General features: G+C 36.9%; 6 protein-coding genes across 10 annotated transcripts; 3 read left to right on the forward strand and 3 right to left on the reverse strand.

Annotated features, from left to right (window-relative positions):
• Positions 1-23,513: 23,513 nt before the first annotated feature.
• Positions 23,514-24,101, reverse strand: LOC148570271 (uncharacterized). The gene has a single exon (XM_088506932.1). The coding sequence runs from the start codon at positions 24,099-24,101 to the stop codon at positions 23,514-23,516; it is 588 nt and encodes a 195-aa protein (XP_088363058.1).
• Positions 24,102-25,598, reverse strand: LOC107632888 (uncharacterized). Its single transcript, XM_016336526.1, has 5 exons — positions 25,469-25,598; positions 25,059-25,211; positions 24,597-24,920; positions 24,216-24,458; positions 24,102-24,130 (listed from the first exon to the last, which is right to left on the reverse strand). Exons 1-5 carry the CDS (start codon positions 25,596-25,598, stop codon positions 24,102-24,104), a joined length of 879 nt encoding a protein of 292 aa, XP_016192012.1.
• Positions 25,599-27,096: 1,498 nt separating this feature from the next.
• LOC107632887 (uncharacterized) lies at positions 27,097-35,825 on the forward strand. Of its 2 annotated transcripts, none has more exons than XM_088508060.1 (22): positions 27,097-28,260; positions 28,606-28,721; positions 28,892-29,100; positions 29,530-29,649; positions 30,045-30,173; positions 30,265-30,390; positions 30,858-30,910; positions 31,022-31,121; positions 31,214-31,331; positions 31,445-31,654; positions 31,755-32,082; positions 32,194-32,287; positions 32,525-32,633; positions 32,833-33,104; positions 33,210-33,337; positions 33,469-33,703; positions 33,934-34,122; positions 34,227-34,513; positions 34,633-34,813; positions 34,909-35,151; positions 35,251-35,342; positions 35,419-35,825. In XM_088508060.1, exons 1-22 carry the CDS (start codon positions 27,425-27,427, stop codon positions 35,564-35,566), a joined length of 4,323 nt encoding a protein of 1,440 aa, XP_088364186.1. In that variant the 5' UTR covers positions 27,097-27,424; the 3' UTR covers positions 35,567-35,825. The 2 variants fall into 2 exon arrangements, with proteins under 2 accessions (XP_088364186.1, XP_088364187.1); XM_088508061.1 differs by having other exon boundaries at positions 27,117-28,260; positions 31,214-31,307.
• Positions 35,826-36,913: 1,088 nt separating this feature from the next.
• LOC107634354 (ATP-dependent 6-phosphofructokinase 3-like) lies at positions 36,914-40,085 on the reverse strand. Its single transcript, XM_016337875.3, has 11 exons — positions 39,465-40,085; positions 39,337-39,383; positions 39,218-39,257; positions 39,066-39,128; positions 38,850-38,987; positions 38,494-38,775; positions 38,277-38,406; positions 37,918-38,183; positions 37,728-37,776; positions 37,482-37,636; positions 36,914-37,298 (listed from the first exon to the last, which is right to left on the reverse strand). The coding sequence occupies exons 1-11, from the start codon at positions 39,564-39,566 to the stop codon at positions 37,149-37,151; spliced, it is 1,422 nt and encodes a 473-aa protein (XP_016193361.1). The 5' UTR covers positions 39,567-40,085; the 3' UTR covers positions 36,914-37,148.
• Positions 40,086-40,976: 891 nt separating this feature from the next.
• LOC107630202 (mitochondrial-processing peptidase subunit alpha) lies at positions 40,977-45,405 on the forward strand. Its single transcript, XM_016333274.2, has 13 exons — positions 40,977-41,339; positions 41,460-41,711; positions 41,795-42,091; positions 42,705-42,872; positions 42,964-43,131; positions 43,240-43,320; positions 43,602-43,668; positions 43,853-43,950; positions 44,084-44,156; positions 44,259-44,329; positions 44,498-44,547; positions 44,862-44,974; positions 45,089-45,405. Exons 1-13 carry the CDS (start codon positions 41,301-41,303, stop codon positions 45,139-45,141), a joined length of 1,530 nt encoding a protein of 509 aa, XP_016188760.1. The 5' UTR covers positions 40,977-41,300; the 3' UTR covers positions 45,142-45,405.
• Positions 45,406-50,463: 5,058 nt separating this feature from the next.
• Positions 50,464-54,152, forward strand: LOC107630204 (NAC domain-containing protein 75-like). Of its 4 annotated transcripts, none has more exons than XM_016333279.3 (6): positions 50,464-50,929; positions 51,193-52,185; positions 52,330-52,485; positions 52,567-52,662; positions 53,602-53,702; positions 53,796-54,152. In XM_016333279.3, the coding sequence occupies exons 2-6, from the start codon at positions 51,397-51,399 to the stop codon at positions 53,824-53,826; spliced, it is 1,173 nt and encodes a 390-aa protein (XP_016188765.1). In that variant the 5' UTR covers positions 50,464-50,929; positions 51,193-51,396; the 3' UTR covers positions 53,827-54,152. The 4 variants fall into 4 exon arrangements, with proteins under 4 accessions (XP_016188765.1, XP_016188764.1, XP_016188767.1 ...); XM_016333278.3 differs by having other exon boundaries at positions 50,475-50,929; positions 52,333-52,485; positions 52,564-52,662; XM_016333281.3 differs by having other exon boundaries at positions 50,475-50,929; positions 52,333-52,485.
• The last annotated feature ends 17,091 nt before the right edge of the window (positions 54,153-71,243 follow it).

The raw sequence follows: 71,243 nt of genomic DNA on the forward strand, positions 1-71,243 counted from the left end.
ATTGGTGCACTCTCAATTGTGTTGGAAAGTAGACATCCAGAGACTTCTAGAAATATATAATAGTCCATACTTTGCCCGAGTTCTGAGGATGCAAACTAGCGTTCAAACGCCAACTTCCTGCCCTATTCTGAAGTTAAACGCCAAAAACATGTTACAAACCAGAGTTAAACGCCACAAACAGGCTGCAACCTGGCGTTTAACTCCAAGAGAAGTATCTACACGTGTAAAGCTCAATGCTCAGCCCAAGTACACACCAAGTGGGCCCGGAAGTGGATTTCTACATCATTTACTTATTTTCTGTAACCCTAGCTACTAGTTTAGTATAAAAACTACTTTTAGTGATTTATTTTACATCTTTAGATCATTTTTGAGATATCTTTTGTATCACTTTTGATCTCTTGATCACGTTTAGGGGGATGGCCATTCGGCCATTCCTAGACCTTCATCACTTATATATTTTCAACGGTGGAGTTTCTACACCCCATAGATTAAGGTGTGGAGCTCTGCTGTTCCTCATGAATTAATGCAAAGTACTATCGTTTTTCTATTCAACTCAAGCTTATTCTTGTTCTATGATATTCATTCGCACACAAGAACATGATGAATGTGATGATCAAGTGACACTCATCATCATTCTCACTTATGAACGCGTGCCTGACAAACACTTCTGTTCTATATGAAAACAAGCTTGAATGCGTATCTCTTGGATCTCTCTTCAACGATTCACATCGTCTCTCCTGATAACAGAGAATCTGAATCTGATATTAGAATCTTCGTGGTATAGGCTAGAATCAATTGGCAGCATTCCTGAGATCCGGAAAGTCTAAACCTTGTCTGTGGTATTCCAAGTAGCATCTGGGAAGGGATGATTGTGACGAGCTTCAAACTCGCGACTGTGGGGTGCAGTGACAGTGCGCAAAAGGATTATTGGATCTTATTCCAACACGATCGAACTAACAGCTGATTAGCCATGCGGTAGCTGTGCCTGGTATTTTTCATCCAAGACGAGAAATCCGACAGTTGATTAGCCGTACAGAAACCGTAGAGGACTATTTTCACTGAGAGGACGGAAGGTAGCCATTGACAACAGTAATACCCAACATGCAGCTTTCCATGGAAAGGAGTATGAATGATTGAATGGATGCAGTAGGAAAGCAGAGATTCAGAAGGAACAAAGCATCTTCATACGCTTATCTGAAATCCCACCAATGAATTACATAAGTATCTCTATCTTATTTTATGTTTTAATTATATTTTAATTATCAAAATCCCATAACCATTTGAATCCACCTGACTGAGATTTACAAGAATGACCATAGCTTGCTTCAAGCTGACAATCTCCGTGGGATCGACCCTTACTCACGTAAGGTTTATTACTTTGACGACCCAGTGCACTTGCTGGTTAGTTGTGCGGAGTTGTGAAGAAGAATTGAGATTATGATCGTGCATACCAAGTTGTTGGCGCAGTTGAGATCACAATTTCGTGCACCAACAAGCAACAATTCAAGTTTGGTGTTGTATGTGTGAGCATCTTCTCTATCTTTTCCTAGTGAATTTACATTCGAATTGTTGAGTTTAATCAAGATTTAAATATCTTTTAGCCACTATGGATGATACTTTGAGTTGTATAATTCTGTTTATTTCAAGTAGCATTCGGATGGATTTGATGGAGTTTCTGTAGAAAAAGAGACGAAAGTGAATGATGCTATCAACCCTGACCTCCTTGCACTCCAACAAGAATAACCCGAGCTACAGAGGTCCAATTAACGTGATTTCAGTGGTATTGGAAATCTAAATTCCAGAACTTTCCAACGATATATAATAGTATACACTTCTTCTCCAGCACACTCGGCCTTGGTGGCGCCTAACTTGGGATTTTCCAAGTTAGGTGCCAAAGGAAAGCTCACACGCCAAAAGCACATTGCGTAGGTGGCGCCTAACTTGGCTTTTCCCAAGTTAGGTGCCAAGACACACTCAACATGTCCAAGCAAGGCTGCCATAATGGCGCCTAGCTTGGGAATTTCCAAGTTAGGTGCCAGCCTTAAATCATCAAGTGGTCCTAGCGCTTAATCAAGCAGCATGCAAAGATCTTCATCAATTTTGGATTAAACTTTATTTTATTTAAAAATAGGAAAAGATATTATTTATTTTTAGAAAATATATTTTATATTAATTAAGATTAGATATAAAAAGGGAAAGATTCATCCCTTCGAGCAAATCTCTTTCTCTCAGACCTTATTCCATGTTTTACAGTTTTTAGAATCCTTATTTTCTCTCTGAATCATGAGCAACTAAACCTCCACTGTTAAGGTTAAAAGCTCTGCTTATTCTATGGATTAATACTATAACTTTTCTATTTTAATTCATGTATTGATTTCAATTTCAAGAATTATTTTCGTTCTTTATCTTATGAATCTGGGTGGAACGGAAGTATGACCCTTATTCTATTTGAGTTCTGTAAAACTTGGGAAAGCTCTTTGCTTGAGCAACAGCTTGAAAATAATTTCTCCTAAATTTCTAATTATCTGGAATTAATGGGATACGTGACATATAATCCTCTCATATTTGGATAATTAAGATTTCTGTGGCATATAAACTAGAATTGAACTAAACCCTCTAATTGGAATCAAGTGACCAAGGAATTGGCAGTTGATGAAGGTTAGAGGAGACTAAAAAGGTCTAAGGAATTAGGATTTAGTCACATATAGTTTGCCATGAATTGAATCTTGCATGATTAAAATAGTTGGTAAGAAAAGTTAATCTGGAAAATAAATACCTCTGAAACCTTAACTGTTTTCTCCATATATTTAACAACCCGTTTACTGCTTGCTTTCTAATTTTCTGAATTTACTGTTTGATGCAATTGAACTCTCAAAACACCATTTTCTACTTGTCTAACTAAGTAAATCACTCAATCCTTATTTCTTAGTCCATCAATCCTCGTGGAATCGACCCTCAATCACCTGAGGTATTGCTTGGTACGACCTGGTGCACTTGCCGGTTAGTTTGTGGAGGCCATCAGAGCAAATGGCGACCTCTTCGCCTGGACTCCGGCCGATATGCCAGGGGTAGACCTTGAGTTTATGTCTCACTGGCTTGCTGTAAAACCAGACGCTAAACCCGTAGCACAGCAACGAAGGAAAATGTCGCAAGAAAGGGCCAACGAGGTGGCCAAGCAGACGGCCAGCTTGTTAGAAGCAGGATTCATCAGGGAACTCGAGTACTCGACGTGGTTGTCGAATGTAATTCTCGTCAAGAAAGCCAACGGAAATTGGAGAATGTGTGTCGACTACTCGGACATTAACAAAGCGTGTCCAAAGGACTCCTTTCCCCTCCCAAACATTGATGCTTTGGTAGACGCGGCAGTAGGGTACCGGTTCCTAAGCTTCATGGATGCATACTCTGGGTATAACCAAATACCGATGCACCAACCCGATGAAGAGAAGACAGCGTTCATAATGCCAACTGGTACTTACTGCTACAAAGTGATGCCATTCGGACTAAAGAACGCAGGAGCCACCTACCAGAGGCTGATGAACAAGGTTTTTAGCGGTCTCATCGGTAAATCCGTTGGGGTTTATGTGGATGATATTTTGGTAAAAACAAGCAAGCCATGCGACCTAGTCAGTGATCTAGACGCCGTTTTCAAGTCTCCTCGTAAGCACAACATGAGACTCAACCCCCCTCAAGTGTGCGTTCTACATGGAAGCTAGGAAGCTCCTTGGTTTAATGATAATACAAAGGGTGGTAGAGGCCAACCCGGATAAGTGCGAAGCCGTCCTACGGATGTCAAGTCCAAGTTGTGTCAAGGACGTGCAGAGACTGGCAGGGAGACTTACGACCTTATCTCACTTCCTCGGGGCCTCGACAGCAAAGGCCCTACCTCTTTTCAACTTGATGAGAAAAGAAGTAATCTTCAAATGGACTCCGCCCTGTGAAGAGGCATTCAATCACTTCAAAAAGATACTCTCGACACCCCCTATCCTCGGCAAGCCAAAAGAAGGCAAGGTTTTGTTTCTATATTTGGCAGTAACAGATGAAGCCATGGCGGCTGTCCTTATCTGAGAGGAAGACAAGGTTCAGCAGCCGATCTACTTCATTAGCAAGGTCCTCCAGGGAGCAGAGCTAAGATACATCAAGCTGGAAAAGCTAGCTTATGCTCTGCTAATCTCGTCCTGGAGGCTGAGGCAATACTTCTAGGGGCACCCGATCATTGTGAGAACCGACCAAGCCATCCATCAGATCTTACAAAAACCCAACCTAGCAGGTCACATGATGGTATGGGCAATTGAACTGTCTCAATACGACTTGCAGTATGAACCCAGGCATGCGATCAAGGCCCAGGAAATGGTGGACTTCCTAGTTGAGGTAACTTGTGATTCCCCCGAGAACCTGACCACACGGTGGAAGCTCCACGTTGACAGAGCCTCCAACCAAGCATTAGGGGGGCGGAATAATACTTGAAAGCTCGACCAGGATGATTTATGAGCAATCGATCAAATTTGACTTCCCATTCTCCAATAACCAGGCGGAGTACGAAGCCTTGATAGGGGGCCTTCTTTTAGCAAAAGAGGTCGGAGCTTCACAAATTGAGGTCAACAGTGATTCTCAAATCGTGACCTCTCAAGTCAACGGGACCTACCAAGCTAGAGACTCCCTGCTCTAGAAGTACCTGGAAAGGGTAAAAAAGTTGTGCGGCGACTTCGAAGAGGTCACGGTTCAACATGTACCCAGGGAAAGGAACACCAGAGCCGACCTCTTGTCAAAACTGGCAAGCACGAAGCCAGGCGCGGGGAACGATCTTTGATCCAGGGACTGATAAAGGAGCCGTCGATAACCCTATGTGTAATGCAAGTGACGAACTCCCCCTCATGGATAAACCCGATTCTCCATTTCTTAGAAGACCACCAATTCCCCAAGGACAAGAAAGAGGCAGCGATGATAAGGAGGTAGGCGGCCAAGTTTGTAGTAATACAGGGCCAGCTGTATAAGCAAGGGTTCAACCAGCCTTTGCTGAAGTGACTACGCCCCGACCAAGCAGGTTACGTCCTGAGCAAAGTTCATGAAGAGTGCTGTGGCCACCATATAGGGGGGAAGCGCTGGCCAGGAAGCTCGTCAGAGCTGGGTATTACTGGCCCTCAATGATGTCGGATGCACAGGAGTTCGTAAAAAAATACAGGAAGTGCCAGGAGAAAGCCAACTTGTACAAGTCCCTAGCAGTGGAGCTAGGCTCAATGTTAGCCTCTCGGCCTTTCGCCTAGTGGGGAATCGACCTCCTAGGCCCGTTCCTAGTTGGTCCCGGGCAAGTTAGATATTTAATTATAGCCATCGATTACTACACCAAATAGGTCAAGGCAGAACCACTGGCCAGCATATTATCGGCAAATTGTCGAAAGTTCATGTGGAGACAAGTGATCTACAGGTTTGGAATCCCCAAAGTCATTATCTCGGACAATAGGACCAAATTCGTAGATAAGAAGTTCGGCGAGTTCCTTTCAGGGCTGAGAATTAAGCAAAAGTTTTTCTCGGTCGAACACCCGCAGAGCAATGGTCAGGTAGAAGCCGCAAACAAAATTATTCTTAAAGGCCTGAAAAAGCAACTAGACCAAAAGAAGGGCTCCTAGGACGACACCACAATCCTCCACAGGAGAAATACCTTTCCAACTCACCTATGAAGTCGACACGGTAATCCCTGTGAAAATCGGGGAGCCCAGCCCAAGGTTACTCCTTGGTGGTGTTGAAGAAGCAGTGGAAAAATACTTGATCGATGAGACAAGGGAGGAAGCCCACTTGTCGGAAGTTTCTTTGAAACAAAGGATAGCCCTAAGGTACAACGGCAGGGTGCTGAGCAGAAGCTTTGAACAAGGCGACTTGGTGCTGCGGCGCAACGACATTGGGCTGCCGACGCCTGGGGAAGGCAAGCTGACAGCAAATTGGGAAGGTCCATACAGGGTAAGGGAAGCCCTTGGTAAGGGAGCTTACAAACTGGAACGGCTCGACGGGTGCGAGATACCGAGGACCTCGAATGCGGCAAATTTAAGAAGGTTCTACTCCTAGGAGGCGACGCCAGGGCGTGTTGGGTTTTTCCATTGTCCTCACCTTTATTTTATGATGTTTGGTTACTGTTTATACTTTATTTTGTGAGTCCGTGAACATTTATATGTCGCTACGCCGTTTCACAATTATTAACGGGTTATGTCTTATGTTTATTTAACATTTCACATTTCGTGTGTGCTTTTCTGCCTTGGCGGCTTTCCGGGATTGATCGCCCCGGGGACCAATTCAAATCCAACTAATGGATACAAAACAAACTACGGTTTATGGCCTACCGGCCATGCGACCAAAACAGTAAACATCTTTCATTGGCACCACATCGGCTTATTTAATACTTGTTCACGAAGAATAAACAATTCAAAGTTAAAAACTACAAGTGTCACACCAGATACAAAAAAGAAAGAGGTGCCTCGGCGGCCCAGTCAACAAAATATACAAAGAATTACAAGTTACTTCTTCATATCGACTATCTTGCCATCCTGGATAGTCTTGAAAGCTCCTATAGCCAAGGTATCAAAGTTGGGAGATAGCAGCTTGACCTGCGCCTTGATGGCCTCCTCAGTGCTTGCAATCACCTCGTAAGCATTCTTAACAGTCACTTTGTTCTTTTTCTTCAAGCTGGCGACCTCTCCTCTTAGACCGGTAGCCTCAGCTTTGGCAGTATATGCGGAGGCAACAACCTCGACCAATTTCTTCGCTAAGGCAGTGACCTTTGCCTCTGCCGTAGTCGCCCAACCCAACGAGACATCAAGCTGGCTCTCCAGGGTCATCTCCCGGTCAACAAGATGGGCCACTGTCCCATTAGAAACTTCTAACTTCTCTTCTATGTCTGCTAGCTTGACCTTCATTGTCTCCATTTCAGCCTTCAGGCTCCCGACCTCCCGTAGAAACGAGTGGTACTTGCCGTCTAGCACCCCAGGCAGGGCTAGAATGGGTTCATCTTTTCTCGCGATGGTCACAGCACGGAGTATGCAGCAGTAAACCCATCTAGCCTGAGAGGCCAAGTCCCTACCATGGAAGAAGTTGTCGGTACCTGGCATGAGCTGGGAGTCAATAAACCCCCCAGCATCAAAATTCTTCTCCATTACGGTGAGTGCTCCTTCTGGGCTAAACGTCGCCTTCCTTTTCTTAGGATTCTCAACGATGGTCAGGTTGGGACCCGCATCCTCATCGGGTATCTCCTCGGAAGGGAGGACCACCCCGGTGCTAGGAATTGCAACGGCGCTGGTGCCGGTGGTTTCTTAAGGAGTAGGACCTGATTGAACCTCGAGAGTCGGGGAAAGCGGAGCCTCGGTAGAACAAGATTTGGAGCTATCGTCACTGTGCCCTGGGAGGAACTGGGCCAGCAGATTGCTAAGTCCAACCTTCTTGGCATCCATGGACACTAAAACAAGAAAGAAAAACATGGCGTTAGACTAAGTGAAGCAAATACTCGAACCCATGAACTAAAAATATGGTGGACGACCCGACGACTCACCCACATAACTTCTACCCATCTCATGACCACCCATCAGTAGATGGGGGTTGAAGTTATTCTTGCCAAAGATAGCCAGCAAGACATTGGCGATTTCCCGATTTTACTGGTTCAAACCTTTGCAAGTGCTCTTTATTAACCAATTCGACCCAGCCCCAAAGCTCCAGTAGGTCGGGATACGCTATTCTCCTTCCAAGGTTAACTAGAAGGGATGACAACCCTCAGCGGACCATACTTTGAAGTACTTTTCTTTGAAGCCGTGAAAGGAATCTTCGAATAACCCGAAGATCCAGTGACCTTGCACGGCCCGAAATGACATGTACCCCTTTTGTGTTTCCCTTCTTTGGAAGGACTGGTCAAGAGGAAGAAATAAAAGAATACTTCCACTAATATCGGGAGCTCCAAGCACTCGCATACCATCTCGAAGCAACGAATGGAGGCCTAACTGTTTGGATGTAACTGTGACGGCGCCACATCACATCGGTTTAAGAGAGAGATGACAAAAGGAGAGAAGGGATGCCGAACCCCCAAGTTAGTAAACATAGATTTGTATACCCACATCCAGTCGGCTACCCGAGGAGTATTCATGTTAATATGGCAGATGCATTCCCGATCCCCAGGAACAAACGTGTCGTAATGTCCCTCTTCAGGACCACCCCCACAGAGCTGATTGGAATTTCGGAGCTCTTGCAGCTCCGCAACGGTCATCTTAGAAGCCGTATCTTTGACATCAGAGGTAACCCAAATATAACGGTCCACTGAAACTCTCGAGACAGGGCGTTGTGCCATACATACAGTAGGGCACCACTTAAAGTCAGACCCGGGTGGTCGGAAACTCGGGAGATGCGGAAACTAGCGCTACGTCCTACTATGCAATAATCTATGGTCAATTAAACGCAAAAATGGTGCACTTAATGGTAATCCTCCTGGAACCTATCTAGCGGCACCGTAACCCAAACGAAAGCAATTATAAACAATCTAGGCAGTTAAAGAAGGAAACAACAACAACAACAAAAACCAGAATTAATCTGTTAAAAATAAAGGGAGTCGATGCTTACCAGGAAGTGAAAGATGAGGAGTGATGAATTCCAAGGAAATGCAGTGAAGCAAGAAAGGATTGGAGGGCCTGAATTGGAGTGAATTAGGAAAGAAAAGAAAGAAGAAAGCAGGAGTGAATGCAGAAGCAGAAGCAATTTGAAGTCAGGTGCAGTGTAAAGGAATAAGGAGCGAGAGGCAAGAAGGGAGAATGGTAACTGACACTGAAAAGTTCAAAAGTCAGGGCAAAATGGGCTTTTTACCCTAGGTTTCAAATCAGCCATAATGAGCATTAAATGCTCGACGCAACAATCGAATAGACTTTTCTGATAACGAGCAAAGGCCACGCGCCTTGGGGCCACAAATTCCACCACAGACCCATGTCCCCACGAGAACTCGGCCAAGAAAGGCGAGTAGTTCAAACGTGCTAGCTATGAGCTGCGCCATACCTATCGCGTTGGGGCACTGTTTCGGCCCGACCCGCCAACAACCCAGGTCTAGGCCCGAGCGGCCGACCCGATGGTCATGCTACCCGAACCAGGAGGAAACTCACCTTTTTCTCCTCACCACGTGGAGCCTGGACAGCTAGCAGAAGCTTTTAGGAAGGTGGGTCTGACCCCGAAGGGCCCACCTGATTATGGACTATAAGAGGGGAGGGACCTACCCCTCTCCAGAGGTACATCACTTACCCTAACCCTAATCGCCGCGTATTATATGGATACTGGTTTGAGCGTTAGAATCCTTGCAGGTGGCCCCACCACATTGTCATCCCGCGGATCCTAACCTGTGACCACCTCCAGCTCTTCGATTCGCACCCAGGTCCTAACCCCCTCAAGTCTCTGCTCCATCAAGTGAACTAGCCAAAACCGTCAAACCTCTGAGAACCTGAGCAAACGAACAATATATATATAAAATTAAGTAATAGGTCATTCTATACGTATACTAAAGAAAAAATCATGTTATTATATGGCATTGATGTCAACTTTGTTTATTTAGCAACAATTTTAGCTAATATTTTCCACATTTAAAAATGATTTGGTTTTATTTTTAAAAATATTAAACAAGAATATTCACACCATTATTCAACTTAAAAACTTTTTATCTCATTCATAAAAGTGAAATTCAAATTCTCGATACTTTTTATCTCAATGGGACACTTGTTTAAGCGAACGAGTGAGCTGACCACTTGACCAACACAAGTTGGTTATTTAATTTACTTCTTTATTATCTACAAATTTCAACATCTATTTCAATTTTGAAAGAGTTAGCCAATCTGTACTTTTTCAACATGAATAAATATTTTTGTTTTCTTTGTGGCCCATTACCACTGCATAACACACATAAAAATAAATCATTAAAGCCCACCACCCTGTCCAAAGAAAAAAAAAGTCTGCCACCGCTTTAGTTAGGCTCCTCCTCTCAGATAGCTTCACTAATCAAGCTTCTGTAAGCTTAGCTCAGACCTTATTAGAGACTTACGATATTACCCTTCTATGTGATACGAGGAATATTCAAATCAGGTTGTCTCACCTGCGTAGACTATTCTTTTGTCTACTAAAACATCATCCTTCCAATATCAACCGTTTACATATTTTAATTTATATCTATATGGTAAAAAACAACAGAACATCACATTCCGCACAAAGATGTGCCATATGAGAACCGCTTCCTATCCTATTATTTATCTATTGTGCTATAACTGTGCATTTTTTGTTTAGCAGATACAATAATCCTTTATGATGTTATATATCCTTGCAGCTTTACATAAAAAAGGTGCATATACTCATCTCATGAATGAAAAAGATCGCGAGAACTCGGAATGGCTCCATATATTCAAGGAAGTTGATAAAGAAATAAAAGATAAACAAGAAGATAAGGATTCAAATTGAATAAAAAGATACATTGAAATTGAAATCAGAGTAAAGGACATTTTTGTCCCTGACCTTTTTTTTGTGGACTTTTTCGTCCTCAAGCAATGAAAAATACATTAAAGCCCCTGACTGTTGAAAAACGTGAACATTTGTGTCCCTCCGTTGATTTCTGCCGTTTCCACTCGACGGAAAAGGCTGAGGTGGCACAGGTGGCGCTAAGGTGGCACGTAACGGAGGCCACATGACATTGGGGCAAAAAGTTATAGGACATATAAGTCCCTGGAGACGAAAACGACGCCGTTTCGTCTCCTCCCCCAATCTTTGAAATTCGTCTTCCCTCATCCCTCGTCTGCACAGTGACGGCGTAGTGGGTATAGTGGGGAGTTGTGGCAGAAAGGAAATTCCTCCTTCCATGGCATCTGAAGGGATATCATCTAGCTGGAGAAGAGGTGGAGGTCAGGTGGGCTCGAGCTCGCGTCCTAAGGAGAAGGACAGCAAACATGGCGTCTCACCAAAGTGCTTCTGTGGAGAAAACGCAGTCCTTTTCATGTCGAAGACCCGGAGCAATCCGGATAGATTGTTTCTGTGCTGTCCCTTTTACAAGGTATGGAAACGCAATGTGATGCACGTTTGGTTGAAGATGTGTTAGGGTTTCTAATTTTTAGGGTTTGAATTATGTGGGTTGATTTGCTGCAGGCAAGACAACCGTATTGCAAATTTTTTGTGTGGCTTGATGAGTACGTTGCTGGACTTGGATTGACAGCAACAAAGTATATGGGAGAGAAGGAATTTGTAGATGTAGAAGATTATCACAGGCAGCAGGACATGGAAATGAGGATAAGTTGCTTGGAGAAGAGGATATTAGCTCTAGAGATGAAAAGAAAGCCAATAAGATGGTGTATCTGTGTCATTGTCATTGTGTTGATTTTTGTTGTTCTAAGTTGTAAGAGTTGATAAACGAATGAAAAAGTGTGTAATATTGTTGCAACAATTATAGGTGAATTCAGTGTTATTTATATGAATGATGATTGTATTGCCCTGTACGTGTTGTGTAAGATGTGGAGGAAATTAAAATTGGTTCCCTAATACATAACATACCATTGCAATAGTCATAAAAAAAAGTTGTTTAGTTAACATCCATGTTTATCTGACCCACAAAGGGTGTTCAAAAAGTATGGGACAGAAACCTAAATTATTTGTACTACTTGTCAACAACCATTACATAGGCAAAAAGTTATCACAAAAAGCACTTAATGACAGTAGTCTTCATTCTTTCGAGTCCTTTGTTTTTGGAGAAGTTGGCAAATTTTGGGGTGGAGCATCTTGATTTGGAGCTGCAGATGGGATGGTAGATAGAGTTGGCTGTTGTGTACTAGTGTTGATTGTGGATGCAGCGATTGGTGCCGACGGCCTGAAAATCTTCTGCTTTGGTCTGAACCTGGACTGTTGTGGGCGAGATGTGTCATTGGCTTTCGCTGGAGATTTAAATGGACGACCTATAGTTGGAGCTGGTAGCCTGGTTTGAGTAGTTGTTGGCCCTGGAGGTGATATGATAAGTGTGGATCTTGTCACCCTTGTTGGAGCTAGTGGCATAGGTGGATTGCTTGGGGCAGGTGATTCCACAACAGTGGGATTTGGGGAGCTGCCTGGTTGGCTGCTGGATGCATCCTGCAAATATGCATGCAAGATGTGAACAGAGTAGTATTATGAAGACAAATTAGTCCCTAAGCTTAGTAGTATTAATACAGAATAGTCCCTAGGCATATCAGTAATCAGACATCGTAGTCCTTAATTATTTCCATACTAAGACAGATTAATCCCTAACCTTAGTAGTACTAATACTAAGACAGATTAATCACTATAGGGTTCTTACCTCTGAACCTGGAGCAGATTGTGACAGTGGAAGCACAATCAGTGACTGGGAGGAAGTAGCTGCTTTCTTCCTAGGGCGCCTTGTCTTCGGCTTCCAGTTTGGGTTGGAAGGGGCTCCTTTACATGTTTTGTAGTTGTGACCCTTCTCACCACACTTGTTGCAGGATACAACGAATAGCAAAGAAACTGGACCAAGTACTGTACAGGACATACCAGTCAGTTGCCATCGATTGCATGAGCAACTGTGCCTAATGAGGTCCACATCCACCTTAGTTCCTTTTCGAGAAACCTCAAACCTCTTTCGTTCATTATCACCAACCCATTCAGCCGTCCACTTGGTGCTTAGGTTTAACAGCTTCTCCATCCTCTTTTCCTGAACTGGTGCTAGCCTCCCTGAGTGATTCTCCAAGACCCGTTTATGATTCACCATCCGCCTCATGAGATAGTACCTGATCTCTTCACACATGGTCAGGATAGGCTTGCAGCGATAGTTTACTATTTTTGCATTAAAAACCTCACACATATTGTTTGTGAGGTTATCCACTTTTGGCCCATGGGAGAAGTAAGCCTTCACCCATGTCTCAGGTTCAAATTTGCTGAGGTACTCCCAGGCACCCTTGTTAACTGTCTTCAACTTCTCCATGCATTCCTTGAACTCAGCAACAGTCGTGCACCTGGCACACTCCCACACAACTTGTCGAATGTATAGATCCTTGTAGCGATTGATGAAGTTTTTCCACATATGCATAACGCAATTGCGGAGCTTAGCGTGTGGCATGACCTCCTTCAACGCAGGCAGCAAACCCTGGCCACAACATAATCAACCACACAGCAATGAAATTAACCAAGTAGGTGGCAATGAATATCATCAATAAATTATAAATGATCTAAACCAAATGCAGAGCAATGCCAATAACCATAAACTGGAGTTACCTTCTGTTAGTCTGATATGAAGTTCCAGCCATGGTTAGCATCGGCTCCTATGTTCCCTTGCAGATTGGTCAGGAACCACTTCCAGGCTTCCTTAGTCTCAGCCCTGACCACTCCATAGGCAACAACATAGAATTGGTTGTTTGCATCCTGAGCAACTGCTGCTAGAAGCCAACCACCGTAATATGTCTTCAGAAAGCACCCATCCAAATGCAACAGGGGACGACATCCATCTTTGAAACCTTGTTTGCAGGCATCTAGGCAAATGTATAGTTTATCAAACACAGGGGGACCATCTGGAATTGGCATGAGCTCAAGCCTAGCTGATGAGCCTGGATTGCTCCTCAGTATTTCCTCACAATAATCCCTGGATCTCTTGTATTGTTCCTTTTCATTTCCTTGGATCTTCTCCCTAGCCTCCTTCACTGCTCTATAAACCATTTTAGGATGGGGACAGAGGGCAAATTCCTCTTTAAGAAAATCAGTAGCCTCCTTTGTATTCATGTGTGGTTAGGTGGACATCCGCTTTTCAATCTTCTTACTTAGCCAGTGTTGATCAGCAGCGTTGCTGCCCAAATCCATCACACAAGTGTGTTCTGGATGGTAGGTCTTCACTTGATAACACTGCAGACTTTTGTTGTATGACAAGTGAACCAAGTAAGGGCACTCCTTATCCCCACACCCCACTCTCACTCTCTCTTTGTCATTTTTTATCCATTTCACTTCCCGACCCTCAGCGATGAAAGAATCTTTAACTACCTCCTTGAACCTGTCTACAGTGGCAAACCTAGTTCCTAGCTCAAACTTGCCCTCACCATGAGCATACTCATCATTAAAATCTGGAAACTTTTCACCTCTGCCTTCATCATCAGATGATATGGAAGTATGTAAGTCTTCAGACTCATACTCAAACATTATCTCCTCCACCTCCGTTGGGAGCTCACTGACATAAAACCCACCCCCGACTGCATAATCCGGCTGGACATCAGGTCCTTGATCCCCTGCTTCACCACGTGCATCAGTCCCATTCCCACTCCCTTCCCCTCTTTCATTGACCCTTGTGCGAAATTGTCTTTTCTTCTTCCCTTGCTTCTTTGGTGTAACTACCTTTTTTCTAGGAGTATTTACCTTCTTCTTAGGAGTAACTACCTTCTTGATCGGCGTAACGACCTTCTTCTTACCCTTGACACCTCTTTTTCTCTTCCCAGCAGTGACCCCACCATTGCTGTCACTCTCACTGCTGTCACTCTCAATTCCAGCCGGTGGAGGTTTGTACAAGACGTCCTCTGTGCTCTCGTACCCGTCATCAGATGAAGAGGAAGAATTCAGTTTCTCTGTAGTTTCATCCACCCCCCTGCAGTATTTCTGTCCTGGGCAGCATCCTCAACAACTTCCGGCTCGTCGACAGGATGGTCAAAGTATATATGGAACTCACCTCGCCCTGGGTGCTTCATTAGGTTCTCTCGCATTGCGTTGATCCCAACATCTCCAGTCAATATGTTCATCCCGGATTCAAATTTAGTGCTTGATGGATCATACCAGTATACTGCCTTGTATGACTGGTAGCCCAAACCCTTAAATAGTGTCACTAGGTCTCCGAAATTCACAAAGTCTAGGTCCATCTCAGGGAACATTTCCTCCATTCCATTCAGATAAACCATTTCTCCACCAACTCCTCTTACGAAGTTCCCTCCATGATGAAAGACTGGAACCACAAACACGTCAACCATCTGAAATTAACCAGTGCAGAACTAGGATTAAAAAAGGAAACAACACAACATATGAAAGAAACTACATTTCCCGAACACAATCCCTCCCCCTAATCCTACACAGCACGCAATACACCCCATTTTCACTTTCTTTCTTACACTGTAAACATGCAAACACATTGCATTCCTAGCTAAGCATAACAATCTTACCTTGTGACGAAGACACCAGCCACGACCTCAGACGAAGCTTCTCCTCAGCCTCTGCCACCAGCGATCACCCCTGGCCTTTTGCTCTTCTACGTGTTGTATTTTTTGGAGGGAGAAACAGAGACGAAGGAGTTTGATCGTCTTTGGGTTAGGGTTTTCTGTAATTCTCTCACTCAACTATGGGTCTTCTGGGTATTGTATATGGGGATTCAACTGTGTTGATTGGGGGAGGAGACGAAATGGCGTCGTTTTCGTCTCCAGAGACTTATATGTCCTATAACTTTTTGCCCCAATGCCACATGACCTCCGTTACGTGCCACCTCAGCGCCACCTGTGCCACCTCAACCTTTTCCGTCAAGTGGAAACGGCAGAAATCAACGGAGGGACACAAATGTCCACATTTTTCAACGGTCAGGGGCTTTAATGTATTTTTCATTGCTTGAGGACGAAAAGTCCGCAAAAAAAAAAGGTCAGGGACGAAAATGTCCTTTACTCTTGAAATAAAAACAAAAAGAATAGATGAAATTAAGTACAAAGAGAATCACTCTATTTTCTACCTAATTTCTTGACGCAACAAGAAAGAGACTCCAAAACCTAACTTATCAACGCCATAGTTTGGGAATTGAATCGAAGGGACCCCTCAACCTTCTACTTAATTCCTGATACAACAAGAGAGGGACTCCTCAACCTCAATTGTCCACACCATGGTTTCATCACGAAACCAAAAAGAAAATTTTTCAAACTTCTAAAATTATTCTGTACTCAACTACCCTAATTTATGAGGTATTTATAGGCTTTCATTAGGTTAAAATATAGATAATTCTAAGCCCACAAACATAAGGTCTAATCTAATAATTAAATAAAAAAATCAAAATATATCAAATTAAATTAAAATATTTTAAAAATATAAACTAATATCTTTTAAATAACACTTAAACTCTTCGTATCACGAACAATCTAACATGTATGTTTATTTGTTCACTTCTTGGACACCTACTTGAATCACTTTCCATGTAATTTTCTACAGCAAGTATGATCTGCACAATAAGAGCAAAGTTTGGTTGATGTCGAAAAAGTGAAGCCATATTATCAATCACTCATCCAAAAAGTAAAGACTTATAATAGAGGCTGATTTTTTTTATATGGAAAAAATATTGGTGTTTTTTTGGGGAATGGGATTATTTGGTGTAATTACAGATGGGTAGATTTTGTAAGTGAAAAGTCAACACGTAGGGGGCGTGTTGGACACGTGGCAGCATCCTGACCAACACGTGGGGGCGTGTTGGACACGTGGCAACGTATTATGCAACACGTGGGGGGCATGGTGCAACACGTGGGGAGCGTGTTGAATGAGTTCCACAGTACTGTAATACATTTCAAATATCAATATTCAACCAAAACACCATCTCCATTTCCATATTAAAAATAATTTCTGTATAATAGAATGGTGTTATTAATTTGTTGTTTCTATTTTTCTTATATCCTTATTTTATAGCGTGACCTTTATTTGTGGGGGGGGGAGGGGGGAGATGGTTTATAGTATTTTCTGGCAAAGCTTAAGTGGTGAAGCCTCAACATTAAGGTCGAGGTCAAGCTCTTGTTGGATATTTATACTTTGAGATCCATTGTACCTTTATATTTCTCAAACTTCTAAAATGAAATCATGTATATTATATATATTCATCTATATATAAAATGAGTTATCTTACGTGTATATTAAAATTAGTCACTAAAATCAGATATCAATATAAAATACATACTAAAATATAAATATCACATTAAAAATATATTAATAACTGATTTTAATATACAAATAGTATTTTTAATATAAAATTTATATACACTTTTATAACGGTCAGTTTTTTATGTTTTCAACTGTTTCCAATTTGTCTTTTATGTTTGCACATGCATCCCCTATAATTATAGTTTGGAAATGAACCGACAGAGCTAAGCAAGTAAGCATAATTGAACGGATTTTGTAAACTAAATAATTTGCGTGTATATAAATAAGAGAAATATTAGGGATATTAAAATTTATTATTTTTGGTTATTATTTAGTCATTAATTTGATTATTTTAATTTAGTTTTTTTAGTCTAATAATTTAAGAGTATATTTTATTTTATATTTTTAAATATTAATAGCTAACTAATAATTAAAAACAATAAATTTTATTAATCTTCTAATATTTTTCTATAAATAATTTAACCAATCATCTAATAATTAATAATATTTTCACTTGTAAATTATAAATATGATATAAATAAATAAAACTTGCCATTTGAAAAAGTATTCGCTTCCAAAAAGAAGTAATTGGTTTTCCATTTCTTTAAATCTGAATTTAGGAAGGAGGCTAATATATGTTAACATCTCAAGTTGTCTGGGAGCAGGTAAAATTGACTCTTGAATCTATTTGAGTTCGATTTATTAGCAATTCAATAAATAGAATTTGTGAGTTTGTGAACTAAACATAAGTACAAATTTAAGTTCATATATTAAATGACTTAAACTTAAATTTGGTAAATTCATATCACTGACTCGTGAACTAATTTTATTATATATTATTTATTATAATTAATTATATTAATAATATATTATGACTTTTATATTTTTAATTTATAGTAATAATATATAATTTTATATATACATAAGTTTTATATATAATTATAATAGAGGATATAAATTATAATTGATAGATAGACAAATATATAAGTGATAGTTTTTCTTATATCTTAGCTCATAAATTCAATTCAATTTGTGAACTTTTGGTGAGTTGAATTTGATTTTTACAAATAGACTTGATCATTAATGAGCTAAATGATAAGTCGAACCCAATTTTTATGAGCCAAATTCGATACTTCCCACTCTACTCCCAAGTTAATGGTATTAATTTTTATCATTTTACTAGGTAACTAATTAAGATATCAGCCAACTGCAACTAACTAGTACATGGACTGCAAAAGAAGACCAACAAGGAGAAAAAAGAAGAAACAAACTTAGATCCACACACCGCGGTCCGAAATTGCACCGCAACGTCACACCACCCACCATTGTCCATCGCTCAGAATTGTTCGCGCCGCCCACCACCTTCCCTCGCTCAGAAGTCGTCTGCATTGTTCACCACCGTCTGTCTAGTCTTTTTTTTAGAATGATTTTTTTGGAGGAGATGTGAATTCAAATTATCACGAGAAATATCTAAAATCAAATAAAAAAAATATCCAAAATCTAAAAAATCAAACATCTAAAACCAAATGAAAACAAACATCCAAAATCATTGTAAAAAGAATATCCAAAACCTAACAAAAAGAAACATTTAAAATATAACAAAAAGAAAACATCCAAAACCTAACAAAAAAATATTTAAAATTATTTTAAAAAATCCAAAACCTAGCAAAACGAGATATTCAACATCATTGAAAAAGCACATCCGAAAACTAATAAATATTTAAAACTATTTAAAAAATCCATCCAAAAACTAAAAAGAAGAAACATCCTAAATATATGAAAAAAAACATCTAAAACATATACAAAAAGACACATCTAAAACCTAGGAAAAAGAAACATCCAAAATTAGAAAATATAATCATCCAAAAACTACAACAACAACAAGAACACTGTGTGGGGGAATATCGCGGCAATCGCTCTCTAGTACACCGTCGACCGTGGAGGACGTGCAGCTTCTGTTGACAAACGACTGATGCATGACGGACGATGATGGACGATGCAGTGCTGAGACGCGAATTTGGCATGACACGACGGTTGCGCAAGGTGGAAGAGACACTAAATTACGTCGCAACAGCGCAGAGGGAGAGGCGGTGCGAAGGAAGAAGTGGCACCGCGAGAAAAAGAAGAAATATAGAGGGAGAGGAGAAAAAAGGTGGAAAGGGAGAAAGGACATGTGTCTTTGAGCATAAAATTATTTTAAAATTTAATTAATATTTTTTTGAAAAGTTAGCTACTTAACTGCATATAGAGTTAGTTGTTAGACTTTCTCTAGGTTTTATATGTAAAAGACTACATTAACGTGTACATTTAATTAACAATCGAAAGCTAATATAAGATCTAAGCTTGATTTGATAAACTTTTCGAAGAGGTGTTTGTGCTTTTTTCGTTTTGTGTTTGATAAATTAAAAGGTTCATATACATGTACTTGTGCTTACCGTTTTTAAAAATTAGATATACTTTTGAAGTCAGTTAAGAAAAAATTTTTTAAAGTTGATTTGTACTTATCAAAATTCAAAAATTTAATATAACATCGTACATTAATTAATATCTAAATTTAATTTTTATATTAATATATATTATAATATTTTTAAATTTTAAAAATTATTTTATCAAATACACTTATTATTACAAACTTTTTATTTTTAATATGGTGAAAGCTTTGGTGAATAGCTGGGTTATGGGGGTGTATGGTGTTTCACTAGGGTATGGTGGCTGCGCAAGACAATCGGACTGTCCAATGGGGAGTACTGTAATCGGATGGACCGAATACAAAAATCGGATGGTACACAAAACCCTTGATTCGATTTGTGTACTGGTCCCACATGGCACACATGCAGCTCCTCTCCGCATGTATTCCATGCTTCCAATAACCCTTGGAATGTAACCCACCCTCCCAGTAGCGTCACTTTTAGCCTCATACACCAATCTCTATCTATTTGCTCCCCAACCTCCCACCATCTCCATTTTTGGACGTTGCAAGGACCACATACCAGCTCAAAAAAATCTAAACACAATGCCAAGAAGACCAAAAATTAAAGAAGTAAATCAGTTAGAACTTTATATTTGTTAATTATTTTGGACATCTAAATTATGTAAGTTTTTATTCTTTAATATTTTGATTTAATAAATATAGCAGTAATAATATTAAATTTTAGTAATAGAGTAGAACTAATTAGTTAAGTTTAGGGGTTTAGAAATAGAATAGAACTAATTAGTTTATAAACTCTAAATTTTTTATTAATAATATACTTTGTTTTGGAATGAAATGTATGACTAGTTATTATTATGGTTTTGCTGGAATGAATGAATGAAATCAAATTATTATTATTATTATTATTATTATTATTATTATTATTTGGAAGAAAATTTTAATTAATATATTTTCGTTTTAATTGTATTGTACTAGAAATATGAATTTAGAATCTATTAAAAGTATGAATTTATAATATTTATGTTAAGAAAAAAAAAGAATTTAATAAATTATTCTTGATTATTGATAATTGAATGTAATGTAACATAATTTAGGATAATTTTGACAATAAATTAGTGAAAATCGAACCTAAAACACAAATTTAATATATTATTTTATGATTATTATTAATAATAACGTTGGTTTTTTAATAATAATAATAATAATAATATGAATATTAACTTATTCTGGTTATTATGTTATGATATATATGCTTTGTAATGTAAAGAAAAAACACATATTATATATATATATATATATATATATATATATATATATATATATATAAGTATTTTAAATAATTTATGATTATTGAACTTATTCTGGTTATGCATAAGTTGGGTACAAAATATAATTTTATTGGTAGTAATAATGGACATTTGAGTATAATCATGTTATTGTTAATATAATTATGTACTGGTAGTTACAATAAAAATGTGATATTGCAGGGTTCATGGATGTTGATATGTGATCACTTTTTGCCGTCGGACTCGTACAACCCAATTGTTGAGGGGCATTTACGGTAAACTGGTTTTTACCATGTTTCTCAGATTGGAGTTGTTCAATGCCAGTCAGCAATGATTAATGCTCTAATCGAGAGATGGCGACCAGAGACTCACACATTTCATTTTCCGGTTGGTGAGTGTGCCGTGACGTTGGAGGATGTGGCGATGATTCTCGGTCTGCTGACAAATGGAATTCCAGTTACAGGACCAACCATGAGTAGTTTTGAGGCCTTGGAGGCCGAGTGCTTGCACCACTTTGGTGTTGCACCGAGGAAGACGGACTGTAGAGGAAGCTTTATAAAACTGACGTGGATTAAGGGTTTGAAGGATTGCATAGTGTTGACTGATGATATTCAGATTCAGAGGTACGTCAAGTGTCACATAATGTTATTATTTGGGGACAAGTCGGGTGCAGCGGTGCACTAAAAATTTCTGCCTTTGCTTCGTAACTTCACTGGGATCATATAGTTTAGTTGGGGTTCGGCATGCCTCGCACACTTGAATAGATCATTGTGTAGGGCAACTTGTGTCGACTGCAAGGAGATGGATGGTCCGCTTACACTTTTTCTTACTTGGGTTTGGATCTGTCTCCTATTTCTTGCGTCGATTTCTGACAATCCCCAAGTGTTTCCAATTGCAAATAGGTAAAATGAATTAATGTATGCGTTGAAATCTCTACTAGAAATTGTATTTTATTTTTTACATAATAAGTTAAATAAGAGATTTCTGACGGCAGGTGGCGCAACTGGGAACGTGGAAATTATGCTTACCGATACCATACGCTTGCGCACTACAGGAGGTTGTTGGATGATCTGCAAGAAGGACATGTATGTTGTAAACTACTAGTACCTACTGTAGTTTGATAAATGAATTAATTGTTGTGTAGTCATTTGATGGTCTCGATGTGTTCAGTTTGTGTGGTAGGCTTATAGCATTGACCACATTAAGCCAGATATGATTTCTGTAGACATCCGGCAGCATTCAGTTGTTTGGAGTGCCACAGTGCCGCTTATATCTTTCGATAGATTCAGGAGGCAGGTTGGCTTGATCCAGGATATTCCTAATCAAGAGCAGGATCTAGATGCATCACACGGGAAAGTACTAACTGAATCTAAGAATTAAGATTGGTCTGACACTTACTCTTTTTGGGTGATGCAATGGACCAATCGGTATAGTCATATTCTTGTTGATGATTTGGTGCCTTTACATTATCCTTTGGAGATTTACATGCATTAGTACCAAGGAACATTCGGTGCCCACTTGCAGATATCGGACCTCGTATTTCAAGAGAATTCAGAGGGTCCTCATAATCAGGAGGATCAACAACAAGAACCACCGACACTGCCCCTGCCACCGCCACCGGTCCAACAGAAGGTTCAGTATGTTACACCGTATGTTTTGCACACGCATCCGTCGGATTATTTTACACAGTCAGTCCTGTTACATCAACAGTATTGGAGTGGTCCACAAGTTGATGTAGGGGAGCAAGCTTCATTTAGCAAGCTGCTTGGTTTCATGGCTCCAGGGCCAGGTTACTTACATTCAGGTAATTATGATGACATTCCCACCGACTAGTTGGCACATCCGAGTGGTATTACTCCAACTAGGAGGTCATTAGATTCGATACCTCAGGTTCGCACTACCTCTGAAAATTCTGGAGATAGAATGTTTGTTGACTGGTCTAGGAGTGTTGATGCCACGAGAGGGATTATACAAAGTGGAAACACTAGGCGTATTCCAATGAGTCTAATTCAGGAGAGCAATAAGTCAGTTGATGATGAGACTGATGACTACCTAGTAGACCATCCGGATAGTGATGGCGATGAGGATGAGGATGAGAATGAGGATGAGGATGAGGAGGACGACAATGATGTCGATGATGAGCCGGCAGGTCAAGATGATGAAGACCACGGTGATGATCCCACACCTAGTGCAGTTAAGCTATTAGTTGTATATTGATAATTAACTAGTTTGTGTTGTATATTGATAGTAGCATATAGCATTGTCTTGTATATTTATAGTCATTTTGTTTTGATTATTTACATGTCTTGTATGTTGATCTGATAGGTACGGCTACAAGTGAAAAAGGAAAAGGCTACAACCTTAGAACGGATCCTCCGCGCAGGAGCACTAATCGGTATACCCCGTCCGCTTTTAACAGGGTTGTAAAGAAGTGCAAGAAGTTATACAAAGATGTGAAGTCGGCAATGAGAAAATAATGTGTGTGAAGTTGTTCATTGTGTTAACTAGGTAGTTGTAACTATTTTGGTTTGAATGTGTGTATTGATTATGTTAATTAGGTTGTTGTTACTGTTTTGGTTTGCATTTATGGATCGACTATGTTAATCAGGTTGTTGTTATACTTAATTATGTACTTAATTAAACTGCATACAATATATCAAAATGCTAATGTCATACAATAACATACAGTCAACTGAAATGCAACAAAAATAACTCTAATTTCCGACTAGTCCCGCACTTGGACCACCACTTTGACGACATCTACTACGGTTGTGGCCCTCAGCACCGCATTGCTTGCATCGCCTAGGACCACGTAACATACGTGTATCCATCTCCTTCAAGAAGCGGGTCATCTTAGGCCGACCTATGGCTACCCGTCTTAGGAACGGATTTCCAACGAATTGAGGTCCATGATAAGGAGGCTATGTTGTAGGATTTTCCAGTGGTCTGAACCTAGCCCTGTATACTCTTCGAACTTGGTCCATCTTGTAAACGTCATGAACATACACTTGCCAATCCAACCGATGATTTGCACAACAAGCAAATACATGTCGACACGGAATTCTGTCAACCTGGAATTCACCATAGTCGCAACGTTGTTGGCGTAGGTCAATTGCATACTCAACCCCACTAGGCATCTCACGTACTTCAAAGACTTCAGTTTCTCTGTCAAAGCAACTAACTTGTATGTTTCCTGATGCTCGTTGATTTGCATGCAACTTAGAGGTCACAAGCTCAGAGAACACATGCCCAGCATTAATGCGAGTCTCAGCCTTAGCTCTTTTCCTAGTGAACAACTCATTCAGTCTGTAAAATGTAGCCTTCACAAGTGCAGTGACTGGGAGATTGCGTGCCCCCTTCAAAACGGAGTTGATGCACTCCACAAGGTTGGTGGTCATATGACCCCATCGATATCCACTGTCAAATACCAAAGCATACAGCTCACGTGGGATCTGGTCAAGCCAGTTGGTGTAAGCCTCACCCCGTTTGCGTAGTCGTTCATAGCACATCTAGTACTCTCGAATCGTCCTCGAATATCCTATGATAAGAAACATTCAACCATGAACAACATTCTATTCCATCGTATTTATAATAATAAAAGATTGCCTGTAATTCAAACTTACCGATGTTGACGATAAGCTTTTGCAGGTAAGGTGTCTTGAACTTCCTCAAGAAATTCGACTCAATATGCCTTATACAAAACATATGGAAAGCTCTAGGAGGAGACCAAGCCCCATTACTACGAGCAATAGCTAACCTGATGGAATCGTGTCGATCAGAGATAAGTCCTACACCATCGCGTGTCACCACATGTTGGCGCAAGTTACTTAGAAAAAAGTACCACGCCTCAGAAGTCTTTCCCTCCACTATGGCAAATGCAATAGACACAATATTGTTATTGCCATCTTGTTAAACTGCTACCAACAAAAAACCCTAGTATTTTCCATACAAATGAGTCCCGTCCACCTGCACAACTGGCTTGCAATGTCTGAATGTCCTTATACAAGGGTAATAATTCCAGAAGACTCGATGCAGTACACAGATATCAGGAACTAAATCATCCCCCTGGTATGCAGGCATTATTTCAAAGTGAACCACCGCTGACGGCTCCTTGTAACACATGGCCTCAAACCATATGGGCAAGGCTTCGTACGATGCTTCCCAACCTTCGAAGATTGACTCCACCGCCTTCTGCTTTGCCAACCATACTTTGCGATAACTGATGGTGTAGTTAAACTTCGACTGTACTTCTGCAATGACTGATTTCACCTTTATAGATGGGTCAACCTCTACCAACGGCTTAATTGTTTCTGCAACTGTCTTGGAATCTAGTTTCGAATGGTCTTGAGAAATACTAGATCTGGTACAAGTGTGACTACCATTGTACCTCCTTATCTCCCAACAGTACTTCTTCTACATTTTGGTAACCCAGATAAGCCAATCACAACCTGTGCCATATTATGTACATTTAGCATAGAATGTCGTCGGTTCCAACTCATACACCCTATAGTCTACACCTCTACGGATGGTATAATCCTTCATCACCTTGATTATTGCCTCTCTCGAACTGAATTTCATTCCAACCGTGAATTCACTATCCACCACAATAGGAAGCTTTGCTACAATTACACAGCAAGATATGTATTCTCGTAAATAATAATAGTCTATATTTTAACAGATATAATTATAGTCTATATTTTAGCTATCTTATCTACCTAAAGACCTAGTAAATATAGTCCATACTAAAGAACTATTAACTAATAAAATAATCAAATGCATGTTACACAAATTATAATTCACAGATCACATATTTTACTCTTCTGATCTTATTGATCTACTACCCCAAACTATCACATAACTATCTTTCTTTACATACCTGTATTCATGTATTGAGGAAACTCCGGTGCATGCATAGCCTCCAAATCCAACGACCGCGTGAAAGAAGGCTCTTGAAACGGTTGTTGGTTTGCCAATACATTTGTGACCTCCGCTACATCTGCGTTCATAGTGCCGTTAGCTTCATCATCTTCTTCACCCAGACCAACTATCTCATAATTACTTTAAAATTCCTCCTCGCTATCACTATTATAATCTTCCAATTCAATATTTCGGTCCATTTTAGACTGCTCGAACTCAATATATAGCTCGATGCATGACATTCGATGGTGATTTTCAATATATATTGAAAACATTTCATGCATGCTCGCTTCATCCGTCACGTATTTGGTTTGAAATTGAACGAACCCCCAAAATACGGATAAAGGATACATGTACAAAATACACGATACTCTCCTAGATATATGAGGATCTATCTTCTCACAAATCACACCTTTTAATTCCTCAAACGATAATGTGTATGGAATAACAACATCTAACGGATTTTCACATACAAATTGAACTCCTTCATACGTTTATAATAAAATCTGTCCAAAATAATATATTTTCAAAATAACTCTATCATCTATGATAATAGTGATATACTAAGCACTCTCAATCACACTATTATTTTTTTGGAAGAATGAAGAAGAAGGAGAACCAGAGAAGAGGAGCAACATTACTTCCTGGTTTTTTGAACTAGACGAAGAGATAGTAGAACTAGTGGGGAGTTCTCAAAGTAATCTTTATGTATACAGCAACAAGCAAATCGGACGGTCCGACCGCGTCCTCGCATTTCAAATTTTTTCATAACACTAATCGGATCGTCCGATTAGTTCCAACATATTTTTTCTGTCCTGAAATCGCTGGTCCAATTTCAGTATCTTCAACGTTCTGCTTTGCACAAATCGAACCATCCGATTTGTGTCACTCTTTCTCTGCAATAAAATTAGACGTTCCGATTTTTTCTCACTAAAATAAAAAATTAAACGCCATCACAACAGTATAAATCCCACTAATACTCCATAACTGAACATATCTCATGTATCAAACTCATATAAAAAAATATTAGCCTATTATTACTTGTATTTATTAAAAATTATTTTTAATTTAACTTATTAAACATAAATGCTACCATTTTTAAAAAATTAATTTTTAAAATCTACTTGTTAAAAGTAAAAATTTTTACAAACCAAATGTCAATGATCCATAATATTAACTACACGTCGATTCATAATAATTAATTTAATATCTCACTGTTTCCCTTTTTTAATTATCCTCTGCCATAAAATAAAAATCCAATAAAAGGCTGTCATTTTCAAGAAAGAGTATAAAATTAAATGAACTTAGTCTATTATTTTCCCTTCATTTTTTATCGTACTCATGAGTCATGACTCATGATGGGTTGCAAATATTGGGAACGCGATATTCTGTGGGCGGAGAAAAGCCCGTAATTAGTTAATCACTTATCTGGGCCAAAAGTGGGCCGGCTTGCGTGAGAGATGTGAGTCAGCAGGCCCTGACGTAAGAAAGAAGAAGGAAGGGTACACGTGGGAAGCCTAGGTGGTGCCCCACCGTGTAGACACCTATTCAGTGGGAAAGAGTCCTCTTCGGTTTCTTCCTTTCTTCATTTGTCTTTCTTTCTTTCTGTGCCAAGTCTCTCACTCACTGCTCTTTCGCTTTTCTGCTTCAACTGCCTTTACTTTCCTTTAATCCTCCGTCCCACATACCAATTAGACACCTTACACTCGTACTCATCATACACATACACCATTTCCTTTCTACTTTCTTTCTTTCTTCTGCGCTAAGTTTTTTTCTGATTCCTCAATTGAATTCACCAAAATTTCTACCTTCCCTGTGCTGCATGATATTCCACGAAACCAATTCCACAGAAACCCTAGCCACTTCAGTTGTCTCATAAAATCACTATATCTGTGATGAGTTCGGCTCCTTTTTAATGGCTCGCGCTCATCACAATCACACGCTGCTTTTCATACTATACTTTACCTTGTTTTTTCCCTTTCTTGATTTTGCTTCATCATCTTCTTCTTTAGACCATGATTTCTCCATTATTGATTGGGATTTTGACTGGCTCCACGGGGATTACACTCCCCCGGCGCCGCCTCAGCCTCCGCCGCTGCCGCACCCGCCCTCCCTCACCTGCGAAGACGATCTCAGGGGAACTGGTTCTTTGAGAACCTCCTGCGACCTCAATTCCAGTTTGGTTTTCGATAGGGATGTGTACATAGAAGGAAATGGGAGCCTCAACGTGCTTCAAGGTGCGAGCTTGAGTTGCCCGATTTTGGGTTGCGTGATTTTGATCAACATCAGTAAGGGGTTCACCTTGCAGAACGGTGCATCCATCGTTGCTGGAACTGTCTCTGTGGTTTCCCAGAATGCCAGCTTGCTCGCTGGCTCTGTCATAAACGTGACCGGTATGGCCGGTATGCCGCCTTCTCAGACCAGTGGCACGCCGTCGGGGACTCAGGGCGCCGGCGGGGGTTACGGCGGCAGAGGTGCCAGCTGTGTCTCCGACAACACCAAGCTTCCCGATGATATCTGGGGTGGGGATGCGTACTCCTGGTCCTCACTGGACAAGCCGTGGAGTTATGGGAGCAAAGGGGGGACCACAAGTAAAGATGAAGATTATGGTGGGGAAGGAGGTGGCAGAATCAGCTTTGAGGTACTTGATTCCATTGAAGTCTCTGCGGATCTTTTGGCAAATGGAGGTGACGGTGGGATCAAGGGTGGTGGAGGTTCTGGTGGTAGCATTTATATTAAAGCTCAGAGAATGTAATGTGGCCCCTTTCCCTCTCTCTTCCTTTAATGCAACAGTACATTTTTAAAGTTGAGCATTACATCAGTTTTTTCTTCCTATTCGGGTTTATTATGTTATACGTAGTGACTAGTGAGTGTGTGTATATCTGATCGGTTGGCAATGGTCTTGCAATTTTTCTGTTCTCATCGTTATTAGTTTTTGCTGAAAGTGTTTACAATGAGGTACTCTTTAACATGCAAATGTTAAACAAGCAATGCTTCCCTTCATGGGCTTCAACTCTTCTCTATTTCCCTGTGTAATTTCAGATTGCCGGGGCTAATGAAATAGTTTGCAACTAATCATGTCCTCTCAAAACGCAGGACCGGAACTGGCACTATCAGTGCTACAGGAGGTGGTGGGTTTGCCGGAGGTGGAGGTGGACGAGTTTCAATCAATGTCTTCAGCAGACACGACAATACGAAATTCTTCATTCATGGTGTGATACAGTGACTGCTGTTTTTAAATATGCAATTTTATTGACCCCTGCCTTGTGTTGATTATAATTTTCAAGAACAATTTTATTCTGCATTCTGATAAGTGAAAGTTTATTAATGCTAAGAAATGCTACTGGCATGATATAATATGCTTTTCTTTTGTTTTTTGCAGGAGGAGTTAGTCTGGGATGTTCTGGCAACGCAGGTGCTGCTGGGACATATTATGATGCTGTTCCTAGGACACTCACAATTTGTAATTATAACTTATCTACACAAACTGATACGCTTCTGTTGGAGTTTCCTAAGGTGCCTCTTTGGACAAATGTTTATATCCAGAATAAAGCCAAGGCATTGTTTCCGTTATATTGGAGCCGTGTTCAGGTGATTGAAATACTGAGCCTGTTTCCCATTGAAATGACATATTATATTAATTTTTGAAAAAGGGGGGATGTTTTGAAGAGGTGAACGGTTGATAAGAGTAATTTAAGCAGTACAAAAATAAAATCCTTCATAAATAATTAAATATTCAGATGCCAATAAGAGTTACTAATGGACATTCAGGCTAAACTTGGAGGATCTACGTTTGGCCATTTGTTGGTATAACGTCTCTTCTGGGAAAAATGAAGTTGAAGAAAAACTAGGAATCGGTTGACAATAGACAAGGCAAATGTGATATAGTTACCTATTATTGTCTATTAGGATCAATTGATGGAGGGATCAATATTCTGTTATTTTTAGTGCTATCTTCATATCATCGCAGTTGAGATTTAAAGAATTGATTAAATACTACGTATTTTCATGAACTTACAGGTCAGTGGGCTAGTTCGTTTGACTTTTGGCTCTGTTTTAAGTGTTGGGCTTGCTCATTATGGTTCATCAGAGGTTGAGTTAATGGCAGAAGAGCTTCTAATGAGTGACTCCACAATCAAGGCAAGCGGATTTGGACAGCTTCTTTTTTCTTAGAGTAGTACTTTTTTCACTTTTGGACATTACGTGCTCTTTCAAAGCCCCATGTTATAATAATTGTTTCTCTTTTTTGAAGTATTTATTAATATTTTTTAGTGTTTTATATAAACCTTTTTTAAAAATAGATAGATTGTGAAAAATTAGCTAGACTAGAGTCAATATTTGGTTTATATATCTTGCGCTGATCCAAATTCAGAATCCATATCCTACTGACTTAAATAATATAAAAGTTTGAGGGAGCCAGTTGTTCTTATTGATCTACAACTGGACATTATTCTATCGCATGACATTTGTATTGGATGGTTAATGATGAATAATGTGTTCCTGTCTATTTTTGTTGTTTTTGCTCTATTGATTAGGTATTTGGGGCGCTTCGTATGTCTGTCAAGATTCACCTGATGTTGAATTCCAAGATGCTTATAGATGTTAATGGTGAACCATTTGTTTCAACAACTTTACTTGAAGCTACCAACTTAGTAGTTCTCAAGGTTGGTATCCTTTGTATTTTTCTCATTTCCATCAGAAGCTTAATATGTATTTTTTTTCTTATGACATTCTTCCCTATGTGGTGGTGAGCAGGATTCATCAATTATTCATTCTAATGCAAATTTGGGAATTCATGGACAAGGTTTTTTGAACTTATCTGGACCTGGAAATCTGATTGAAGCTCAACGTCTGATTTTGTCATTGTTTTATACTATCAATGTAAGTCAAAGTGATACATTTAAGTTCATAGGCTTTCTCTATGTTGACATTATGTTTAGGCACATCTGTTTTGTATCTTGGAGCAATCATGTGCATGCTCACTTTGATGGAAGTTTTATTTTGTTGGGGCAATCATCTGTTTTGTTGGTATCAAGAAAATTTGAGCTACAAATTTGGTGGATTGAACATAAAAAAAAAGGGAAGAAAAACTTGGGGGATTGATGGGTGGGATATTTTTCTACTCAAATTTGGTACTGCAAATTCGGGTTGGCAGCCAAACAATTATGTATTTTTTTAAGCAACATCTGAGGGTTAGCATGTTATGAGCAAAGAAGTTTGACTTTGTAGGCAGAGACAATAGCAATAGTTTCCGAAGCTAGTTAACTTACATTTTTCCTTCTTGTTCCATTTATATTTACTTGTCTTCTTGTCTTAGTAATAATAACTCTCATCTTTGATATTTAAAGGTTGAGTCTGGATCTGTTCTAAGAGGTCCTTTGGAGGCTGCTGGTGATGATATGTGAGTTTATTGGATGTATAGTAAGAAAGCTTTAGCAATTAGCATGCAATTCTCCCTTTCGTTTAATGTATTATTTTCCTTCTTTTTTTTTTTTTCTTTTGGAAATGGTAGGACACCAAAACTCTACTGTGAACTTGAGAATTGCCCTGTGGAATTGCTCCATCCACCTGAAGATTGTAATGTGAATTCTTCATTGGCTTTCACCCTTCAGGTTGTTTATTACTCAAGTCAAAAACAAAATCACTATAAAGGTTAGATTATCTCTGTATCAAGGATAGTAAATATCTTGGGTTGCTATTGCAGATATGTCGGGTTGAGGATGTGAATGTCGAAGGCACCATAACTGGCTCCGTTGTGCATTTTCATTGGATTCGAAATGTGTATGTCCAAAATTCTGGTGTGATCAATGTCTCTGGGCTTGGTAGTGTTTTTTACTCTAGATCCATGTCCATAACAGATCTCATACATTGTTTTTATATGGTTTTAAATGGTTTATTGTTACTGTACTGAATTGTTATTTGGAGTTTTTTGCAGGCTGTACTGGTGGGTTGGGTAGAGGAAGGTATTTTGAAAATGGAATTGGTGGGGGTGGTGGACATGGAGGCTATGGTGGGGATGGATATTACAATGGTAATTTCGTTGAGGGTGGTTCGACTTATGGTGATGCTGATTTGCCATGTGAACTCGGCAGTGGCAGTGGAAATGATAGCCTAGCTGGTGCAACAAAAGGAGGTGGAATTGTAGGTAAGATCTGAATTAAAGTTTGGTTGTGTCTAAACATAATGCTGTTACTCAATAATCTCAAGTGAAAGCTGGTTTATAATTATTATCTTGATTTTGGCAGTGATGGGTTCATTGGAGCACTCATTATCAAGTTTGGTCGTGAAAGGTTCACTTAAAGCTGATGGAGAAAGCTTTGGAGGAGATACAGGGCAGGATGGTAAAATTACTTCAAGCATTGGTCCTGGCGGTGGCTCTGGTGGAACTGTTCTGTTGTTTGTTCAGACGATATCACTTGGTAATTCTTCCATAATCTCAACTGCTGGAGGACAAGGTAGTCCTGGTGGGGGTGGGGGTGGGGGTGGTGGAAGGATTCACTTTCATTGGTCTAATATTCTAGTTGGAGATGAATATATCCCTATAGCAAGTGTAAATGGAAGCATTCTTACTAGGTTGGTGCACAAGCAAAGTATGCTTATATGGGCTTCTTCTTCTTCTTCTTCTTCTTCTTCTTCTTCTTCTTCTTCCAAGATCTTTTATTTAGTTTTCATTTCTAATTTCAGAGGAGGACTTGGTGGCGGGCAGGGTCTTCGTGGGAAAAATGGATCTATAAGTGGAAAAGCTTGCCCCAGAGGGCTTTATGGCATCTTCTGTGAGGTATGTCAGCAATCTTCCTTTACTATTTTCATTCAACATTTTTATAATTGGAATGAAATTTAGAAAAACTAGTTGCCCTGGCATCATCAACTTTATTTTGTGATCCTTTTTTCTGTCACCCACATAGTATCTGGGCTGGTTTGTTCATGTGTGTATAGGTGAGATGATTTTGGAATTTGAAGATAAACTAGTCAGTTTCCTTAAATAAGTCACTTCAATTTTAACTACGCGTTGCAGGAATGCCCTGTCGGTACTTTTAAAAATGACACTGGGTCTGATAGAGCTCTGTGTCGTGATTGTCCGCCTGATGAGCTTCCACATCGTGCCATATATATTCCTGTTCGAGGTATTTTCCATAACTAAAATGTGTCATACTTGAAACAGAGTTAAAGCCTATTAATGTGTGCACTTCTACTTGAAACATTTCCTTAACTGTTTGATACTCTCAGTCAAACCTCTGTGCAGTGCAAGTGTAACCCTCTTTTAATATTTTATCACATAATTTTAAATTGATCAGATTCCTAATTCCCATTTACTTTAAATAGGTGGTGTGGTAGAGAATCCTTGTCCGTACAGATGCATATCTGATAGGTATCACATGCCAAACTGCTATACCACATTTGAAGAGTTGGTTTACACTTTTGGTGGGCCGTGGCTTTTTGGTCTTCTTCTCTTGGGTGTCCTCATAGTGCTTGCCCTAGTTCTCAGTGTTGCACGAACGAAATACATTGCGGGGGATGATTTACCACCCCATGCGTCTTCTCGGAATGATACTCGATTGAACCACTCTTTCCCTTTTCTGGAGTCACTGAATGAGGTCCATGGCCTAGCTCTTCCTTGTCAATTTCATGAATGGTCACCACCTTTGGAACTATATTCATCATTGTAGTCTATTTTAACTTAAATTCCTGTGACCTTTCAGATTATTGAAACAAGTAGATGTGAGGAATCTCAGAGTCATGTGCACAGGTTGTATTTCCAGGCCCCAAATACATTCAGTGAACCTTGGCATCTATCTCATTGTCCCCCTGAACAAGTAAAAGATATTGTGTATGCCTCTCTTTTTATGACATATAGTGGATCTTTGGATATTGTCAACAATATATATTCTGCACACTAAGTTATTTTAGTTCATATTGTGATGGATCTTGAAACTATTTAGTATACAACTTATATTGCAGATACGAAGATGCCTTTAATAGATTTGTGGATGAGATTAATAGTTTAGCTACTTATCACTGGTGGGAAGGGTCTATATACAGTATCCTCTGCATCGTCGCATATCCTCTTGCTTGGTCATGGCTGCAAAGGTGTCGAAGAGCGAAATTGCAGCAACTTAGAGAATATGTTCGATCAGAGTATGATCATGCTTGTTTGCGTTCTTGCCGGTCACGAGCACTCTATGAGGGGCTGAAGGTTCTCCAGATTTACTTTCCTCAGTGTTTGCTAAATTACTACTGAAACCATTTGTTACTTCAATTATCCTTTCCTGTTTTTGCCTCCCCACTCATAAAAAATATATCATGGAACGTGTTTCTGTTGTCCTATTTTCCTTAGTTTCTCTCCTGATCAAACGAAAGGATTATTTGTTAGAACCATTTTTTGTATCATACACTAGTATAGTTACACCATCTATCATGTTACAGGTAGGTGCAACATCTGATCTGATGCTGGCATATCTGGACTTCTTTCTTGGCGGGGATGAGAAAAGACCTGATTTGCTGCCTCGCCTTCATCAAAGATTTCCTATGTCTATAGTTTTTGGGGGAGATGGAAGTTACATGAGTCCTTTCTCTCTTCACAGTGATAATATTCTTACTAGCATCATGAGTCAGGTTTGCATAGCTTAAATTTTAACTCTAGGTGAAATGTTAACAAATACTCTTAGTTGTTTATTTTGTTGGTTCATTAATCATTATTATATTTTTGTGCTTTCTAGTCTGTTCCATCAACTATATGGTATCGGTTAGTGGCTGGTCTTAATGCCCAACTACGCTTGGTTCGCCATGGACATCTAAGGATAACTTTTGGCCCTGTTATTAGCTGGCTTGATGTATATGCAAACCCCACATTGGCTAGATATGGTGTCCGTGTTGATCTTGCCTGGTTTCAGCCCACAGCCTCTGGATATTGCCAATTTGGACTTGTGGTACATGCAACTGGGAATGAAAGCATCTCTTCATCGTGGGAAGGTTACGAAGATTCAATAAATGAAAAGCAGCCACAGTATGCCAAATTTTTAGTTCTTTTGCTGACTATTAATGAGTATGAGAATTTTTATCCAAAAAAAAAAAAAAAAAGAAAGAAGTCTGTGATTAATAACTTCTGATGCTTTTGATGTGCAGTTTCCTTAGAGGTTCTAGAAATCCAGTGCATTACATGACAGGCTATGAACACCCATTGATTCCTAGAAAGATATCTGGTGGGATATTAAATGCCAAGAACCTGAGAACACTTAAAGAGAGGAGAACAATATATTATCCTTTTGCTTTTATTATTTACAATACAAAACCTGTTGGTCATCAGGTATTAAAATATTTTCCGTAGTTAACTTCATTACATCTGAGAAAAGTCTGGTTAGTGTTCTTGCACACGCTTTTCTGACTTTTTTATAATTGCAGGATCTTGTTGGTCTGGTTATCTCTATACTACTCCTGGGAGATTTCATCCTAGTGTTGCTTACTTTGCTTCAGATGTATTCATTGTCCCTACTGAACTTCTTTTTAGTGCTATTTGTTCTTCCTTTTGGGGTACTATTTTCGTTTCCATCTGGAATTAGTGCTTTGTTTAGCCAAGGACCAAGGAAATCAGCTGGGCTTGCTCGTCTGTATGCTTTATGGAATCTTACCTCCTTGGTCAATGTTGTAAGAAGTTCTGAACTCATTTATTTTTTTAATGTAGCAATATTTTTTAAGCTCCTACACTTGTTTTAAACCTCGTGTAAAATGGATTTCTTGAAACAGGCAGTGGCTTTCTTTGGTGGATTTATTCATTATATAGTAGCACATTCAAATAACAAGCTCTCCAACAACATTCAATCCTGGAATTTTAGTTTGTAAGTAGCTGTTACAAAATTTGATTCTAGAGATGAATTTGAAGTCACAGTTTCACATGTGGTGCTTGTTTTGTAGGGATGAAAGTGAATGGTGGATGCTGCCATCCGGTCTAACACTATGCAAAATAATTCAAGCACGCCTTATTGATTGCCACGTTGCTAACCAGGAAATACAGGATCCCTCATTGTATAGCAGTGATCCTGACGTCTTCTGGAATTCTTAGATGTTTTAACTTTGGTTTCTGTATATTTTTTTTAGTGTAGGTGGCAGCTGCCGTATTTTGTGGCATTGTGTAAATTGTATTGTCATAGGAAAGGGAAAGGGAAGGTTCATCAAAGGACATCGTCATACACATCCGTGTTATTATAGTTTGTTCTGATTATTACTAGAGTCACGTGTCCAGCAATAACATGGGTAGATGAGCTGAAATCACAAATTCACAATCAATCATCAATAACACGATTGAATTAATTATTTACTAACAGGGATTGTGCCCGATATTGGTAACTTTTGGTTGTATACGATTAGTTACTCCGTGTGATTCACGTTAATTACCGTTTTGAAATTTCTTAATTATTGTTTATAAATATAATAATTGTATAAAGAAACATGTAACACTACTATCCAATGCATTAGCTGTATAATATATAATAGAGCTAAGGGAATATTTTCCCCAGCACACTTACATTCTATAGTAATATCCTTTAGTATTTATTTTTGGTAAATTTTATCATATATTTTCTGAAGTGATATGTAAATTATCTTCTGTGATGTAAATTATTATATTTTTATGATTGAATACTATCTTAATTATAGTTAGGTCATTCTATAATTAAAAAATTATTTAAAAGGGGTGAATGTATAATTTGATAAAATATTAAAAATTGAATCCTAGTTTTTTTTACCAAATCAATCTTCTAGAAAATATGTCCTAACTCTCTCTAATAACTGTCGCTCCTCTCCCATTCCTTCTTCGTCATCGCTCCTTTGATATTCTGATATTCAAACTAAAAGCAGAATTTTTTGGCACAAACTTTTTGGCCCATACATCTTTGTCATTGATGCTGAACTTAACCTTGGTTGCACCCCTGAGCATGACGTTAATGGTGGATGCCCTTCGAAATACAATTCGAGCGAAGAGGGATTGATGGTTTGGGTGCTACACCTCCTGCATGTACAATCCTTCAATGCAATCTCCGTACGCCATTGTCAAGAACTCCCTTACTTCCCACTCCCACTCCTCCACTCTGTACCCTTTCGAGAGCGTCACAATGATTTGGTAAAAAATAAATAAATTTAGATTTTAATATTTAAAAAAATTATATAATTATTCATTTTAAAAAACTATTTAATTATAAAATGATCTTATTTTAGTTAAGATGTTAATTCTCATTAGATTAAATTAACTCAAGTTAAAAGTAAACATTCAATTAAAATATATTATGTCATAGAAGATAATTTACATCTTATTTAACAGAGAGTTAGGTAGAATTCATCTTTATTTTTACGTCTATTTAAATTGTTTTCCAAACCTATCAAATGGTTGAGTTACCTTTCAGTACACTACATATTCAAATAGAGTTGTTGCCAATAAAAACAGAGATCCATTTACAGAATAAAGAAAATTCCAAAGAAACAGGACAAAAACATAACAAAGAATATCTTCTCATGGTCACAGCCATCTGATCTTAATCTTATGTACTACTTACAAGGCATGAATGATGATTAAGGTAAACCCAGGATAATAGCTTCTAAAAGTACACAGCAATGTAAATACACCTAACTTTTCTTCCTTAACCAAAGCGTTATTTGGCCGATTCCGATGGTTGTTCTTCCTTATTCTCTTCAGCAATATCAGGCTTATGTATTATAAAACTAGGCTGGTTTGTTGAAGATAAAAGTCTTGCCCACATTCTATCAGTTATTATTACTTTGTTCTGTCCCTCAATGATTCTCTGCAAAACAAAGTTATTACCATCAGAACTTACAGGCAAAACTTTTGTTTATATTTTATCATGTAATCAGTTATCATCACTTGATTTTAGAATGGAAACTATATTCGGTTTGAATTTATGGTTCCAACTTCCTATCTATTTGGCATATATCCAAGAAATAACAAGCATGGTTAAGAAACTCACATAAAAGGGTATATAAGTTTGTCTTCCATTCACAAGGCCACATGTAAAGCCAGTATAACCTGCCATTGCTCCATGAACAGCACTTTGAGCAAGAAGGGTGCAGTAGACATTATCCGAAGCATTGCTTGGAACAGCTCGGATCATATACGTTGGATCTGTTATTCAGAAAAAAAACAAAAACAACTGCTTCAGCTATTGCTCCTTTCAGAATACATCATACATCATACACAATGTATAGTGTTTAACCTATATATTTGAGGTTTATGGTCATTGTCTTCAGTTTGGCAAAATGATCCTGCAAGATCAAAGATTCAAGATGCTTATAACATTAACATGGCTGTAAGGAAGCAAACGGGTCAAATATGGACTGAAGAACTAAACTAAGAGAAGAGGGTAATGCAGTGAAAATATTAAACACATGCATCAGAATTCACACCTTAATCTTGTGGGATATCCATAGGCCAACATCTTGAAGAAGCTTGTTTCCGGAAGCATCTTGCTTGGCCATCGATTGCATGCTCTCGGAAACAAGCTCCTGTCCTGCCCCTTCAGCAATGACAACAACCATGTGGCCGTTTTCTTTGAGTCTCCTCTCTACAAATTCAAGCAATCCACCTGGCCCTTCCAGGTAAAAGGGTGACTCTGGAATTAAGCAACAATCCACATCTCGACTCGCAAGAGTAGCATACATTGCAATAAACCCTGCACCATTCATTACAAAATATCAGGCTTGCTAACCACATTAATTAAAACAAAATATAAGAGTATGCTGATGTGATGATTCTAGAAAATTACCACTGTATCTTCCCATGAGCTTGACAACACCTATGCCATTCTCAATGCTCTCAGCTTCAACATGTGCTGCATTTATAGCACGTTGAGCCTCCTCAACAGCTGTGTCAAACCCGAATGACTTATCAATAACCTATCCAGAAAAGCATTTGCCAAGTTAGTTAAAAGAATTGAAATACACAAAAGACCATTAAGGAATAGAAAAAGAATCTATATGTACCGGGATGTCATTATCTATGGTTTTGGGGATTCCTACAACAGCAACTTTGAGACCACGCCTTCTAACCTCCTCAAAAATCCTGCTAGCACCTCTCTGAGTTCCATCTCCTCCAATGATATAGACCTGATTGATTCCACGATCTTGAATGCTGTCAACTATCTTAGTGGTGTCATGTCCTCCTCTTGATGAACCAAGCACGGTTCCCCCACGCTTGTGGATGTCATTCACGCTTTTTGGAGTCAGTGCGATTGTGTTGTGTGCATAGAAACCCTTGTATCCTCCCTTCATTAATTAGTTCGACCAATTATTACTCAATAATCCTCGTCAAATATATATAACAATCAATAATCACTTACATTGATTCCCATAACTTTCTTGACGCCATACATGTTGTTTAAGCCGCATACTAATTCCCTGATAACGGTGTTGAGACCAGGGCATAGACCCCCACATGTCACAATAGCAGCTTGAACTTCATCTGCTTCGTAATACACCTAACAACATCAACATGCTGCATGCATAAGCACCACCACTCTATCAAATTCAACAGAGATATATACAGAAACACATACCCTTTGACGGGGTCCTGCACGCCGAAAATGCACCCCTCTTGGACTATCTTTGTGAGCAATTATCTGTGTGGAAATGAAGGAAAAGCAGTTACAGTTACATAGTTCCGTATATCAATGCGGTTGAAGAAAGCGTAATTGTTAATGATTCCAACCTTCTGAGGAACACTGTCATCGACGTGCACGAAATACTGCCTGGCAAGAGAAAAAAGCGAAGAATTCAAGATATGAAATTACGATAGAAGAAGAAAGAAGGGCAAGTTCTGAAACTTACTTGACAACTGAGTAAGCGGGATTGTCTTGCAGAGGATTAGAATGTGTCTGCCAACAACACATTTGTTGTTATGAGAAAAAGAAAAAGAAAGAGAGAAATGATTGTGCATGATGCATAGATATACGTACAGGAAGCTCAGGGATGTAATCTGAGAAATGAGGAACATCCTCAAGAACATAGCCAGCGGGGCCCTTGATCACCTTCGGTTTCGAATTCACTGACGAACCCATCCCTCAAAGTCGCAAATGCGGTTTGTCTTCTCTTGTTCACAATTCAAGAAGGATTCAATGAATAAGGCAATAAGCATAAACACAACCTAAACTAATGTTTCTGGTTAAACGGAATAACGAGTGGATCACATGAAGCTCTCATTTATAGTAAACAAAAATAAAATAATAAATTACTACTATTATTACTCATCAAAATCAAAATAAAAATCAGAGTCAAAGTCAAAGATAGTAGGAAACAGAGTCGGAGAAGAGTGCCACCAAACCCAAACTCAAGGTTCCAAAAACTCACGGCTGCTTTGGCTTTTCATAGCAAAAAATAAATACTACCCTATGCATATGGGAACGTTATTTTTCTTTCCTACGGGTTGAAATTATCATTATAATACACAAATATGATTTATTCATGGGGTCAAAAAGGTATGATTAAATTATTCAATTATTTATGACCTAAAATAAAACGGCTGCTAGAGAAATGGCCGCCCTAAATTGTTGGAGTTTGAGGAATGAGGTGACTAGTCTATTAAAGGAGCGACGGCTGCTAATGGAAACATTAAATTAAAATATTAAAAAATGAATAAATAAAAGATATATGAGAAATTTTTTTACATAAACATCTGATTGTATATTATTACTTGACACCGTCACCAAAAAATATATTGTTACATTACATGACTACAATTAAAGAAGAAAACTGGCTCTCCAACAGCTTTTATATATAGTTTGTTTCAATAACCAACAACTTTAAAACATTTCTCTACTTTTCTAAAGAGTTATTGTAGTGTTTAAGTAGAAGTATTTATTTGGGGTGTTCAATATTGACAGCAGAAGACGTTGAAGTGTTGAACGACGTTAACATTCCCATGGACTTGAAGATGTAGGAAGGAGGCAAAGTAGACCAGTTAAATGTTACATTAATATGACATAAGATATAAAAATATAAAATTGTGTTTCACATATAGAATATAGATAAAAATATTATGTTTTAAGATAATAAATTAATATTTTTTGTTTTTTCTAATAAAAAACACAAAAATACTATACAAAACACAAATTTTTTATTGTTTTTTTTTTAAATTTTGTATGAAGAAAATAAAGAAGATAAATTAAATTTTTTATTATTTGTTTTATTTTATATTCAGTTTATTATCAAATAAAATATAAAATATTAATTTTTGTATTTTTATTTTTAATATCATATTTTATTCTGTTATTGAAAACCAAATGCAGCCTAAGTGCTTATGCAACTACATTATAATGATTTATGCACACATTTTAACAATAGAAAAACCTTATATTTTCTTTAAACACTTACAACTACTTCAAATGTTATATATCTCTGCTTCTTTGCTACTATTAAACAAAGTGTCGGCAGATAAAAGATAGAATTTAGTTACATTTATGGTTTTCAAAGAAAATATCTATTGTTACATTCTTAAGGATAGAATAATTAATTCGAACTTTAAAGAAGGAAAAAAGTGGTTCATATTTGAAGTGAAGTGAGATAATTTTCTTCCACTCAATTATATTCCCAGATTATTTAAATATGATAAATAATCCATCATTAAAAAAAGTTTTTGATTGATTGAAGTCTGAAGATGAAAATGAAATGGGCTGGGTCTAGGGCAAGGTTGGAGGAGAGAAGAGGCCCAAAGTCCAAAAGCAAAGAGGAGAGTGAAGACAGAAGAGAGAAGAAGCCTCAGTCATTCACTCATTGATCGCGATTGTCTTGGCACAATGTACAGGAACGCTGCTTCACGCCTTAGGGCCTTGAGGGTTAGTTACCGCTCTCATCTCTCTTGCCATTCGATTCGGTTCAATCCTTAGTCTACTCTCAGAACTGATTTAACTTCTACTATTTCTTAACTAACTTTGATTTCAATCCTACGAGAATAGGCGCGTTCCATCAGCAGGCTACCTGCTACTGCTAGATTCGCAAGTTCGAGCTCCGTTGCCACAACAAAATCATCTCCGTTGGGTGGCTTGTTTGGGTGGCTCACCGGCGGCGGATCCAGCTCTGCTCCCCCTCTGGATTTCCCCCTTCCCGGAGTGACCCTCCCCTCTCCATTGCCCGATCACGTTGCCCCCGGTAAAACCATCATCACTACCCTCCCAAATGGAATCAAGCTTGCCTCCGAAACTTCCGCGGTATGTGTGTTCTCTCTTGGGCATTCTTTGATAGATAGGATAGATTCTAGTAATGTGCTGAGGGCTTTGTGCTGCTTGTTCAGAGTCCTGCAGCCTCAATTGGTTTGTATGTGGATTGTGGTTCAATCTATGAGACTCCTTTAACATTTGGGGCAACACATCTGCTAGAGCGAATGGCCTTCAAGAGCACTAGAAACAGGACTCACTTTCGGGTGGTTCGTGAGGTAGAGGCCATTGGTGGCATTGTGCAGGCCTCTGCTTCCAGGGAGCAGATGGGTTACACCTTTGATGCTCTCAAGACTCATGTTCCCGAAATGGTCGAGCTTCTTGTTGATTGTGTCAGGAACCCTGTCTTTCTTGACTGGGAGGTCAATGAGCAGGTACGTTCCCATATCCTTCTCAAATGCTTCTGTTGATGGTGTTTTTTATTTTTATACTATTCACACTGTTTAGAACGGTGCTATCTGAAACTGAAATTAGTGGTCTATATGAAAGTAGTTCGAACTTCTAACAGATATATTCAATGATAGTATAGTCCAGTGAATGTGAGCCTTGCTTGGGAGGCAGTAATAGGATGTAGTTTGTTGATGTGGTCTTGAAAGAAATTAGGTTTAGTTGTGTATGATTATAATGCCTGGTGTGTGATTTGAAAGTTGAATTATGCCAATAATAATAAAGGATTCAACTAAGTTGTGCCCTAAGGGTACATTTTTAAAATATAATAATAGAAACTTATTAATATTTTTTATGTATTCAATACATTGAAAATGTAAAAAAAAATTAATTTTTGCAATAACTTTTATAAAACATTTCCTTTTATAATATGCTTAACCTATGTCCTTAGGGTACAAGTTAGCAAAACCCAATAATAAATAGTGAAAGGCTGCTGTGTTGGGTTTAGCTGGAAATAAAGGGCAGTAGTGTAAAAGAAGGTTGAGTGTGGTGGGATGTTTCTAACTTAGAAGCTTTATGCTTGTCCTCTGCCATATATAGCTTCTGAAAGTGAAGGCCGAGGTTGGTGAAGCTTCCAAAAATCCTCAAGACTTGCTTTTGGAAGCGATTCATTCTGCTGGATATTCTGGTGCCTTGGCGAATCCTCTTTTAGCTTCAGAATCGGCACTTAACGGACTAAATGGTTCAGTTCTGGAGGAATTTGTTGCCGTAAGTTCTCAAATTGATGCTTCTAAAGCATTTAAATATTTTTTGAGCTGTTCTTTATCTCATTTTCAGACCATTTTTTATTTAACATCAGGAAAACTATACGGCACCTCGGATAGTACTTGCTGCTTCTGGTGTTGAGCATGAGGAATTGTTATCTATTGCAGAACCGCTTTTGTCTGACCTACCCAACGTCCCGCGTCCAGAGGAGCCCAAATCTGTATATACTGGTGGTGATTATAGATGCCACACTGAATCAGGAGTATGCATCAGAAAAATATATTTATAATTTTGTTCTTTTCATATTTTTATTATTACACTTGTCACTTGTGAAGAAATGTGTGTCAAATCTAACATTTTGAATGGCCAGAGGACCCACTTTGCTCTTGCATTTGAACTTCCTGGTGGCTGGCATAAGTTGAAGGATGCTATGGTCTTAACTGTTCTTCAGGTATGCCAAAGAATGTATATTTAGTTGGCTCCTTAAACTTTGTTGCCATTTTGGTGGTTTCTTTCATGAGACATGTTAGGAGGCCAACACTTTTAGCCAATACCTTATTTTTATACTATTAGAATTTAGGGTTTAGTGTTTAGAATTGATTACTTAGGGTAGAGTGTTGGTCAAGTATTGACTACAAATGATCGTTTTTGTTGGTCATGTAGCATTGCTCTTTTTTCATTGTAGTCCAGCATATTGATTTTGGAAATGACCATTATCTTACTTGAATGTAGATGCTACTGGGAGGTGGTGGATCATTCTCTGCTGGCGGACCTGGTAAAGGAATGTATTCACGGCTATGTAAGTTCTATCTATTCAGTAACATCTGGGTCCATAGCTTAAGTTGTTCAGCAGGAACAGAGAATGAAACAACTGCTGCTGGTTTACATACAGTGGCCGAATATTTATGCTGGTCAAGACTTCATTTATAACGTGTTCTTTTCAAAATCTTTTTACCATAACATCTTGTGTTTATCATATGCAGATCTCCGAGTTCTGAATGAATATCCACAAGTTCATTCTATTTCAGCATTCAACAATATTTACAATAACACAGGCATATTTGGTATCCAAGTTACAACAGTAAGATCCTATGCATCCTGTATCATGATTTCTGGAAATATTGAAGTTTCCTTTCCCTGCTCAATATACAATAATATTCATTATAATTATGTATCATAATATTCATAAGATTATATATGTGCTTATGTGTTAGGGTTCGGATTTTGTATCAAAAGCCATCGATATAACAGTTAATGAGCTTCTTGCAGTTGCTACATCTGGACAGGGTATTCTGTTAAGCTATTCAATTCGCATGACTAATATTTTGCTTTTTGGTTACAACCTTCATATGGGAAGCTTTATGCTTATTCTTTGGGTTCTATATGCAGTTGACCAGATACAGCTGGATCGTGCCAAACAGGCTACAAAATCTGCAATTTTGATGAACTTGGAATCAAGAGTAAGTAAATTTACATCCAGTGAAATTTCACATGGAAATCATACACTGATATTTTCTTTTTATTTTTTTCCCTTTCTCTTGTCCTTTCTGTTAATTGTGCCTTTAGTTTTTTAGTTCATATGATTTTTTATGACTATCTGCTTATTATTAAACTTAATTTGTTTTCAGATGGTTGTTTCAGAAGATATAGGAAGACAAGTTCTGACATACGGTGAAAGGTATGGATTAGTAATCACATTGTAAATTTCCTGTTGATTTGTTGCTTCTTTAATTAAATTTCTGTCTTTGGTTACCTGAACTCCTGTCGCGTCTTATTTTCTTGGTTTTAGATGTTTAGTAGCTTAGACAGTAGCCATTTAATTTGTGAATAAGTTTAAGGATTCAGATTTCATTGTGGAGATATTTGTTTGACTTCCAGAAATTGCAATTAGCAGTGAACACTTGTTTATTTATTTTTAAAATGACGTGTACGTGTTATGTTCGCTATAGAATGTTGCTCTTGGGTTCTGAAAGTTGTGTTGCCTCTTCTCAGGAAACCTGTCGAGGATTTCTTGAAAGCAGTGGACCAAGTAACGCTAAAAGATATTGCTTCAATTTCTCAAAAGCTCATTTCTTCCCCTCTTACAATGGCATCATATGGAGATGGTATTTCCCTTCTTCTTTTCCCTGACCCTGTAGAATCCCCTTTGATTATTTTATTTATTTATTTAATGTGTCTTGCTGTGTGATAATTTTATGTTGCCTTTCCATGATGTGCAGTTATTTATGTTCCAAACTATGAATCAGTGAGCAGCAAATTCCGTTCAAAATGAGGTGTGAGTGTGACATACAATCAAAGAACTCATGTATGGATGAAAGGTGTAAAATTAAGTTAAAACCCTAAATGTCCTTGTTGTAAGCCAATAAATTGGTAATCATGCGCAAGTAGCATATGCCTGCGTAACTCATTATTTTTGGGGTTCATAATCATTGACCTGAGTGGGTCTTCATTTACTGTTTGAAGTTAGGCTGAACTGACTGCCGGATTATTTTTGGATTCAGTCTCATTCCAACATTGATCCGTTATTCATTTTCAACCATTGTGTCACTACAAATTTATTTTATTTCATTTCATTTCTTTTTGCAGCTTTTAACTGTCTTTTTTATATCGTAACTCTTCGTTAATCTTTACTAACATCACTTGAGGGTCCTTAATTAAATATACGATGTTTTATTTATGTTTATACAATAACATGTTATCTAATGCACTAGTTTTGTACTGTCATTTAACTAGATTTATTTGTTTAAATTATATTTGAAGTAGTAGATTTAAAAGTTAGTTATTTTGTTAATATGATAATACATAGTTGTTTGTGTAAAATTTTTATATTGACAGTACAAAATTAAATTCTTATTTTAAATGTGTCTATTATTATTTTTTCGAAAATGGTCCGAGCATATGTTCTTGTTTTTTTTAAAAAGTAGTTATTGAAAAAGATGATAATTAATTGTATGGAGCCATTTTTATATGAAAGTGAAAAAAACCATTGGAAGACTTAATATGTTTAATTATATTATTTAATATAATCCCATACAATTATTTTTGTATGAAATTGATATCTAAAAATTATTATATAATTTAATATATTTGATTAAATTATCTAATAATTTTTTAATTATTAATTTTAGAGTTTAATTTTAGTATACTGACAAGACAAAATGTTTTACTCAATCATGCAATTACATTCATTCTTTTGGATGATTATTTACGTAATTAATATAAAAATATAATTATTTTTATTTACTTAACATTAAATACACGTATAAAATTATTTTACACTATCAAAATTAAATTCTTAACTTTAAACGAAAAGAGCACTAGAATTTTCATATATGTCAATAAATATCTTTCTATGAACAGTGGTCTTAAAAGAAATTAATAAACAATTCTTGAGTAGATTTCGGTTTAAAACTGGAAGTTATAAAAAAAGGGCGTGATGGTTGATCATATCACATATTGTTGAGAGGTAAATGTTTAAGGAGCTAGTAAAAAAAAAGTCTGCAGACTTGCTGCCTAACATGTTGCCCCAGCCGAGCCCGTAGTTCCGCCTCCATTTTGGTCAAAAGTCAAAACAACAATTTAGACGAGTATCACATAAGAAATCTAAATTACCGTAAATAAAGTAAGCATCATCATTCAGCACCATCATTGTTTTCCATATTATCCGCTCCGTCATACCTACTTTCGTACTTACCAATTCCATTTTCCATTCTCTCGGATGGTCATCGTCAAGTTACCCATATTACTATTTCTAACTTGGAATATGGATCACACTAGTTTGCACGTTCTTCGTGGCTCAGAACCTTAAATCATTACATTTACAATTTAATTACATATCTCATAGCATAAGTCTTTATACATATATATAGTTTTCACAACGCCTTTCACCTGCCAAAGAATTCCACTTCGCAAGGAACGCCAAAGATAGGTTCATGTCAAAATCGATTAAGTGGATCAAATCAGTTTTACCGTTTCTTCTTTCTAGCAATGGAAAAGATAATTAATAACTACAGGCTCCCTTTCAGAATTTCTTTGTTTGACCAATCGTCTGCTTGTGCGCTTGGTAATCATATTGTAGTATAAATGTATAATCACTTAAGCTTTACTTGGTCTCCTGCCTCTTTAGGTAATGCTGAAATTAAAATATATATGAATGTTGTCCATTAATTATTATAATATGAAAAGTCTAGGGCCAGCAACTTTGTTAAATTTTGGCCAACATGTAACCAGTAAAGAAAAGTAAATCATTGGATGAAATCTCACACAAATCTTACACTATTAAAATCATCATTGATAACTACAAATCACAAAAGTTGCTGCCCGTAGCATTCCTCGTTATAATGTAAATAGTCCTCAATTGAAGTTTATGGGACATGAATGTGTTCTCAATAGTGGTATTATTACCTGCTTTGCTGGCTTGCAGTGTTTTCTCTTATAGTAATTCCCGTTTAATTAATTACTTTGTATAGTACTAATTTAACTAGAACCGTAATGATTCCATCTTTGTCTCCTACATACATTATATTAATAAAATGACGGTGATACTAACTCCATCGGTTATGAGAATAATTACGTGTTGATATAATAGAGTTACGCAGACCAGCAATTGAACGGATAATATATAAATATATCCCCGTGAAAGTGCAAGAATTACTAAAAGCTCCAAGGAGAAATGCAGAGCATACATACATAAATACCGTATCGGATTTGTACTCCTAAAGAAATATTCTAAAAGATAAAGTATGTATATGCGGGCGGGAACAAAGCGGTAGAGTATGCTGGAATTTCCTTTTGGTAGGATATTTTAGAATATTTGAGTGTGTATAAAACTAATTAAATCCTTACTTATTTTTCCATTATAATAATAATTAAGCATAAATAGTTTGTGTACGTATTTGTATATATGTATAATTGAGGGATGAAATAACTAGGTCATTGGTCAACATACTCTATGAAGTATGAACGAACAGAGAGTGTTAGTTGGTGCAATTTGCAAAGGACGACAAAGCTAAGGAACAATCATAACCAACTCTCAACATTGCAAAAAAAAACATCATTAGGGCCCCTCTTTTCTTTCTCTGTATTGACTGCTCTAAAGAAAAGAATATTAATGTATGTAGTTATAAACGTGAAGCCTAACCACACCATAAAGAGGAGCCAAAGATTTCCATCTTGATGCCGGACCCACCTATGTTCTTGGTCGTCTACTCTTTATATATTTATGTCCTCTAATATAATATATGATGATTGCGATCAATATTAATATTATTATTATTATTATTATTATTATTATTATTCAAGAGTCATACCTGAAGAAAAATAATAATGTTGATATACATCCCAAAAAGAAATTATTAATGTTTGTTTTTCATGTTAAGTACGGTAATTTGTCGATTGTTACTGTGGGGATTGGACTTTAAATAGACAGATTTTTAAGTCTAACAACATCAATTACTTGAATAGTTGTTGTAAGAGCATTTGTTATCGAAATAGGTTGACACTGTGTTGTTGAATGGTTAGAGTTAGGGATAGTGTTGGTTGTTCGGAAATGAATAGCTCTGAAGGGGGTAAATTTTGCCGCGGTTGGTGGTTGGAGACGCAGCGGTAATGAAGGCCGTTGCTGAAATAGAATTCAAATTCCACTATGACAAGTAGAACTGACCGACGAAGTTGGGTTTGTTAATCGGCGATAGCCGCTAGCGCATTTCGGACATCTATCTTCTCCAGCGACGAGTACTCACTGACAGTTAGCACTCCGACAATTTCGTGCAATTTTCACAGCAATTTTCCATCAATTTCCCACTATTCCACTTCCTCTCTGTTATAAACAACATGATGTGAATGTCGAATGCCTGCTGCAATGTACCGTCCTCTCAAATACAAAAACCTAACTCAATTATATCTCATCAGCCATCGATTTTGTGTTAACATTTGTTGTTTTTAGCAAAAAAAAAAAACATTTCTTTTAAATTGCTATCTAAAATTTTTACCTTTACTGTTAATTTTTTTACCATATTTAAAATTAATTAACTAAAAATTAATTTTTTTTTTATAAAAATCAGATGTCAATAAACAATTGGATGATTTTTTTATAAAGAAAAGTATATGGAACTAATTTTAAATCAGTCAAAAAATAGAACAATTTAATTAATTATAAATATAGTAATTAATTTTATTTATTTATAATTTAAAATATTGGTTATTAAATGTTTCACCATATTTAAATTATGAGAAGATACCTTTAATATCATTGCAACGTGAATAACGGAAACTGATTCAATTAGTTTCGTCTCTTCACCCTTCTTCTCTCTCCAAATGCCTAAAACATGATAAATCAAAAAACATCCTAATACCTAGTATAAAGTAGAGATTTTGGATTCATCCAGAAACATTTAGTTAATTTTTGGTTAGAACTATCTTGGTTACTAGCATTATTATTTATAATCATCATAATCACGACAAAACTACGGCCGTCAGAAAATGCACCCTTTTATATATATATAGTAGTAAAGAAAACAGTAAACTGTTTGGTGTGTGTGCTTCTAGTTCAAGTTTCGTTTCAGAAGTTTAAATCCAAAAATATATATTAATATATGATTTAGTATAATAATAGTTGTAGTAATTAGAAGAGAGGGTGGTGGTGGTGGTCCATCAAGTACTAGACTGCACATTTATTTTCCTTGATTATCAAGCAACCTCTCTGATCTCCGAGTGAGTGAGTGTGTGCAAAACATTCATGCCAAAAGGCATCATCATCACCACTCCAGCTCAATACCCATGTGAGTTTCTATCAGCCTTTGCCCCCCTCCCCCCTATTTTTCTCTTCTCTCTCTCTCTCTAAGATAATTTTGGCTTTATTATGTATGTAGATATGCTCCATATACATGAATTTGTTATACGTGCAGTGAAAATAATGTAGATGTTAATTAATAAAAAAATTTAAAAATCAGTATAATTTATTATTTTTTATTAATATTTTTAATTATTAATTTAATTTTTTTAATTTAAAAATGTGATCATATATTTTTAAAAAAATTTAGGGATCAGCATTTTTATTAAAATTTGGTCAGTACTTAATCAACAAAAGAAAAATGAGTAATATATTTTTTATTAGATGAAATCTCACACCATTAAAAATACTATTAATAACTAATTAATAACTACAAATTACAAAATTTGCTAACCCCTTAACATTTCTCTATACTTAAACATTATTAATTAACTAATGGTCTAAAAATAATAAATTTTATTCATTCTCTAACATCTCTATTAATTAAATTGTAATTCTTTCAAAGTTAAAGCTATATATAAGTCGTTTTTATTACTCATCCATGGATGTTCCGCGCCTAATTATTTCTATGATTCTGACACGTATTAACAAGTGATCAGTTAATTTTAATGTGTATGGTTCCCAACTTCCCATAGCTTAACTATGGTAGAAAGCTTCGCAATATATATGTTTCTCTCTAATCAATTATTTATGTTTGTCTTCCTTTTTTCTATTCTTGTTTTCATATACAGGACTATTTATTTTTCAAACTTGTATTTTTTAGTTATATATTCCAAATATATATATATAATTTTGTGCCGTTTTGTGCTTTATTTGCTTTAGCAGTGAAGGCTGAAAGAAAGGTTCTGCCTGCCTCCTCAAGTAGTAGAAGCAAGCAGCATACACATACAAGAGAGAAGAGACGAAGGCAGCATGGGCTTTCAACTTTAATTAGTTAGAATAAACCAAACGGCCTGGATGGTTTTCTTTTTTTTTCTTTTTCTTTTCTTTTCTCCTTCTTTCTTTATTATATCCTGTTTCTGTTTCTCTCTCTCTTTATTCATTTCTCCTTTTTCCTCTTCTCACATAATTAAACCGAGCAGCCTAGCTATTACTACATACATCCGCTTCATAAATTAGCAAAGTCTTAAAGGTGCTATTCTGTGCTATGTGTTTGAAGCCACACCCAACTTTTCCTTTATTATAAATTTTTATTCGTCGCTGCAGAGAGAGAGAGAGAGAGAGAGAGCTCTATGTGGTTTATGCTTAATTTCTATGGTTAAAGCAGCAGGTTTATTGCTCCTCCAATCTATTATATGTTCTAACAGTTTTTTTTTTTTTTTTTACATCCTTCCCTTCTCTCCTTTAATTTCTAGGTTTCCTGCATATAGTGCATACTTAATTTCATATATTCAGCACAAATTAATTTTCTGTTGATACTCTAAATAAAATATATATGTAGCCTAGCTACCACTGGTTGCTTTTCTTGAGAAAAAGTTATTAGTATTTTCGATTAAGGTATAATAATAATTTTGTTTTTATTATTCGTTGTAGCCTGGAGCCACTAGCTAGTTTCTAAATAATCGAATCGTTATATGATGAAGTAGATGATTGGAAGATGTGATCCAGTTCCAATATATATTAATCAAAGTGTTGGATTTGTGAGTTATAGATAGAAGAGAATGATCATGAGTAGTAGCAGTAGTGGATTGTTGCATAGAAAAAGAATTGAAAATAACAAGGAAAGAAGTAGAGTCGATGAATAAGATGGATCTGATAGATGCGAAGCTGCAAGAAGAGCATCAATTGTGTGCATCATCGTTGAAACAGTGCCCCGCTTGTGGACATAAGTTTGAAGGCAGCAGCGGGAAGAAGGCGGAGTGGGAGTGGGTAGGTCTGCCAGCGGGAGTGAAGTTCGATCCAACAGACCAAGAACTGATAGAGCATCTAGAAGCAAAAGTAGAGGCAAAGAGATCGCACCCTTTGATCGATGAGTTCATTCCCACCATTGAAGGAGAAGATGGAATCTGTTACACCCATCCCGAGAAGCTCCCAGGTGTGACGAGGGATGGGTTGAGCAGACACTTCTTTCACAGGCCATCAAGGGCGTACACCACTGGAACACGGAAGAGAAGAAAGATTCTTCAAAACGATGAGGCGGAGGCCGAGAGAGGAGAGACACGGTGGCACAAGACCGGTAAGACAAGGGCCGTTATGCTCAAGGGAAAGCAGAAGGGGTGCAAGAAGATTCTGGTGTTGTACACCAACTTCGGCAAGAACAGGAAGCCCCAGAAGACCAACTGGGTCATGCATCAGTACCACCTCGGACTCCATGAAGAGGAGAAAGACGGGGAGCTCGTCGTCTCTAAGATTTTCTACCAAACTCAGCCGAGGCAATGCAGTTGGTCTTCTTCTTCTTCTTCTTCTTCAATTACTGCTGTTGCTCCCCCTGTCAAAACTAATAATGACACCTGTCCCGTTCTTGGATTCCCTCCTATGGAACATTTCAGCAGCTTCATCCCTCTCAGAAAAACCCTCCATAATGAGGTGATTAATTTATCGTAACAACTATATATTGCAACAATTAATGAATATTAAATAAAAAGTTTTGACTATTTTTTTTTTATTTCTCTAACATTACCAATATATAGTGACTTGGGTGCATGTTAACATAGAGCAATGACCTTGTAGCAGGAAGTTGGAATAGGAGGGGAAACTTGCACACCAGCGTCACATATTCCTTCATCAAATCCTGTTGGAGTCTTCCATCACAACACTTCCATCATCCTTGACGACCTTATCTCCGCTAGATTCATGACTCCTCCTCCTCCTCCTCAGTTCCACCAGGTAGGTACTTTCTATGTGCAGATTGGTTATTGTTGTTGTTGAGTGCTACGTTGACCTTTGAAAATCCACATGATGCAGCAGCATGATAATAAAGTAGTAGGAGGAACCTCTGCTTCTGGTTTAGAGGAACTCATCATGGGCTGCACTTCAACTTCAACCACTCATAATATCACCAAAGTAAGAACAATGAGACTAATTCACTCAGCTCTCTTCACATCAACTTTGTCACCTATTATGCGCACTATACAAACTATATCACACTAAACATGGTCCAGTTTTTTATTTATTCTTGTTTTGAATTAAAGACTGGAATAATTCAACATGCTGCTTCTCTTCTCTTCTTGTTTCTGTATCTAAGAACAGAATATAATCTTTTCTTTGCACAATAATGGAGGAAATTAAAAGAATGAATTACATCCAAGAATAAGAATTCCCAATACAATTATTTGTTATATGAATTTCTTTAAGTTACATTAATACCGTGTGTATACAAGGTCATCAAACCACTTCACATATTATTGCACCATTTACTTTGTCATACTTGTTTTAATCTTTCTACATCAAAGAACTCTATGTCATATTTATTGTTTAACATTAGATTATTTTACAAATGAAATTATTGATTAAAGAATTATTATTTGTCATCTAAACTTTATTACTAAGTTTGAATATGAAAGAATATATTCCTACCTTTGTTAATAGCTTACGGGGTTAATTTTGCTTTATGTTGATGTTATATTTCTTTTTTCCCATTGTAAAGTAATAAGAATATATCATATGCAGAAGGAAATAAAGAAAAGAAAAAAGTAAGGAGAATATGTAGACTAATAAATCCGTCAAACTATGGTAATTTGAAGGAAAGAGATCTCCAAGACAAGGAGGGAAAGAATCCTTCTCTTTATTAATTTTCATCTTTGAACTTTCTAAGTGCCAATTGAAAAAGTTAGAAAACAAACACACACACATGATTATGCAACTTCTAGCTAGTAGGTGGCAATAAAAACATCACTGCTGCATGAGAATGAGTAGATTGTTAGAAAGAAATGATTGTTTGGATGAGCTTCAATGCAATTCAAAGTGTGCAGAAGGCTAACCCTAAATTAAATTACATTGCAGGAGGCATCAATGTCAAACACAAACCCACAAGAAGCTGAGTGGTTGAAGTACTCTTCTTATTGGGCTGACCCTCAGCCTCAGCCTCAGCCTCATCTTCATGGGTAATAATAACAGACCCCTGGCAAAGTAATCATCCACACTTGCGCTTTCCTCTTCTTTTTTTTTTTCATTAATGCAAATATATATATATAAAGGGCGTGGCTTTTCGAGTCTCAACGGAAATAACTGCTGCATGTGTGCACTGTAACGGCACATACATCAAGTTGGAAACAAACAACAAAGGAGGGAAGAACAAATTGAATCAAATTCAAGAAAATGAAAATAACCGCAAGAAAATTAAAGCTCGCTGCTGTTCTACCTCCTCATCACACAAAGAAACAGTTTGATAATGCATCAAAATCATCACTATTACCGATATAGTATCTTTTTTTCTCTCATTATTCATATTATTTTATTATTTTAATTAAGATGTTTGTATAATTTCCCTTTTACTGACTTGCTTCTTTTACACATTACATGAAATATCAAATATACCGATGAGTTTCTGCAAACTGCTTTGCCCTAATATATATAGTACACCTAGATAGGTACTTTTGCTATTAAAAGAAGAGATATTTAATTACATTAAACAAATAAAAAAATATAGGTAGCAAACATATTATCTGCTAACTTATTATCAATAATAATTAATTATTATATTTTAAACACATGTATAAAAAGACATATCTAAAAAATATATTTATAAAGACAATTTTATTAGACATATCCATAAAGACACTTTCATTAAACACAGATATAATAAGAGTTGGTAGAAATTGGTAGAAATACTGTTATAAAGTAGAAGCCTATGTTGTAAACTGTTTTAAAAGAACTTCTTTGAACCGTTATTGATGTAAACCGTTAAAAGATATTACGCTGTGTGAGTGTGGTTGGACGTTACGAGTTACCAGTGATTGCACGAATTCATAGCTTCCTTTTGGAGCTTTTATTGGTGTTGGTGATTGCCTATTAAAAAGAAATGCTACTTTAGGAGTTGAGTTTCGATAAGATCTTTTAGTTTTGATGGATCCTTTAACTGACCAAACAGTAGTACTCTACACATGAATTTGAACTGCAATATATGTACAAAAATAATAGTAATAGAATAGAAACACGCGCACACGTTTTCCTGTGAAATTTATATATTAAGTTAGTTACGGTTGATGGTTAGTAGGGTACACTTTGCTTCTCTATAGGCCTTTATGACTTGCGTCTTTCATATATTCCTATCTCTATGATCTATCCAGTAATAAGGAGGAGGGAACCCACGTTCAAAATTTGTTATTGAAATTATTACTGATGACTGATGAGTAGGTCTTTTATTTTGAATGACACAAGACAAGTTGCATTCTATGTGCTAGGGTTACTTTTTCTGTTTAGTATTTGGGAAAGCTAGAGAGTGATATCTCAGAAATAAATATATGATATCATATAGTATAGGAGACAGACACATCTTTAATGCTTTATTCTGCGTTAGATTCGAGCTTTTCCCTACGGTATTATTGGAGTAAAGATGTGTTTATCACAGAGAGAGAGAGAGAGAGAGAGAGAGAGAGAGAGAGAGAGAGAGAGAGAGAGAGAGAGAGAGAGAGAGAGAGAGAGAGAGAGAGAGAGATGCATGCTAATCCTTTTGTTTAATTCCATGGGATAATATTCATGCAATAAAGCTAAAATAATGAATAGGTAATTTCATTGTAGTTTCTGTTGGGAATAAAGGTGCGTGTTGAATAGGGATGAGAAGACAAGAATAAACTTTTTAGGTTCTTTCATTTTCTTTTCTCTTTTTGATTGACTGCGTATAACTCCTATACGTTCACTCACCGTGTGTATATATAAAATAATATATATACTAGTAGCCATGGATCTACTATATGATATGTGTTAGTACTGTTTGTGTCAGATTGATGCTTGCTTAATAATCAGAATTAAAAACAAAGGAAAAATAGAGATTATATGCATAGACATGGTTTAAATAATTATATTCGTGATATATGAATTAGTTGTTGGGAATGGAATATGCATGTAGTGTGGTATGGAGGACTTTCTCTTTATGGGAGACTTTGGATGCTTTGGAAGGGAACATAAGTGATAAGTGCAAGAGTAGTAGTAGTCGTGGGGCAGTTTTGCTTATGTGGCAGAGATTTGGTCCCATAAAGAAGTTGCAGGAGGAATGCTCGTAATCCTAGTGCACTCTCCCAATATATATACAATTCCAATCCATTTTATAATTCTATTTTATAATTGTTATGAGCGGTAGTGTCTACTTACCTGACACATTTTAGACATGATATTTTAATATTTGTCTAACACTTTTATTTTTTATATTTAATTATATTTTAACAAAAAAATATAAAAAATAGATATATTTAAATACTATTGTATATCAATATGTATAATTTTATTTTTAATATAGAATTTTAAAATAATTTTAAAAATAATATATATTATTATTTATTAAAATAAAAAAATTAAATATTTTATATAATTAAAAAATATTAAAAATAATTAAAAAATATATATATATATATACTATATTTTTGTATCTTATAAAAATATAAAATCCGTATGTCCACATATCCTATTTCGTAATGTATTTTGTATTCGTGTTAATATCTATGTATCATAAATTGTTAGTGTACAGCAGACATCATGTGTAGGTCGTGTACTTATTCGATATAGTTTCTATTGTACATTTTGTTCTGATGCAAATAGCAAAAAAAATTTCTAATTGAAATCCAAATATATTAGTAACTGTTAATTGAATGCACTTTGATGGTATAAAATCATGGTATGATACTAAACTTCAAGTATGCATAAATAACTCTTAATCTACCAATTTTGATTGTATAAACTATAATAGTTCAGCTATGCATTTAAATTTTTTTGTTAACTAAATTTAATTAAATTAGTCTAAACGTAACAAAAATTTCTTTCATTACATCAAACTTGTATACATGTATCAATAACGCAAACATATCTTTTTTTATTTTCGCGTTTCTTCTTTTTCGTGTTCTTCTTTCTTTTTCTTTACTTTACTCATTCTTTATCTTCGCATTCCTCCTCCTCCTCTTCCTCCTCCTCCTCCTTCTTTTTCATGTTCCTTCTTCTTCTTCATGTATTTTTTCTCAATCGTCAATCTTTTATTGTTGCTATTGTTGCTGCATTTTTTTTCCTCCTTTTAATTGAGGTTCATTTGGATCCAAAAATAAATTTGATGTGTTTTTGTTGATGATTAAGTCTTTTTGACTGTTTGCTCAAAATTGAACTAATTTCGATTCATTTGTGAATTAATTGAGGTTCACTTGATGCTAGTGATAAGTATTAACCAAATTTTTTATTCCTGAAGTAATTTCGGTTCATTTATTAGTTTAATTGAGGTTCATTTGGATCCAAAAATAAATTGTACGTGTTTTTGCTGAAGATTGAATCTTTTTGACTGCTTGTTTAAAATTGAACTAATTTCTTTTTATTTATGAATTAATTGAGGTTCATTTGATGATGCAATTAAGTATTGACCAAGTTTTTTATTCCTTAAGTAATTTCGATTCATTTCTTAGTTTATTTGAGGTTCATTTGGATCCAGAAATAAATTCAATGTGTTTTTGTTGATGATCGAGTCTTTTTAACTACTTATTCAAAACTAAACTAACTGAATGGAATAAAGTGAAATCTAATACAATTGAATAAAGTGATAATGAATAATTTCATTCTTCTTTGCTAACAAACTTGGTCAATACTTATCAGTAGCATTAAGTGAACCTCAATTAGCACACAAATGAACCGAAATTAGTTTAGATTTGAACAAACAATAAAAAAGACTCCATCATTAACAAAAATTCATCGAATTCATTTCTGAATCACCCAAATGAACCTCAAAAAAATTAAGATTTGAACCGAAATTACTTAAGGAATAAACAATTTGGTCAATATTTATCAGCAGCATCAAGTAAACCTCAATTAACACACAAATGAACAGAAATAAAATAAGAAATGAACCGAAATTATTTAATGATGATATCAGAGAAAATGAAAACCAATAAATATGTTAACAAAATGTTGGTGTTATTGGTGATGACAATAACAAAAAAGAAAAAGGAGGAGGAGGAGGAGGAGGAGGAGGAGGAGGAGGAGGAGGAGGGAAGTAGAAGAACCTGCGTACGCGAATTTGGAAGAAGAAGGAGGAGGAGGAGAAGGAATCAGAGAAGGAGAAGGCGCGTGATTTGAAAAGCGGTTATAACAATTTGGTTAGACTTAGTTAAGTATTTTGTTTGGATGTAGAAATTTATTCAAACTATAAATATATTACTAACTGATTTGTTGGCAATAACCCGACTCAGGTAAAACTATAAATCACTAAAGAACAGTTACCACATAAATAGGCTAAAATTCTCAATAGCTTCGCAATATTAGGAGTAATCGTGACACAACAACTCTATAAATATAAAACCTTAACTACGCATAAAAGTACGTTATTCACTCTAAATATCATCTCTACTACTTTATTCTTTACTACGTTATTTATTTTTGAAAAACTGACATATATTTTGCCTCCATCAAAGATAGGCAAATTCAAATAGGGGTGTCCATGGATCGGATCGTATCCGCAGATCCGCGGTAAATATCCGCATCCGATCTGAAAATTGTGAATACGATCTGATCCGCAAATTGATCGGATCCGATCCGATCCGATCCGCACCCTTTGCGGATCGGATCACGGATATCTGCTCTACATCCACATATCCGATCCGCGAATCCGCAGATCCGCACAATAATAATTAAAAAATAAATAAATATATATATGTTTGGTATTATATTTACTTAGCTTGTTTGTATGTTTTAGTTAGTAATTATTATTCATATATTGTATTATTTTATTTTTGTTATTTAGAAAGAGTTTGATTAAAAATATTTTAGGAATAAATAAGTTTAAAAGTATGAAAAAATATTTTTATTGAATTTTTTTACATAGAAATATAATTAAAAAGAGAAGGTTTAATCATGCGGATCCGATATCCGATCCGATCCAATTCGCATATTTGCGGATCGGATCGGATCGGATCTTGCACTAAAAAGCGCGGATATCATATCCGATCCGATCCGATGAAAATTGTGCAGATCAGATCGAATTTTCGGCCATATCTGATCCAATCCGATCCGCGGACACCTCTAAATTCAAACATGGAGTAGGACGAGCTGAAGTCAGTTATATCTATATAGGAACATTAATTAAATTTTTCATTAAGTATAAATTTAAAAGAAAAAAATTAATTGAATTAATTTATACTTTAATGCTATTGACGAACTGTTCAAAATCTTATTGCTGTTCAATGTCCTATTAAATTAATATATTGTCCTAACTTGTTCATTCTTAATATATTTAAAAAAATGTCTTAATAAGTTAATATATTTTCCTATTTTTCGATTCAGTCTTAAATTCGTTTGGGCTAGATAGGTATTATAGGAGAACATAAATGTCACAAAAAAAAAAAATCCAAGTAATTCTTCAAACAATAAAGTTCTTACTTCACGAACAATCTTTAATCATAACTATCTTTGTGGAAGTGCTTCGTAGAACATCTACAAAAATTACCAACAACTTTCAAAAAATTACATAAATAACTGCCCTCTTCAAAATACTGATTATACCAGAAGTGAGAAATAGAATATATTGATGGGTAAAAAATTAGGCTGACAATTATCTATAACAATATACAAAAAAAAAATAGAGAGAATTGTGTCCAATTTTTGTATTTTTATTTTAACCTTATTAATAAATAGTGATACATTTTAAAAATTGATATAAAATATAATTATTATTTTTTCTTCATTCATATTGCGGTTACTTCTTTATTTTACGCACAACTTTCACTCATGGTGTCTTCTTTTTTGTTCCACTACAAATAGGTGGTACTCTTTTTTATCTTTCAGGTAATTCTATTAGTCTTATATTTACAAAATATAGTTATTAAAGTCAGATTTCTTACTGTAACTAACACATAGTTATTCATTGTGTCATCATTTAAATTATTTTTTGTCTGTCTTCTTCTATCTCTGGTTATGTAAGTTTTATTTTTTTTTCTAACCATGAATATAAAACCTTCTCAATATTGAAAGAGAAAGTCTATGCCTGTTATTCAAGGTCGATATAAAACTTTAAAGTATATTTAGTTTGAATGGTATCAATAATTTGAGAAAATGAATTTGAACTTAAATAACTATTCTTAATGAAGAGCAGTGGCTATATATTTATTGATTTTTTAATGTGTATTTACATGTCATCTTTTATTTGTGTGGTGTTGGACAACAGTAGTGCTCATATCACAATTTCAAAGTTCATTTTATATTTATGTCCATTCATAAAGTATTTTACAAAAAATTATGTTTAAATAAATTTTTTATCTTATAATTATTTTATATTTTAAAATTTAAAATTTTATATTTTTATTTTTATTCAAGAATTATTTTTGTATTTTATTTAATTCTGTTAGTCTAAAAGTATTAATATTAATTTTTATTTTTTAATTTTTAGAATAAATAAAAAAATGTGACTTTTTTTATAAATTAGATGATTTAAAAATTACTCATTATAAAATAAGTTAAGTTTAATTCTTGACATGTTAAATAAAAGATAGTTTAATTAGATAAAAAAAATAATAAAAAAATATAAGAACACATATCATATAAAAAAATTTCTTTCTACATCAAAGTGATAAGATAAAAATTTTTTTTTACATCAAATCGATAAAAGAAAAAGGCAGAACTATTTTTTAACGTAAAAAGTTAGAAATGAATTAAAATGATAGAAAAATTATTAAAAATATAAATTAAATAAGTAAAATGAAGAGAAAAAAAATAGAAGTAGAAGTTATGTGTAAAACCGAATAAAATTTATAACTACAGTGGATAAAGGTAATAAAAGACGATAGAGACGGCGATGTAATTAATGGTGTTGAAAAAAAAGGAGAAGGGCGATAGTAAGAGAAACACATAAAAGTGTGCATGAAGGACAAAATTGGTAGATTTTTCTAAAAAATTGAAAAAAAACTTTAATTAGAGTGAAATCAAACTACTAGTGAGAATACATCATACTCAAAACAAAAGGATATAAACTAAAACTAACATAATATTAAACAAAATATAAAGATAGTGAAGGATGTAAAGACATTGATAAAATAAAGGATATAACTAAAACTAACATAGAATTAAACAAAACATGAAGATGGTGAAAAATGTGAAGACATTCGATGTATACTTAGTCCATTTTTTTATTTATTAACAATTTGCAAACACTCTTTTTTTTTTTGTTAGGAAATGTATTATTATGGTTTTTTTTGTGTCTGATAAAAGAAAGAACAAAGAGCAATTAAGATGGAGATATCTTCTCCTTCCTAATGATTTGTTCAATAACACTACAGGAAATTAAAAATTCGGTGTAAGGACATGAATGACTAGCCGCTGTCTTAGCTAAACGGTCGGCTACTGAGTTTGCTATGTTGAATTAATTGAATTTGAACCGCCCAATTTCGCTGTAGCACCTCAGAAATCTTCAAAAGAAGGTCTGTGTATTCTCTCCACATCAGGGATGAATCCTTTATAATCAAGAGATAAGCTTCTAGACAATCTGTTTCGCAAATTACCTCCCTGTGACCACTTTCCCAAACCAAAGAAAGACCCCTCCAAATTGCGAATAGCTCACACCAAATAATAGTTCCTATCAGAATGCTTGCCGAACAACCCAATAACCATTTACTCGAACTGTTTCAAATAGCACACCCAAAACCAGCAAGTTGGTCTTGATCCAAAAGACTAGCATCACAATTTAATTTAACATTGATTGGGGGAGGGCATCAAGAATTACACAAAGAGGGATGATGTGTCACTTGATTAGAACGCTTAATTGCAGCATACTCAACTGCATAGTGTTTGATAAGCTTGAGAACTTTCTCCTTGCTCCAAATGTCATTTTGATTAAAAATATCATTGTTTCTGTCCCTCCAAATTCACCAAAGACCTACTGCAAAAATCTCTTCATTGGTCTGAAGTTTTAGGCGAAGCCAACTTTGAAAATCCAAGGAGATATCCCAAGTTTGCATTCCCACCTTCAAGCTCTCCCAAATCGGCCTCACTTTATTACAAAGTCTGAGGCAGTGTTCTACAGATTCTGGTGCTTCATTATATCTGGGGCAAAGATCTGTTGCTGTTAAATGTCTTCGGTAACGGAAGCTAGCAGTAGGAATGGCCCCATGCAGGATGAGCCAAATCAACCCCTTGACCTTCTCAGGTATTCCCAAATGCTAGAGCCACAACAAATTTTTATTTGTATCCCATGCAACCTTCTCTTTTAAGGAGCCATTCATAACCATCCCTTGTTGAGTGAGTCTTTAAGGCATTAGATCTCCAACACCAATTTGGATCACACCCTACCTGCACTATAGGGTTGTAAGTTATAATATCTAGCTTTAGGGCCCCAGGTAACACAGTATAAAGATGATCAAAATTCCAATCTCCACCAAACCACACATCGTCCAAAGAGAGACAAGTGTCTGAAATATGCACAAAAGGGATCTCTGGAGCTAAAGACCCCGATGGTCTCCAAGGATGATACCAGAAGGATTGAGTTAAAGAACCAATGCACCAAACATAGCCATTTTTAAGCCTACTAGCTGTCTTTGTGATGTTGCGCCATATGCTCGAGGATTGCATAGGACATGGAAGATCCAACCCCAAGTTTTCTTGAACATATTTAGCTAGCATAATGCGCACCCATAATTTGTTCCTACCGTGGAAGAGCTGCCAAACTAGTTTACCAAGAAGGGCAGTATTAACACATTGAGTGTCGCAAACACCAAGGCCCCCATATCACAGTACTCCAATTTAACAAATTTAAGCCCTGCTCATCTGTCTTTCCTTTCCACAAAATATTACGCATAACAGAATCAATCTTAGTACACACTTTGTTCGGGAATAGGGAGACCTGCATTTGATATATAGGTAGAGACGTTGCCACAGGTTTTACAAGACATAATCTGCCGGCCATATTAAGTAGCCGACCCTTCTAGCTAGACAATTTGCTTTTAATTTTCTCCACCACCTCCAAACAAGCCGCTCGAGATGCCCGCGGATGGTTGATGTTAATCCCCAAGTACTTGCCCAACTCATTAGCAAATCTGATAGAGACACACTAGTCAGTACATTTCTACAAGTATTAGACACGTTATTTGAACAAACAGCTTTGGACTTATTTATGTTCACCTTCATGCCCAATATCTTACAGAATAAGTTCAGAGAATGCATGGCCTGGTGGGCCTGTGTCTTGCTTGCTTTACAAAAAAGAAGAAGGTCGTCTGCGAATATGAGATGTGAGATTCGTGGACCTCCTCGAGAAGCAGCAACCGGATCCCAAGCCCCCAACTCCACTTGGTTAGATATAAAGCAAGCTAGCATCTCCATATAGAGTACAAACAGATAGGGTGACATGGGTCTCCTTGTCGCAACCCTCTATTGGGTTGGAAACTATCCAACCTATTCCCATTCCACAATATCGAAAGAGATGACGCCTGAATACAATTCATAATGAGACTTCTAGTAGAGGTAGGAAAGCTGAAGCTACTCAAGGTGTAGTTTAAAAACTTCCAATCAATTGACCCGGTCATATGCCTTCTCTAGATCTATCTTAAAAGCGATCATGCCCTTTCTTGATTTCGTTCTCTTTAAGAAATGAAGGACCTCTTGCACCACTATGATGTTGTCAGGAGCTCCTCTACCAGGAATGAAGCCTCCCTGATTTGGACATATAATATCAACCAAGTAGGGTCTCAAACGAGTTACTAGCACTTTAGTTACTATCTTGTAAATGACATTGCAGAGACCGATTGGTTGAAAGTCCTTCGTTCTGCTTAGGGAGTCAACCTTAGGAATGAGCACAATAAAGGATTTCAAGTATAGAAGGATTAAACGTGTCGCCCTGAAACACTCTACGCACCAGACTCCACACATCTTGACCCACTACATCCCAATATTATTTTAAAAAGAATGCTTGGAACCCGTCCGACCCTGGAGCTTTGAAAGGACTCATGATGTCCACTGCAGATTTAACCTCCAACATCGACACCGGCTTAGTAAGGTTCTCACAAGCTTCACTACTGAGAGAAGGTCTTGAAAAATCACCCATATAATTTACCTCCACCGGGTCGGTTGAACAAAAAAGATCTTTATAAAAGTTTAGTGCCTCTTGCTGAAGAAGATCTGGATCAGAAGACCAAGATCCATCGCTTACAAAAAGGCCATAAATCTTGTTTGCTTTCCTTTTAATGATGGTCTGCATGTGAAAAAACTTCGTATTTTTGTCACCATACCTAACCCATTACTCCCTAGATTTCTGGAACCGGAGCATCTCTTCTTGAAGAAGAAACGAATTATAATCATCCCTACACCTCTGTTCCTCTTCTTTGACAACTGCATCATCACAAAATTTTAATATTTTTTGGAAGTCATTAAGCTTTCTTTCTAGAGCTCTTTTCTTGATAAAAATATTCCCAAAGACAAGAGAATTGAAGTTCAGAGAAGCCTCTTGCACCTTTCTAAGCTTGCCATTTATATGGGTAATGTTGTCATTCCAACCTTTATGGACGACACCTTTATAAGATGGATGAGTAGCCCAAGCAGCTTGGAACCTGAACAGTCTACTGCCTTTTTTGACTGGCAGTCTAAGGCATCTGGTGAGTAAAGGGCAGTGATCAGTGTTAAGAGTACTAAGATTAAATAATTAGTTAGTGAAGTCAATAGGGTTGTGATAGTTTCTGAGTTTGTTACTGCAGAGTAGTTTAGTTCCTAACTACCTCTTCTTGGTCTCTTCTTGATAGTCATGCATGACTATATATATGAATAGCCTCTGATGTAACTAAGGGACTAATAATACAATACACTTCACTCATAGTCTTTTACAATCTCTCTATGATTCACAATTGTGATTTCAACATGGTATCTAGAGCCTCAAAACCACTATTCTTTCGCCATTGAATTTTTTTCCCTTTGCTTCATTGATTCTTGTTCTTTAATCATTCATCTCCTTCAACAATGGCACTGCTTCTAAGCAGTTCTTCTACCACAACAAAACCAGGATTGGTTCTTCTTGCTGAAAAACTTGAAGACAACAACTATAATACATGGAAACATCAAGCATGGCTCATGATTCAGACTCTTGAGATGGAGCATCATTTGGATCCCACCCAAACACCAGCAAGATATGTGCAAACAACCCTTCTTGAAGCTTCTTCAAATCAAGATTTCTCTACCACATCAAATACCACTCCGGGTACTACACCTGCTACAACACCATCACCATCACCTGCTCCCACAACAACCACAACACAGGTTCAAGAATGCACAGCATACAAAGAATGGCGTCAGAATGATCTTGCACTCACTACTTGGCTTTTTTCTTCAATATCTAATTCCTTCAAGAATAAAGTTCTATATTGTCACACCTTTGCTGAAACATGGAACACCATCACTAACTTTTTTTCTGTTGCATCAAAGACAAGAATTCAAAGTCTCAAAACACAACTAAAATGTGTCAAGAAAACGACTACCGTTTCTGATTACCTTTGCTGGATTCACAAACTTGTTGCATCTCTTCTTGCGATTGGCCATCAGATTAGTGATGATGATCATATTGATGGGCTTCCAGAGGACTATAGTGGCTATATCACTTCTGTCATGTCTAGACTTGGTACATTCACAGTGGCTAAGGCAGAATCGTTTCTACAAGCATATGATGATATGCTTGATCGTTTCAAACACCCTAGTACTCACATTCCCATTGCGCATTTGTCACAATCCTTCTTTAGCTCCAATAACTGAGGCGGAGCACGGAGAGGTCGTGGTGCAAGATTCCAAAGAGGAGGATGGAATCTATGGAATAATCCTCGCTTTTCTTGCCAAATTTGTGGACGCAATGGTCACGTAGCTTGGAATTGCTACTATCGTTTTGATCAAGGTTATCAACCAAATTCTACATCAAACACACCACAGATACCTTTTTCTAACACCGTTCCACCATCACCATCTCCATCATTCCATCAACCTCGAGCATATCTCACTGCACCCTCTTCAATTGGTGAATCAGCCAGGTACCCAGACTCAGGTGCGAGTCATCATGTTACCCCCGATGCAACCAACTTGTTAACATCTTCTCAAGGTCCTCCTGATCTAGATCAACTCTTTGTGGGTAATAGTGTAGGTATCCCTATCTTAAATTATGGTTCTTCAATATTAATTGATAAATCTAATAACTTTGGCTATCGTTTACAAGATCTCTTGCATGTACCTAATATTACTCAGAATTTAATGAGTGTTTCAAAGTTTGCAGAGGACAATAATGTTTTCTTTGAAATTTGGCCTAAAAAGTGCCTTGTTCGTGATTAGGTTTCTTGCCAACTCCTTCTCCAGAGCTACACTAGAGGAAAAATTTATGTTTTTGATCACCTAATTGTACCTAAAAATGTTTCTTGTTTGAAGAATGGTGCTACATATTTGTGTTGTTCTTTCAATACCTCACCCTGTACTAAGAAATATGCTACTGATCATACTTTTAATTCATGCCTACAAGAAAATGATGTACTCATTAAAAAGATAGAATCTTGTAACAATTTACATTTTGATAATAAATCAAAAGAGTTGCATTTTATTCCATTAAAATTTTCAAATACTGCACCTATTGTTACTACTACTTTTATAAATCCCTGCACGATGTCTCTTAATAGTGTTGCTCTCACTGCTACAAAATTCAATACTATTAATTTATGACATAAATGTTTAAGCCATACTAATGTTCCAAATGTGATACACGTTCTAAAGATTGTGGCGTTACTGTCCCTAAAAATTCAGAAGTGCATAATGTTTGTGAGTTTTGCTCTCTTGCCAAGATGCATGCATTGCCTTTTTTCTAATTCAACCTCTTCTTATAATCTGCCTCTTGAACTAGTATATGTGGATATTTGGGGGCCAGCTCCTATACTCTCTAAATCTGGTTTCAAATATTATATTGCTTTTGTGGATGCCTTTAGTCAATATACCAATATTTTTTTATTGACTAATAAAGCTCAAGCCTTTGCAGCCTTCAAAACTTATATAGCTTTAATGGAGAATCAAACAAATTGTACTCTAAAAGCTCTCCAATCTGATCATGGAATGGAGTTCTTATCAAATACTTTCACTAACTATTTGAAGCAGTATGGTATAAAGCACAGGCTGTCATGTCCCTACACACATCAACAACAAGGATGTGTTGAAAGGAGGCACATGACCATAACTGAAACGGGTTTGTCTTTGTTAGCTACTGCATCTCTCCCAATAAAATTTTGGGAGGATGCTTTTGGCACAGCTGTGTATTTACTTAATAGATTAACCACATTAACCCTTAATTTCATCTATCCCTTTGAAACTCTTTTTAAAAGAAAACCTGATTATACTATATTTAAAGTCTTTGGTTGCCTATACTTTCCATACTTAAAACCATATCATAAGCATAAATTAGAATATAAAATTGAAAAATGCATTTTCTTAGGATATGACAATGCACATCATGGTTATAAGTGCATGACAAAATTTGAAAAATTATTTGTGTCTAGACATGTTATTTTTAATAAAGAAGTCTTTTCTTATTGTGATTTATTTTCAACTGAATTACAATCATCTAATGCAAATAACTTGAATGTAATTTCTCATGAAACTATCATGACTTTGCCTGTGGTTACAGAACAACAAGATCTTCATTATCTAGAACAATTTCATACTAATACTAATATCATGTCTGACTTTGAGATGACAGCACCTTTAAATGCACAAGAAGTCCAATGTAAAACTTCAACTCAGAATCACAAAGACTTATAGCAACATCAAGTTACACCATCAATTTCAAACACTGGAACTGAAATTTCCTTGCCACCAACAAGTCCTACACCAATCAACATTCATCCTATGATAACAAGGTCAAAGGCTGGTATCCATAAGCCAAGAGCCTACACAACCTTAGCATCTTTGGGTTTATATCAGAACACACCAAAAAGTGTGACTTAGGCTCTTAATACTCCTTATTGGAAGTCTACTATGGATGCAGAATACCAAACTCTAATAAATTGTCACACTTGGGACTTGGTGGATGCACCACCCAATGCTACCATAATTGGAAGCAAGTGGGTGTATGCTATAAAACGAAATAGCAAAGAAGAAATTATGAGATATAAGATTAGACTCGTTGGCAAAGGCTATCATCAAAAGGAAGGTGTGGACTATGAACAGATTTTTAGTCCAGTGATCAGACCCTCAACGATTCGAATTGTGTTAACAATTGCTCTCGTCCAAGGTTGGGTGTTGAGACAATTTGATTTCAATAATGCTTTTCTTAATGGAAAGCTTGAAGAGCAAGTCTACATACAACAACCTCAAGGGTATACAACAATAACAAAGCCTTGTCCCACTAAGTGGGGTCGGCTACATGAATCAAACGACGCCATTGTGCTCTGTCATGTATCATGTCTACAGAGAGACCGTTTACATGTAGATCTCGTTTGACCACCTCATGGATGGTCTTCTTAGGTCTTCCTCTGCCTTTCGCCTTTTGTCCATCTTCCATCTCATCCACCCTCCTGACTGGATGTTCTATCGGTCTTCTTCCCACATGTCCAAACCACCTGAGACGCGATTCAACCATCTTTTCCACAATGGGTGCTACTCCAACTCTCTCCCTTATATTTTCATTCCTTATTTTATCCAATCGCGTATGACCACTCATCCATCTCAACATCTTCATCTCTGCCACACTCAACTTATGTTCATGCTCCCCTTTAGCCGCCCAACACTCCGTACCATACAGCATAGCCGGTCTTATAGCGGTGCGATAGAATTTACCTTTAAGTTTTAAAGGCACTTTTTTGTCGCATATAAAACCAGATGCACTCCGCCATTTTGACCAACCTGCTTGGATCCTATGATTTACATCCTGTTCAATCTCTCCATTATCCTGTATGATGCACCCAAGATACTTAAAACTTTTAACTTTTCGCAGGATGTTTTCTCCAATCTTCACCTCTATATTGGAGTTTTCCCTTCTCAGACTGAACTTACATTCCATATATTCCGTCTTGCTACGGCTTATGCGCAGACCATACACTTCTAGAGCTTCTCTCCATAACTCCAACTTCTTATTTAGGTCTTCCCTTGACTCTCCCATAAGGACGATATCATCGGCAAAAAGCATGCACCATGGCACGGGCTCTTGGATGTGCTCTGTGAGTACTTCCAAGACTAATGTGAAAAGGTATGGACTTAAGGATGATCCCTGGTGTAATCCTATACCAATAGGGAATTCCTCTGTCACACCACCTTGAGTCTTCACACTAGTTGTGGCCCCCTCATACATGTCTTTAATTGCCCGAATATATGCGATCCTTACTCTCCTCTTTTCTAAAACCTTCCATAAAACCTCCCTTGGTACCCTATCATACGCTTTTTCCAAATCAATAAACACCATGTGTAGATCCCTTTTATTACTACGATACCTCTCCATCATCCTTCTTAATAGGTATATCGCTTCAGTGGTAGATCTGCCTGGCATAAATCCAAATTGGTTCTCTGTTACTTGTGTCTCTTTTCTCAACCTCCGTTCTATCACCCTTTCCCATAACTTCATAGTATGACTCATAAGCTTAATCCCTCTATAGTTTCCGCAACTTTGTATATCCCCCTTATTCTTGTAGATAGGTACCAAGGTGCTCTTTCTCCACTCATCAGGCATCTTCTTTGACCTTAAAATCTCATTAAAAAGCTTGGTTAACCAGTTGATGCCTTTTCCTCCAAGACCCTTCCAAACCTCAATCGGGATATTATCAGGTCCTACTGCCCTGCCATTTTTCATCTGCTTTAGAGCCTCTTTTACCTCGAAGTCTCGAATCCTTCGATAGTAGTTAAAGTTTTGATCTTCTTCCCTTGTGCATAATCGACCAAGGCTCGGAAGAGTCTTCTGTCCCTATGTTACACTTGCGGTACATAGCCGGTCCCAAGCCCGGATAAAGGAGGAGGGTTGTGTTAGGTCTTCGGCAACCAACATAAAAATATAGCCGAACCCCCATGACATGAAACAACCTCAAGGGTATGAGAGTAAGAATTCAAACAAGGTTTGTAAGCTCAACAGAGCTTTATATGGGTTGAAAAGGCTCATCGGGACTGATTTTTGACACTCAAATCTACTCTTTTAAAATTTGGGTTTATTAATACTAAATCGGATACTTCATTATTTGTAAAAAATATGAAAAATTTTATCACATATCTTCTTGTATATGTTGATGATATTGTTGTGACGGGAACTAGCTTGAATGAAATTGAAGAACTCATTGCAAATTTAAATAAGATATTTCCTCTGAAAGATTTAGGGGAGCTAAATTTTTTTCTTGGTCTTGAAGTGAAATACTTAGATGATGGTTCTATTTTTTATCTCAAAAAAAATATGCTGCAGAATTATTAGAAAAAGTTAGGATGTCTACCTCTAACGCCATGTCTACACTAATGCTTTCATTAGTGAAGCTGCACAAGCATGACTCAGAACCTTGTGAAAATCTTAGATTATACAGATCAATCGTTGGGGCCTACAATATCTAACAACTACTAGACTGGACTTGTCATATGCCGTAAATAAAGCTTCTCAATTCATGTATAATCCTACAGCTGAGCAATGAAAAGTTGTGAAGAGAATTTTGAGATACATCAAAGGTACGACGGGACAAGGTTTGATATTTTCAAAAAGTTCTGACTATAGGATTATTGCATTTGCAGATACGGATTGGGGAGCTGATCTTGATGATCGTAGGAGCGTTGCGGGATATTGCATCTATCTTAGAGCAAATTTAATAGCATGGAAGTCACAAAAATAGAGCAAGATTAGCAGAAGTAGTACCGAAGCTGAGTATAGAGCACTTGCGTCGGCCCAGGCAGAGGTGGTGGCAGCAGTTGCTCCAAAAGTTGAATGTTGCTCAAAAATTACCCCCAACTATCTATTGTGACAACCAAAGTGCTTGTCAACTTGCAAGGTTAGCAGAGGTAGTACCGAAGCTGAGTATAGAGCACTTGCATTGTCCCAGGCAGAGGTGGTGGCAGTGCAACAGCTGCTCCAAGAGTTGAATGTTGCTAAAAAATTACCTCTAACTATCTATTGTAACAACCAAAGTGCTTGTCAACTTGCAGCTAATCCTATATTGCACAGCAGATGCAAACACATGGAGTTGGATCTTCATTTTGTGAGAAAATTTGTGAACCAGAAGAAACTTTTTGTGGTACACATCCCTACCCAAGATCAGGTGGTAGATGTCTTGACAAAACCAGTGTCAATAAGACTTTTTGGTAAGTTTAGAAACAAACTTAGAATGAGTGATTCACCTCACCTAAGTTTGAAGGGGATGTTAAGAGTACTAAGATTAAATAATTAGTTAGTGAAGTCAATAGGGTTGTGATAGTTTCTGAGTTTGTTACTGCAGAGTAGTTTAGTTCCTAACTACCTCTTCTTGGTCTCTTTTTGATAGTCATGCATGACTATATATATGAATAGTCTC

Source organism: Arachis ipaensis, chromosome B3 (assembly GCF_059453495.1).
Source record: "Arachis ipaensis isolate K30076 ecotype BB chromosome B3, ASM5945349v1, whole genome shotgun sequence".
NCBI classification, from domain to species: domain Eukaryota; kingdom Viridiplantae; phylum Streptophyta; class Magnoliopsida; order Fabales; family Fabaceae; genus Arachis; species Arachis ipaensis.

Coding starts and splice junctions, on each gene's coding strand:
- LOC148570271 (XM_088506932.1), bottom strand. CDS start 24,101: ATGTGCTATGAACGACTACGCAAACGGGGTGAGGCTTACACCAACTGG.
- LOC107632888 (XM_016336526.1), bottom strand. CDS start 25,598: ATGAACGCAGATGTAGCGGAGGTCACAAATGTATTGGCAAACCAACAA. Junction 25,212..25,468: donor TCCTCAATACATGAATACAG/GTATGTAAAGAA, acceptor GTGTAATTGTAG/CAAAGCTTCCTATTGTGGTG. Junction 24,459..24,596: donor CTTCTGGAATTATTACCCTT/GTATAAGGACAT, acceptor CATTTGCCATAG/TGGAGGGAAAGACTTCTGAG.
- LOC107632887 (XM_088508060.1), top strand. CDS start 27,425: ATGGCTCGCGCTCATCACAATCACACGCTGCTTTTCATACTATACTTT. Junction 31,332..31,444: donor GATCAATGTCTCTGGGCTTG/GTAGTGTTTTTT, acceptor AGTTTTTTGCAG/GCTGTACTGGTGGGTTGGGT. Junction 35,152..35,250: donor TTACCTCCTTGGTCAATGTT/GTAAGAAGTTCT, acceptor TTCTTGAAACAG/GCAGTGGCTTTCTTTGGTGG.
- LOC107634354 (XM_016337875.3), bottom strand. CDS start 39,566: ATGGGTTCGTCAGTGAATTCGAAACCGAAGGTGATCAAGGGCCCCGCT. Junction 39,384..39,464: donor ATTACATCCCTGAGCTTCCT/GTACGTATATCT, acceptor TGTTGTTGGCAG/ACACATTCTAATCCTCTGCA. Junction 39,129..39,217: donor ATGACAGTGTTCCTCAGAAG/GTTGGAATCATT, acceptor ATTTCCACACAG/ATAATTGCTCACAAAGATAG.
- LOC107630202 (XM_016333274.2), top strand. CDS start 41,301: ATGTACAGGAACGCTGCTTCACGCCTTAGGGCCTTGAGG. Junction 43,132..43,239: donor GATGCCACACTGAATCAGGA/GTATGCATCAGA, acceptor TTGAATGGCCAG/AGGACCCACTTTGCTCTTGC. Junction 43,951..44,083: donor TTGGTATCCAAGTTACAACA/GTAAGATCCTAT, acceptor CTTATGTGTTAG/GGTTCGGATTTTGTATCAAA.
- LOC107630204 (XM_016333276.3), top strand. CDS start 51,397: ATGAATAAGATGGATCTGATAGATGCGAAGCTGCAAGAAGAGCATCAA. Junction 52,486..52,563: donor CTCCTCCTCAGTTCCACCAG/GTAGGTACTTTC, acceptor CACATGATGCAG/CAGCATGATAATAAAGTAGT. Junction 52,663..53,601: donor CCACTCATAATATCACCAAA/GTAAGAACAATG, acceptor ATTACATTGCAG/GAGGCATCAATGTCAAACAC.